This window comes from Ascaphus truei, chromosome 2 (assembly GCF_040206685.1).
Source record: "Ascaphus truei isolate aAscTru1 chromosome 2, aAscTru1.hap1, whole genome shotgun sequence".
In the NCBI taxonomy this organism is placed as follows: domain Eukaryota; kingdom Metazoa; phylum Chordata; class Amphibia; order Anura; family Ascaphidae; genus Ascaphus; species Ascaphus truei.
The window spans coordinates 62,061,494-62,133,582 of NC_134484.1; the positions used below are offsets into that span (position 1 = coordinate 62,061,494).

A 72,089-nucleotide genomic window follows, 5' to 3' on the forward strand; every position below is an offset into this window, starting at 1 on the left:
GGTATCTGCCAGGTACATACTGGGTATTTGCTCGAATAAAGTGTGTCGCAGCAGTAATGCCTAATTTTTTAAATTTAATTTATGTCAATTATTTATTTAATTTTAATTTGTTAATTATTTTAATTTTAATTAATGTCTTCATTATTTATATACACACAAACACACACTGCAGGGCCCACCTCCTATACACACAGACACAAACTGCAGCCCCCACCAACGGGACGCATTATGGTGCCGAGGCATCACGTGATGCCATGTTGTCATGGCAACATGTCACTGCCTGACGTCAGTGTCTCGTTGTCAATGCAACGGGGTGCGTCACGTGATGTAATTTGTTTTATAAATTATTTTTTTATTGTGTCCCGGTTTTTCATTTTGAAAATCTGGTCACCCTAAGCATACCGGTAATAAGGAGTCATGTGTGCGGGGAGGGAATATGCAGGGCATACCGGTAATAAGGAATCATGTGTGCGGGGAGGGAATATGCAGGGCATACCGGTAATAAGGAATCGTGTGTGGGGAGAGGAGGGAATATGCAGGGCATACCGGTAATAAGGAATCGTGTGTGTGGGGAGGGAATATGCATGGCATACCGGTAATAAGGAATCATGTGTGCGGGGAGGGGAGGGGATATGCAGGGCATACCGGTAATAAGGAATCGTGTGTGCGGGGAGGGAATATGCATGGCATACCGGTAATAAGGAATCGTGTGTGCGGGGAGGGAAGGGAGTATGCATGGCATACCGGTAATAAGTAATCATGTGTGCGGGGAGGGGAGGGAATATGCATGGCATACCGGTAATAAGGAATCATGTGTGCGGGGAGGGGAGGGAATATGCATGGCATACCGGTAATAAGGAATCATGTGTACGGGGAAGGGAGGGAATATGCAGGGCATACCGGTAATAAGGAATCATGTGTGCGGGGAAGGGAGGGAATATGTATGGCATACCGGTAATAAGTAATCATGTGTGCGGGGAGGGGAGGGAATATGCAGGGCATACCGGTAATAAGGAATCATGTGTACGGGGAAGGGAGGGAATATGCAGGGCATACCGGTAATAAGGAATCATGTGTGCGGGGAAGGGAGGGAATATGTATGGCATACCGGTAATAAGTAATCATGTGTGCGGGGAGGGAATATGCATGGCATACCGGTAATAAGGAATCATGTGTACGGGGAAGGGAGGGAATATGCAGGGCATACCGGTAATAAGGAATCGTGCGTGTGGGGAGGGGAGGGGATATGCATGGCATACCGGTAATAAGGAATCATGTGTGCGGGGAGGGGAGGGGATATGCATGGCATACCGGTAATAAGGAATCATGTGTGCGGGGAGGGGAGGGAATATGCAGGGCATACCGGTAATAAGGAGTCATGTGTGCGGGGAGGGAATATGCAGGGCATACCGGTAATAAGGAGTCATGTGTGCGGGGAGGGAATATGCAGGGCATACCGGTAATAAGGAATCGTGTGTGGGGAGAGGAGGGAATATGCAGGGCATACCGGTAATAAGGAATCGTGTGTGTGGGGAGGGAATATGCATGGCATACCGGTAATAAGGAATCATGTGTGCGGGGAGGGGAGGGGATATGCAGGGCATACCGGTAATAAGTAATCATGTGTGCGGGGAGGGGAGGGAATATGCATGGCATACCGGTAATAAGGAATCATGTGTGCGGGGAGGGGAGGGAATATGCATGGCATACCGGTAATAAGGAATCATGTGTACGGGGAAGGGAGGGAATATGCAGGGCATACCGGTAATAAGGAATCATGTGTGCGGGGAAGGGAGGGAATATGTATGGCATACCGGTAATAAGTAATCATGTGTGCGGGGAGGGGAGGGAATATGCAGGGCATACCGGTAATAAGGAATCATGTGTACGGGGAAGGGAGGGAATATGCAGGGCATACCGGTAATAAGGAATCATGTGTGCGGGGAAGGGAGGGAATATGTATGGCATACCGGTAATAAGTAATCATGTGTGCGGGGAGGGAATATGCATGGCATACCGGTAATAAGGAATCATGTGTACGGGGAAGGGAGGGAATATGCAGTGCATACCGGTAATAAGGAATCGTGCGTGTGGGGAGGGGAGGGGATATGCATGGCATACCGGTAATAAGGAATCATGTGTGCGGGGAGGGGAGGGAATATGCAGGGCATACCGGTAATAAGGAATCATGTGTGCGGGGAGGGAATATGCAGGGCATACCGGTAATAAGGACTCATGTGTGCGGGGAGGGAATATGCATGGCATACCGGTAATAAGGAATCATGTGTGCGGGGAGGAAATATGCAGGGCATACCGGTAATAAGGAATCATGTGTGCGGGGAGGGAATATGCAGGGCATACCGGTAATAAGGAATCATGTGTGCGGGGAAGGGAGGGAATATGCAGGGCATACCGGTAATAAGGAATCGTGTGTGTGGGGAGAGGAGGGAATATGCAGGGCATACCGGTAATAAGGAATCGTGTGTGTGGGGAGGGGAGGGAATATGCAGGGCATACCGGTAATAAGGAATCGTGTGTGTGGGGAGGGAATATGCAGGGCATACCGGTAATAAGGAATCGTGTGTGTGGGGAGGGGAGGGAATATGCAGGGCATACCGGTAATAAGGAATCATGTGTGCGGGGAGGGGATATGCAGGGCATACCGGTAATAAGGAATCATGTGTGCGGGGAGGGGAGGGAATATGCATGGCATACCGGTAATAAGGAATCGTGTGTGCGGGGAGGGGAGGGAATATGCATGGCATACCGGTAATAAGGAATCGTGTGTGTGGGGAGCAGAGGGAATATGCAGGGCATACCGGTAATAAGGAATCATGTGTGCGGGGAGGGGATATGCAGGGCATACCGGTAATAAGGAATCATGTGTGCGGGGAGGGGAGGGAATATGCATGGCATACCGGTAATAAGGAATCGTGTGTGCGGGGAGGGGAGGGAATATGCATGGCATACCGGTAATAAGGAATCATGTGTGCGGGGAGGGGAGGGAATATGCATGGCATACCGGTAATAAGGAATCGTGTGTGCGGGGAGGGGAGGGAATATGCAGGGCATACCGGTAATAAGGAATCATGTGTGTGGGGAGGGGAGGGAATATGCATGGCATACCGGTAATAAGGAATCATGTGTGTGGGGAGGGAATATGCATGGCATACCGGTAATAAGGAATCATGTGTGCGGGGAGGGAATATGCAGGGCATACCGGTAATAAGGAATCGTGTGTGCGGGGAGGGGAGGGAATATGCAGGGCATACCGGTAATAAGGAATCATGTGTGTGGGGAGGGGAGGGAATATGCATGGCATACCGGTAATAAGGAATCGTGTGTGCGGGGAGGGGAGGGAATATGCATGGCATACCGGTAATAAGGAATCATGTGTGTGGGGAGGGGAGGGAATATGCATGGCATACCGGTAATAAGGAATCATGTGTGTGGGGAGGGAATATGCAGGGCATACCGGTAATAAGGACTCGTGTGTGGGGAGGGGAGGGAATATGCAGGGCATACCGGTAATAAGGAATCGTGTGTGTGGGGAGGGAATATGCATGGCATACCGGTAATAAGGAATCATGTGTGCGGGGAGGGGAGGGGATATGCAGGGCATACCGGTAATAAGTTATCATGTGTGCGGGGAGGGGAGGGAATATGCATGGCATACCGGTAATAAGGAATCATGTGTGCGGGGAGGGGAGGGAATATGCATGGCATACCGGTAATAAGGAATCATGTGTACGGGGAAGGGAGGGAATATGCAGGGCATACCGGTAATAAGGAATCATGTGTGCGGGGAAGGGAGGGAATATGTATGGCATACCGGTAATAAGTAATCATGTGTGCGGGGAGGGGAGGGAATATGCAGGGCATACCGGTAATAAGGAATCATGTGTACGGGGAAGGGAGGGAATATGCAGGGCATACCGGTAATAAGGAATCATGTGTGCGGGGAAGGGAGGGAATATGTATGGCATACCGGTAATAAGTAATCATGTGTGCGGGGAGGGGAGGGAATATGCATGGCATACCGGTAATAAGGAATCATGTGTACGGGGAAGGGAGGGAATATGCAGGGCATACCGGTAATAAGGAATCGTGCGTGTGGGGAGGGGAGGGGATATGCATGGCATACCGGTAATAAGGAATCATGTGTGCGGGGAGGGGAGGGAATATGCAGGGCATACCGGTAATAAGTAATCATGTGTGCGGGGAGGGGAGGGAATATGCATGGCATACCGGTAATAAGGAATCATGTGTACGGGGAAGGGAGGGAATATGCAGGGCATACCGGTAATAAGGAATCATGTGTGCGGGGAAGGGAGGGAATATGTATGGCATACCGGTAATAAGGAATCGTGTGTGCGGGGAGGGAATATGCAGGGCATACCGGTAATAAGGAATCGTGTGTGCGGGGAGGGAAGGGAGTATGCATGGCATACCGGTAATAAGGAATCATGTGTGCGGGGAGGGGAGGGAATATGCATGGCATACCGGTAATAAGGAATCGTGTGTGTGGGGAGAGGAGGGAATATGCAGGGCATACCGGTAATAAGGAATCATGTGTGCGGGGAGGGGAGGGAATATGCAGGGCATACCGGTAATAAGGAATCGTGTGTGTGGGGAGAGGAGGGAATATGCAGGGCATACCGGTAATAAGGAATCATGTGTGCGGGGAGGGAATATGCAGGGCATACCGGTAATAAGGACTCATGTGTGCGGGGAGGGAATATGCATGGCATACCGGTAATAAGGAATCATGTGTGCGGGGAGGGAATATGCAGGGCATACCGGTAATAAGGACTCATGTGTGCGGGGAGGGAATATGCATGGCATACCGGTAATAAGGAATCATGTGTGCGGGGAGGAAATATGCAGGGCATACCGGTAATAAGGAATCATGTGTGCGGGGAGGGAATATGCAGGGCATACCGGTAATAAGGAATCATGTGTGCGGGGAAGGGAGGGAATATGCAGGGCATACCGGTAATAAGGAATCGTGTGTGTGGGGAGAGGAGGGAATATGCAGGGCATACCGGTAATAAGGAATTGTGTGTGTGGGGAGGGGAGGGAATATGCAGGGCATACCGGTAATAAGGAATCGTGTGTGTGGGGAGGGAATATGCAGGGCATACCGGTAATAAGGAATCGTGTGTGTGGGGAGGGGAGGGAATATGCAGGGCATACCGGTAATAAGGAATCATGTGTGCGGGGAGGGGATATGCAGGGCATACCGGTAATAAGGAATCATGTGTGCGGGGAGGGGAGGGAATATGCATGGCATACCGGTAATAAGGAATCGTGTGTGCGGGGAGGGGAGGGAATATGCATGGCATACCGGTAATAAGGAATCGTGTGTGTGGGGAGCGGAGGGAATATGCAGGGCATACCGGTAATAAGGAATCATGTGTGCGGGGAGGGGATATGCAGGGCATACCGGTAATAAGGAATCATGTGTGCGGGGAGGGGAGGGAATATGCATGGCATACCGGTAATAAGGAATCGTGTGTGCGGGGAGGGGAGGGAATATGCATGGCATACCGGTAATAAGGAATCATGTGTGCGGGGAGGGGAGGGAATATGCATGGCATACCGGTAATAAGGAATCGTGTGTGCGGGGAGGGGAGGGAATATGCAGGGCATACCGGTAATAAGGAATCATGTGTGTGGGGAGGGGAGGGAATATGCATGGCATACCGGTAATAAGGAATCATGTGTGTGGGGAGGGAATATGCATGGCATACCGGTAATAAGGAATCATGTGTGCGGGGAGGGAATATGCAGGGCATACCGGTAATAAGGAATCGTGTGTGCGGGGAGGGGAGGGAATATGCAGGGCATACCGGTAATAAGGAATCATGTGTGTGGGGAGGGGAGGGAATATGCATGGCATACCGGTAATAAGGAATCGTGTGTGCGGGGAGGGGAGGGAATATGCATGGCATACCGGTAATAAGGAATCGTGTGTGGGGAGGGGAGGGAATATGCATGGCATACCGGTAATAAGGAATCATGTGTGTGGGGAGGGAATATGCATGGCATACCGGTAATAAGGACTCGTGTGTGGGGAGGGAAGGAATATGCAGGGCATACCGGTAATAAGGAATCGTGTGTGGGGAGGGGAGGGAATATGCAGGGCATACCGGTAATAAGGAATCGTGTGTGTGGGGAGAGGAGGGAATATGCAGGGCATACCGGTAATAAGGAATCGTGTGTGTGGGGAGGGAATATGCATGGCATACCGGTAATAAGGAATCGTGTGTGCGGGGAGGGGAGGGAATATGCATGGCATACCGGTAATAAGGAATCGTGTGTGGGGAGGGGAGGGAATATGCATGGCATACCGGTAATAAGGAATCATGTGTGTGGGGAGGGGAGGGAATATGCAGGGCATACCGGTAATAAGGAATCGTGTGTGCGGGGAGGGGAGGGAATATGCAGGGCATACCGGTAATAAGGAATCATGTGTGCGGGGAGGGGAGGGAATATGCATGGCATACCGGTAATAAGTAATCATGTGTGTGGGGAGAGGAGGGAATATGCAGGTCATACCGGTAATAAGGAATCGTGTGTGCGGGGAGGGAAAATGCAGGGCATACCGGTAATAAGGAATCATGTGTGTGGGGAGAGGAGGGGATATGCAGGGCATACCGTTAATAAGGAATCATGTGTGCGGGGAGGGAATATGCATGGCATACCGGTAATAAGGAATCGTGTGTATGGGGAGGGAATATGCATGGCATACCGGTAATAAGGAATCATGTGTGCGGGGAGGGAATATGCAGGGCATACCGGTAATAAGGAATCGTGTGTGCGGGGAGGGGAGGGAATATGCATGGCATACCGGTAATAAGGAATCATGTGTACGGGGAAGGGAGGGAATATGCAGGGCATACCGGTAATAAGGAATCGTGCGTGTGGGGAGGGGAGGGGATATGCATGGCATACCGGTAATAAGGAATCATGTGTGCGGGGAGGGGAGGGAATATGCATGGCATACCGGTAATAAGGAATCATGTGTACGGGGAAGGGAGGGAATATGCAGGGCATACCGGTAATAAGGAATCATGTGTTCGGGGAAGGGAGGGAATATGTATGGCATACCGGTAATAAGGAATCGTGTGTGCGGGGAGGGAATATGCAGGGCATACCGGTAATAAGGAATCGTGTGTGCGGGGAGGGAAGGGAGTATGCATGGCATACCGGTAATAAGGAATCATGTGTGCGGGGAGGGGAGGGAATATGCATGGCATACCGGTAATAAGGAATCGTGTGTGTGGGGAGAGGAGGGAATATGCAGGGCATACCGGTAATAAGGAATCATGTGTGCGGGGAGGGGAGGGAATATGCAGGGCATACCGGTAATAAGGAATCGTGTGTGTGGGGAGAGGAGGGAATATGCAGGGCATACCGGTAATAAGGAATCATGTGTGCGGGGAGGGAATATGCAGGGCATACCGGTAATAAGGACTCATGTGTGCGGGGAGGGAATATGCATGGCATACCGGTAATAAGGAATCATGTGTGCGGGGAGGAAATATGCAGGGCATACCGGTAATAAGGAATCATGTGTGCGGGGAGGGAATATGCAGGGCATACCGGTAATAAGGAATCATGTGTGCGGGGAAGGGAGGGAATATGCAGGGCATACCGGTAATAAGGAATCGTGTGTGTGGGGAGAGGAGGGAATATGCAGGGCATACCGGTAATAAGGAATCGTGTGTGTGGGGAGGGGAGGGAATATGCAGGGCATACCGGTAATAAGGAATCGTGTGTGTGGGGAGGGAATATGCAGGGCATACCGGTAATAAGGAATCGTGTGTGTGGGGAGGGGAGGGAATATGCAGGGCATACCGGTAATAAGGAATCATGTGTGCGGGGAGGGGATATGCAGGGCATACCGGTAATAAGGAATCATGTGTGCGGGGAGGGGAGGGAATATGCATGGCATACCGGTAATAAGGAATCGTGTGTGCGGGGAGGGGAGGGAATATGCATGGCATACCGGTAATAAGGAATCGTGTGTGTGGGGAGCGGAGGGAATATGCAGGGCATACCGGTAATAAGGAATCATGTGTGTGGGGAGGGGAGGGAATATGCATGGCATACCGGTAATAAGGAATCATGTGTGTGGGGAGGGAATATGCAGGGCATACCGGTAATAAGGAATCGTGTGTGCGGGGAGGGGAGGGAATATGCAGGGCATACCGGTAATAAGGAATCATGTGTGTGGGGAGGGGAGGGAATATGCATGGCATACCGGTAATAAGGAATCGTGTGTGCGGGGAGGGGAGGGAATATGCATGGCATACCGGTAATAAGGAATCGTGTGTGGGGAGGGGAGGGAATATGCATGGCATACCGGTAATAAGGAATCATGTGTGTGGGGAGGGAATATGCATGGCATACCGGTGATAAGGACTCGTGTGTGGGGAGGGAAGGAATATGCAGGGCATACCGGTAATAAGGAATCGTGTGTGGGGAGGGGAGGGAATATGCAGGGCATACCGGTAATAAGGAATCGTGTGTGTGGGGAGAGGAGGGAATATGCAGGGCATACCGGTAATAAGGAATCGTGTGTGTGGGGAGGGAATATGCATGGCATACCGGTAATAAGGAATCGTGTGTGCGGGGAGGGGAGGGAATATGCATGGCATACCGGTAATAAGGAATCGTGTGTGGGGAGGGGAGGGAATATGCATGGCATACCGGTAATAAGGAATCATGTGTGTGGGGAGGGGAGGGAATATGCAGGGCATACCGGTAATAAGGAATCGTGTGTGCGGGGAGGGGAGGGAATATGCAGGGCATACCGGTAATAAGGAATCATGTGTGCGGGGAGGGGAGGGAATATGCATGGCATACCGGTAATAAGTAATCATGTGTGTGGGGAGAGGAGGGAATATGCAGGTCATACCGGTAATAAGGAATCGTGTGTGCGGGGAGGGAATATGCAGGGCATACCGGTAATAAGGAATCATGTGTGTGGGGAGAGGAGGGGATATGCAGGGCATACCGTTAATAAGGAATCATGTGTGCGGGGAGGGAATATGCATGGCATACCGGTAATAAGGAATCGTGTGTATGGGGAGGGAATATGCATGGCATACCGGTAATAAGGAATCATGTGTGCGGGGAGGGAATATGCAGGGCATACCGGTAATAAGGAATCGTGTGTGCGGGGAGGGGAGGGAATATGCATGGCATACCGGTAATAAGGAATCATGTGTGTGGGGAGGGGAGGGAATATGCATGGCATACCGGTAATAAGGAATCGTGTGTGCGGGGAGGGGAGGGAATATGCATGGCATACCGGTAATAAGGAATCATGTGTGTGGGGAGAGGAGGGAATATGCATGGCATACCGGTAATAAGGAATCGTGTGTGGGGAGGGGAGGGAATATGCATGGCATACCGGTAATAAGGAATCGTGTGTGTGGGGAGAGGAGGGAATATGCAGGGCATACCGGTAATAAGGAATCATGTGTGCGGGGAGGGAATATGCAGGGCATACCGGTAATAAGGAATCGTGTGTGTGGGGAGAGGAGGGAATATGCATGGCATACCGGTAATAAGGAATCATGTGTGTGGGGAGAGGAGGGAATATGCAGGGCATACCGGTAATAAGGAATCATGTGTGCGGGGAGGGGAGGGAATATGCATGGCATACCGGTAATAAGGAATCATGTGTGCGGGGAGGGGAGGGAATATGCATGGCATACCGGTAATAAGGAATCATGTGTGCGGGGAGGGAATATGCATGGCATACCGGTAATAAGGAATCATGTGTGTGGGGAGAGGAGGGAATATGCAGGGCATACCGGTAATACGGAATCATGTGTGTGGGGAGAGGAGGGAATATGCAGGGCATACCGGTAATAAGGAATCATGTGTGCGGGGAGGGGAGGGAATATGCATGGCATACCGGTAATAAGGAATCATGTGTGCGGGGAGGGGAGGGAATATGCATGGCATACCGGTAATAAGGAATCGTGTGTGCGGGGAGGGAATATGCATGGCATTCCGGTAATAAGGGATCATGTGTGCGGGGAGGGAATATGCATGGCATACCGGTAATAAGGAATCATGTGTGTGGGGAGGGAATATGCATGGCATACCGGTAATAAGGAATCGTGTGTGCGGGGAGGGGAGGGAATATGCATGGCATACCGGTAATAAGGAATCATGTGTGCGGGGAGGGGAGGGAATATGCAGGGTATACCGGTAATAAGGAATCATGTGTGTGGGGAGGGAATATGCATGGCATACCGGTAATAAGGAATCATGTGTGCGGGGAGGGGAGGGAATATGCATGGCATACCGGTAATAAGGAATCGTGTGTGCGGGGAGGGGAGGGAATATGCATGGCATACCGGTAATAAGGAATCGTGTGTGGGGAGGGGAGGGAATATGCATGGCATACCGGTAATAAGGAATCGTGTGTGCGGGGAGGGGAGGGAATATGCATGGCATACCGGTAATAAGGAATCATGTGTGCGGGGAGGGGAGGGAATATGCAGGGCATACCGGTAATAAGGAATCGTGTGTGTGGGGAGGGGAGGGAATATGCAGGGCATACCAGTAATAAGGAATCGTGTGTGCGGGGAGGGGAGGGAATATGCATGGCATACCGGTAATAAGGAATCGTGTGTGTGGGGAGGGGAGGGAATATGCATGGCATACCGGTAATAAGGAATCGTGTGTGCGGGGAGGGGAGGGAATATGCATGGCATACCGGTAATAAGGAATCGTGTGTGCATTTGTTATGCTGCTTTGGCTAAATTTGCAACACTCATCTAGGCCCAACAAGCCCCACGGTAGGATCTTTCCACACGGTTTCATAATGAGTTTAATTAAAGTAAAGGAAACTGTTAAGAGAATGAATCTGTTGGTGCACTGTTCCCTGTCAGTGACAGAAGATATCTGGGAGCAAACTTGTAACCCAACACGACTGCTTCAGAGGTCCCTGTGTGGTCGCAGTAAGCAGCAGCTCTCGACTGCAAAACAGGACTAGAAAAGCATAGATTGTCTTCTTCCTTTTTGTAGCCAAGAGCTGCAAATAGAAATCAATGGACAGACACACATTTATTGGGAGAAGGTAAACGAGTTGGAAATGTGTAGACTATAAAACATTTTTTTAAGTATAATTACATTCATTTTGAGTGAAGATACATTATGTTCGAGGAGCGGCACGTCAACATCAATTCAGAGACAGGAAATCAGAGTATTCTTTCAAATATTCTGCAAATCATTGAGATTTTACAGATCTGGTGCTACTGTAGCCTCCATTTTGCAGCTGGAAAGCTTTAACACATTACCCCCAAACACTGCAGTAGACAACCCAGTGCAGTAAAGGGGTTTCACAATATCCTGTACTAGGGATAAGCAGGAGCTTGTGTTCAAGCAACACAGGATGCATCTGATGAGGTAACTGAACCATTTTGTCTGGTGCAGGAAAGTGGGAACCCATATGCATCTCAACTCCATTAATTAGCCCTTCTGGAAAAGTTACTAAACCATTTCTATGCCAGAGGGTTTTCAAAGCATGGTGAATCGTAGAAAGCCGCCCATCCCTAATTCCACCATCGAGAGCAACTAACAGGCGAGGTGTTCAGGATTTGTCTAATTAACCAATTAACCTCTCTAATTATCACTAAAGCAACTTGTTTGGACATATTCTTTCCTGAAAACGTAACAGGCTATGTAGAATTGTATAGAATTGCGTTTTGAAAACAAATTGAATGAGTGAATTGCTTAAAAAAATCAATTTCTCACCTACAATCTTTAGCAGCATATGTTTGTATGTAATTATTCATGCTTGTGATTGGGCACATGTCTTCTTATTCTTTGTATGGTGAGCGTCATGTTCATACATATGAATGGTTTGCGTCCACCTGCATTTGTCTTCTACAGCAACAATGGCTTGACGGACAATTTTGACGTATTTACGGCACATGCGTGTAACCTATTGTTACATATCATTTGCATGTGTGCGTCACCGACCACCTCCAAACTCCAGCTCTAACTCCATCCCCAGGCATCCTTTTAAGCTTTGAGAGGGGAGAAAACGTTACCGCACAACAGAATCAGTTGTCTACATTGGCGCCCAAAGACGTGTGAATTTGCTGCTCTGCGATGCCTCGGTTTTACAACAAAATTACTTTTGGCAACATTTTATATATAGGCCTTGTGGTTGCTCTTAGGAATTTAACTTGGTATAAAGCATTGTACATGCATTGAATGCACCTCTGACATTGAAGGGTTTAGATAAGCATTATTAGGATTTATTACCACACCCTGTTTTTACACACGCTTAGAGGTAAAGGCCGAGAAATTGAGGCTGCAGCTGTTTGCTACCTGCATGCTGAAGCTGTCAGCTCAGCATCTAACCATAAGGAGATGTCAACGTTATTGCATGCAGAACCTAAGCCACTGAAACAGCCACTAACATAGGGAGTTTAATCCCAATACACAGTACTCCTTTTTTTTTAAATTCAAAAACCTGAAATAGAGGAGATATATTTCACTAATCAAATAAGAAAGACGTATTACAGTTCAGGTTTGGTTATCATGACAATGAATATATAACTATACTTCCAGGATGCTGAACTGTTCCAGGTTCCAGATTTGCTCTTCCGTTTCTTGTTTGGTTGAGAAAACTGCAAAGCAATTAGGCGCAGGCCCCTTATTTAAAAAAGATCTAACTATGCGGTGTGGTTGTAATTATCAACCTCTTCCGCTTATAAAGCACACAGAGGAATTCTCAAATGACATCTTTTCAAATGAGAACAATTCCATTATCATTTGTTGAATGCAGTTAAGTGCCAATATATTTATAAAGATACTCCCACGTGTGTCTAACAGTTTTCACAGCTATTCACTGCTACTGTAGGTAAGACATTGTCTGTCAAAGGCACTCAGCAGCAAATTATTTTTATTATTTAAACTTGCATTTCCTGTTTCTATAGCCATGGGTTTCACTGGTTCTTACGTGCCTTACTACTAAAAATCTCATACAAAATATTAACTGGGAGAAAAAAAATCTTCAGAGATTCAAGGTCCCTGTGGCATTCACCTCTTGAATTAAAGTGCACAAATGATTTCTAGTATGTCCCTCTGTGCTTGCTTCATTCCGTGTTAATTGACACAGTTCTCTGTAATCCTTCCGTCACTGTCCATTGGTCTTGTGCTCTTGGATACATTGATGGTCACTTCTTTCTTGGACTTCCTTTTGCTTTCCCATTTTGGCTGGTAAAATATCATAACACAAGGTTAATACATGCCTATTGAGATGTTCTTTATATATTTCTATTCACACAAAGACACGATAGCACGGCCCTCGCACACAGAGGCAGGTGTAAAAGCAAGATACACAATAATTATACCCTATAAACTGCAGCTTCAGTAGGACAAGAGGAGGGTTATCACATTTTGAATTGCTGCTCATCATAATGTATTATCAAGAAGAAAGTACACCCTCTTTGAATTCCATGGTTTTACATATCAGGACATCATAACAATCATCTGTTCCTTAGCAGGTCTAAAAATTAGGTAAATACAACCTCACATGAACAACAACACGTGACATATTACACCGTGTCATGATTTATTTAACAAAAATAATGCCAAAATGGAGAAACTATGTGTGAAAAAGTAAGTACACCCTTACTGCTTCCATAGGAATTAAGATGCTAAGTAGCAGACAGGTTCTGCTAATCAAATACCCTTGATTAATTGATCATCAGCAAGTGTGACCACCTCTATACAAGCTGAAGTTTTAGCAGTTTCCTGGTCTGGAGCATTCAGGTGTGTGTTAACACATTGCCAATGAGGAAAGACATCAGCAATGATCTTAGAGAAGCAATTGTTGCTGCCCATCAATCTGGGAAGGGTTATAAGGCCATTTCCAAAAAAATTAAAGTCCATCATTCTACAGTGAGAAAGATTATTCAAAAGTGGAAAACATTCAAGACAATTGCCAATCTTCCCAGGAGTGGACATCCCAGCAAATTCACTCCAAGGTCAGACCGTGCAATGCTCAGAAAAATTGCAAAATACCCAAGAGTTACATCTCAGACTCTACAGGCCTCAGTTAGCATGTTAAATGTTAAAGTTCATGACAGTACAATTAGAAACAGACTGAACAAGTATGGTTTGTTTGGAAGGGTTGCCAGGAGAAAGCCTATTCTCTCTAAAAAGAACATGGCAACACGGCTTAGGTTTGCAAAGTTGCATCTGAACAAACCACAAGACTTCTGGAACAATATCCTTTGGACAGTCGAGACCAAAGTGGAGATGTTTGGCCGTTATGCACAGCGCCACATTTGGCGAAAACCACACACAGCATATCAGCACAAACAGCTCATACCAATTGTCAAGCACGGTGGTGGAGGGGTGATGATTTGGGCTTGTTTTTGCAGCCACAGGACCTGGGAACTTTGCAGTCATTGAGTCGACCATGAACTCCTCTGTATACCAAAGTATTCTAGAGTCAAATGTGAGGCCATCTGTCCGACAGCTAAAGCTTGGCCGAAATTGGGTCATGCAACAGGACACTGATCCCAAGCACCCCAGCAAATCTACAACAGAATGGCTGAAAAAGAAAAGAATCAAGGTGTTGCAATGGCCCAGTCAAAGTCCAGACCTCTACCCAACTGAAATGCTGTGGCAGGATCTTAAGAGAGCTGTGCATAAACAAATGCCCATAAACCTCAATGAACTGAAGCAACGTTGTAAAGAAGAGTGGGCCCAAATTCCTCCACAACGATGTGAGAGACTGATAAAGTCATACAGAAAACGATTACTTCAAGTTATTGCTGGTAGTTCTACAAGCTACTGAATCATAAGGTATACTTAGTTTTTCACACATGGCTTTTCCATTTTGGCTTTATTTTTGTTAAATAAATCATGACACGGTGTAATATGTCATGTGTTGTTGTTCATCTGAGGTTGTATTTACCTAATTTTAAGACCTGCTAAGGAACAGATGATTGTTATTATGTCCTATATGTAAAACCATGGAATTCAAAGAGGGTGTACTTTCTTTTTCACATGACTGTATATATATATATATATGTGTATATAATACTGAGCATGTTACAACATCAAACAGTGGTGTCTATATTATATACATGTATTGCTGGTTATGAGCTGTATTAAAGTGGTCTAGCATTTTTGTTTGCTTGATTCGGATGGATGAAGATGTATTATTTTGATATTCCTAATCGAACTGAAACTGTTCTGTGTAGCATCATCTTGATGCAGCATTTTTTCTTACAATAAACATATGAACGTTAGTGATTTTTGTAATGCTATTTTAATGTATTGCATTCTAGTGATGTCATTCACAAAATGCTGAGCATCACAATTTATAGTAGGCATTGTTTAAGATAGCTGAACCCCTTTCATCTGCTAGATTGTAATCTTGCTGAGAACAAAACCTGAATGAGGCGAGATGAGATTGTTACACTATATAGGGGACTAATCCATCAATACAATGTTTTCTTTCAGGGATCTGGTGTACTTTGTATGCCCCAGAATTGCACCATTTTTGCCTTGATACACAGGACATCATTTACTAAGGTGCAGTAGTGCCGATTTTGTATCACTGCAAGGAATCTACCATTCAGGTCAATACGTGTTTTCAGGCGAGTTTCCTTAGCCTTTTTTTTTTTTATCACAAGTGTGTTCGGGTCACCCCGTCACCTGTCTGCCTTTTAACTATGCTCCTGCATTTGCACTTTGTCATTTGCCCATTGTTCAGAATAGTGCTATAAAATGGAAAAACAAATGCAAGAAACGACAGATTAGTACTGATTGTGATGTTATTATGATTTACATTAGAGCACTGTTCCTCTTTGGATTACTACAGCTAATCCCTCTCAATATTTTTTTCTTTCATGCCAATTTACACTGGCATTCCACCTCGAAGGTTGGGTTAACAACAACCAGCTCACAACTTCTGCATTAAAAATCAGAGGAACAAGACCTACCTCTGAAGATCTGCAGATACTTTTTTGTTTCTTGGTCTTGGTTCCAGTGGAATAGAGGGTTGGTTTCCCACACTGAGTCCCTGAATTAATTTTCTTCAACCCCTCTTGGCCGGAGGATGACACAGTAACACAGGTCTGTGTTGATTTTGCTTCTTCTAAAATACCTACAATTACAAAATGGTTAATGAGTTTAAATTGATATTATTCCCCCCATTTAAGTTATGCCTAATGTTTAGGGACCCAAACCATCCATGAAACTCACCATGCTATATTATGAAACAATCCTGAGTATATAAAAAAAAACTAAGGGTTAGATTTACACCTGATTTACTACGGTAGTTATATCAAAAAATAGGGGCCTCAATTGAGCTTCAGAGAGAAAATAATAAATATTCAAATAAAAACATTAGAATAATTTTAGCACGCACGATTTTCATATTTCGCCAGGTAACATCCCATCTAGCATTTGTCCCGCTACATTGGCACGGCAACGTCGAAATGACGCCGCAACGTCACACTACCATGGTAATGTGACACTGTGTGATGTTGCCATGGCAACCCGACGCCATGTGAAGTTGCAACGCTGAAGAAGGAGGAGGGCGGCAAGCGGGAGGCGACGGTCAGGGGCGGCACAAAGGTAAGTGTGGGCGGCGGATTTGTAAAGTAATTGTGGGGTGTGATTTCAAAACGCATAGCAGTGATTAATAGCTATATTACCCATCAGAGATGTGAGAGCTTATCACCTAAATTCGCAAACCAGATGAAATTTGCAAGGTTTTCGCTATGCGAAAAAAATCTAACCTTTGTAGGCAGTCTGCCTTGTGAAAGTCTCCATAACCTAATGTGAGCTTTGGTGAAGAGGAGAGAGAACCTGAAATATGGGTTTTGCTGGAAAGGAGAGAGAGGATCAAAACCCATATTTCACAATTTTGGTTATCAAAGTTCAAAATTGATATGGCTAAAAAGTTCTGGAGAATGTCTTGCGAATTTTCAAACTTTTTTTTTTTTTTTTAAAGCAGCCCATAGGCAAATTTAATTTGGGCACATGGCACATCTTTTCTGTCCATGCCGTCTGTACACGGAGTGCGTTTCTCCCCCCTCACCCCCTAATTTTCCACTCGTTCAGAACAAGTGGATTTTTGGAGGCGTGCTGAAAGTGATTACATTTTGTCACTTTCTCAATGTCACAGTAGCAACAAATTTTCTATACAGGGGAGACCAAAGTGTACTAATGCCAGTGACATGTATAAGGAGTTACTTCTGAATGACTGATGTTATCAATATCTGCCACACATAGGGAGGGAAAGGAAGAGATGAGGGGGATACAGTGGTGTGGAAGAGTGGAAGACAGTTGGAGAGTGAGCAAGAGGGAGGGGGGAAGAGTAAGGCTGCGCTTATAGTGACGACAACGCGATGGCGCTGAAAACAAATGCATTGACGCCACGTGCGCTTATAGTAAGCGCGATGGCGACAATGCAACGGGGCGACGTCGCCGTCTCGAAAACTGGAAGCCGGCAAAATTTAATTTTTCAAGGGCTGTCGCCTCATATGACGGCGCTTGAACCAATCAAATGGCCGGAAACCCGTGACGCTGCCGCCCGGCGAAATATGACTTTTGCCGGTGGCAACGGCGACGTCACCCGTCGGGTCGCCGTCGCCATCGACAGCACTATAGGCGCGGCCTAATAGAGGAGGGGAGAGGGTGGAGAGACAGCCCTGCCCTCTCCCCTCCTCCCCCATCTCTCAAGGCCACTTACCGGAATTTGTTTCCTCTTGTCTTGAGGCTTCTCTGGATGGGAGGAGAGAGAGAGGAGGGATGGGGAGAGAGAGTGGGGAGGGGGAGAAGTACGGTACAAACACCATTTACATATTTTTAAGAAAAAGTCAAGAATAAAGTGAACACCTAGGTTATGGTGAGTCTTGCAGCCAGACTTAAGAATTGGTCCGCCAAACTATTCTGAATTTGACGGGCCTGCTCTACAAATGCTATATACGATATCTTTTCATTGGGAGAGAGAGAATAATTAATTACAAGCTACATTTTAGTTGTTCTGTCTTTCTGATAAAAAATAAATTAGCTGAAACGTGGTTGTAACACAAACGGTACAAACTGAATGGAACAAAATGAGGTCAATCCTTAATGGAGAGGGATTTAGGAGTGCTGGTAGACAGCAGGTTTCGCCTTTTTACAATTATATTCAGGGTCAATACAAGGAGCTTTCAAGGGAACTACTCATGTCAAGGGCAGTACAAACGACACAGGTTCATCCCTTGAGATTGGAAGAAAGGAAATTTCCCCAGCAGCAAAAGAAAGTGTTCTTTAAAAAAAAAAAAAAAAAAGATAGTATCTTATTAAGGATTTTGCGTTTGTATAGAAAATGAAATAAGCAACATATAAGAAAGTAACAGAATTTAATACAAGGATTTGTCACTATTACAATGGTACTGTATATAGAATATTTCACTAATAAAGACACCCATTATTAAAATGTGACAATTCAGAGTCCTTTAGATAAATTAAAAAAAAAAACATACAAGAAGAAAAGAACAAGTAAAAATAGAAAATAGAATTCAACATATGAAATGTGACGACTTGTGACATGGGAAAGTGTGGATCCAGGGAGAAATCTGATTGCCAGTACTGGAGTCAGGAAGGAATTTATATCTTATAAGAGATAATTGCATAATGTTTCACTGGGGTTTTTTGATGGACATCTTATCAACCTCATCTACTTTGAAAGGCTCTATATAATCAGTAGTTACACACAGCTAGAGCACTGTAATGAGACCTGAATTAAATTAGATTAGATAAAATGATAAAACCACAAGGAACCAAAATCTCTGCTGTATCTAAAAAAACGATTATGATCTATTTCTCTCCTATGACACTTATTACATGCAAAGTCCTTTTTTCCTCTTGTCCCATTTTAAAGGGAGAAGAAATATATTGGATTCCTGTATTAACCATATAGATTCTGTCCGAAACAGGAATTCCATTGCTTTAGTTTGCCACATGGCACATACCCCAGACAGGACTTCTTGTGTCGCCATATTAGATGCCAATATCTTGTAGGTAGATCTTCAGTTTGGCATAACTGAGGGTTGACCCAACTAAGCCATCATTTATGCAACATCATGGATGCATGTTCTCCGTACGTTACAAAACAGATACGGAGTATCATCTTATAGTAAATAGTGCTAATCATGTTTGCAGTGCTTTTACAATTTTAAGATAATTCTAGGAAATGAACATACAAAATAAGAGAAGAGCATCAGCTTAATAGGTTCCTATTCAATATGTAAAGATGTTTCCCGTGCTCGCAAAGATTTAAGCCCTATCAAAATGAGTAGATCTTAAGCACCAAGCTCTGAAAAGCTTATACATTCTAATGAGAAATTACTTATTTTGCAAATGATGCATGCTGTAGATTTGCAGTATGGTTTCTGAAGTCACGTTTGGTCCCATGATATCTAGAATACTGTGTGCAGTACAATCTCCCCCTCAGCTTAAAAAAGGCACAACAGAGATGGAGAATGTGCAAAGAAGGGTGACGAGCAATTACATTTTTGGTGCATTTACCCTATAAGAGAAGGATAAAAAGATGAGGGCCTATATTTACAAAGTGTTGGTATTCAATAAGACCCCTTTAGATGATAGAAGAGACTTTTAAAGGCCTATGACGTCACATTTTCGTCATGGTTCCCACGGTCCTGATTGGGTCGTGAAAACCATGTGTTTTGGCTAATAAAAAAAAAAAAAGATGACATCACTTAAAGGCAATGAAAGCACAGCCAATCAGAATGGCTTTGCTTCAATTGCCTTTAAGATGACGTCATTAAAAGAAACATGGCCGTCCACACATGGTACGGTAGCCAATCAGAGCGTGGGAACTCCAACCCTACTCTGATTGGCTCTAGTACCATGTGACAGGCTTTCAATGACGTCACATCCGTTCTCCCCCAAGCCTCTGTCACATGGTATACTAGAGCCAATCCGAGTAGGGATGGAGTTCCCACGCTTTTATTGGCTACCGTACCATGTGTAGACGGCCATGTTTCTTTTAATGACGTCATCTTAAAGGCAATTGATGCAAAGCCATTCTGATTGGCTGTGCTATAATTGCCTTTAAGTGACGTCATCTTTTTTTTTTTTTTATCGGCCAAAACACATGGTTTTCACGGCCCAATCAGGACCGTGGGAACCATGACGAAAATGTGACGTCATAGGCCTTTAAAAGCCTATGTCGTCTCATTTTGAAGCCAGCCGCCGAGGAGGAAGGACCTCCGGAGAAGAAAGAAGACCAAGGCGTGGCCGAAGACGGGAAGAAGACCCCGGAAGAAGATAGAAGAAAGAAGAATACAGATGAAGATGGATTACAATTAGAAGACCCGTGGATTCATTTGGATTTTTAGTTTAGTGTTTATTTTTTTATGGTTTTTTATTTTATGGGTTCCTGTGCCTGGTGGTTTTGTTCGTGAGTAAGCAGTTCAACGGGAGTCGGTGGGGTCAAGTAATGGTAAGTGAACTAAAGAAATGTATTTAATTGAACTTGTTAATTTTTTTTTATGCTTTTTTAACATGTGTATTTATTTTTTTGTGGTATATCATTTCTTGCCACTGTATGTATGTATGTATGTATGTCTAGAGAGATATATACATGCAGGGTAAGAAATTATGTTGTTTTAAAAGCTTTATTTGATGTGTTTTAAATTAATTTTGCTATGCCTAAATGTGTGTTTAAAGTATTTTAAAATTAGATAGATGTAATCGTTGCTATTGTATGGTGTACTTGAGGTCAGGGTTAGCCTTGGTTTTCAAATTTGTATGCTTGTTGGTACTTATATTTTTTCTCAGGCTACATTGTTCTGTTCAACGCTTGATTTAGTTAATTGTTTAATTGTTAGTGATGGAATGTAAATTGTTTAGGGATGTCATTAATGAATGCTAATTGATTTATGTTTACTGGATTAGTTAAAATAGTATACTTGTTTGGAGGTATCTGTATTTTGCTTGCAATGTTATTGTTAACATTCATTTGCAGAATGTATATGGTGCTTAGATTGTATGCATCATATATACAATGTAAATGCAATGTGTTGATTGTCATTTGAGGTTTTTGATTGGCATTTGATGTTTTTGATTGTAAGATCAGTTAGGATTATGAAAGGAAATTAATTTTATTGTAGTGTGTCTTTATGGAGAAGTGTTATTTGGAGTACAGCATGTTTTTGATAACCCTTCTACATTTATTTGTATATTGGTTCATCATGTGTGTGTGTATATATATATATCTCTCTCTCTCTCTGTATATATATATATATATATATATATATATATATATATATATATATTTGCATGATGAAGCCAATGTACAAATTCATGGGTGAAGGGTGGGTATCGTTTCCCTGACGAAGAAACCCGTGAATAGGAGTTTCAAAACGCGTAGGAAGGTTTGTGGTCATCCAGGGACACTGTAGCTGTACACACTAGACGGTGACGTCAGCGGAGGAGACGCTTGGAAATCATTTTGCTGGTATCAAGACCACGAGGATATCAAGAACTCTCCCCGCATTTAACGAACGGACGTCCGGCACCCCCCAGCAAGCGGCTATCCCTGGCAAAAGACCCCGTACCACTGCACATGTCCTACTCAAGGACGGTGAGTAGGATTTCAGTTTTTACCATCGGCGGAGCAGCACGGCTTCTTTTAGCACAAGCGCTTGGAAGCCATCATTCATTCATTTATTTAACAGGAGTTCACCTACTGTTTATTAATCCATTATACTTTTACATCAATTGTAGATGCAATTGTTTTAATCATTAAATGCTCTTTATACTTTTACAACTAAGTCTTATATTGTCCAAAGGGTAATACACTATTGTGGTGTTTTTTGCATTTCTCTTGTCTCCCTCTCTGAGGTTTTCACCTAAGAAGAAAATATTGCACAAGACTCTGTTCAATCCACTATCCCTCAGCGCCATAAGAGGTTAATCCACACGCATCTTCAAATCTGGTTGGAAGATCCCAGATCAACCTCTCAGGCAGCTCAAGGACTACCTTCGTCATAGACTGTATCACAGGTTTTGTTCTTCTGTTTGCACTATCATTTTTGTACAACATTGTTTACACTAGCGCTCATTTACACTTATCATTTTACCCCCTTAAATACTTTATTGTACTATACATACAATTGTACATTATTTCTAACGCCATCCGCTTATAACGCAATGTAATTCTTTGGACCCCAAGCACAGCATTATAAGGGGGTTGAACTGTAATTGTACAAAATCTTAAAAGTTGAAAAAAAGAAGAAATAGGAAACTAGTATTCACAAACTCGCATAGCACAAGGACCAGGGGACACACACTGAAATGATCATCTTCCATAGATAAGTATAACAAAAGAAAGGAAGCATTTTTTCACTCTGCTCACAAAATTAACCTGGGACTCGCTACCAGTGGAGTCATTAAAAGCTGTAAAAGAGAACTACAGTGCATATATTCATGGAGAGGAAGTCCTAAATGATACTAGTAGCAGGGACACATCTGGAGAGAGGGAGTGAGTGATGCTCTCACCAGAAGCTTCCAGTATTAGCCTCTGATTAGCCTCTGTGGGAAGCAGGACACTGGTCTTGATGGACCAATTGGTCTGACCTAGTATTGGCAGTTCTTATGTTATGACAGGGAACTCCACAATGACTTCAAGTTCTGTCATTAGAATTGCTTGTTCTCTTTACGTCATTAGTTCACACGATAGGGTAGATATCATCGTAGCCCCTTATGTACAGTACGAGTGGGTGAGATCCAAACCTGTTATTTTTCCCAACAATGCACATATTGCTAGTGTTTATGCAAAATTCATCAAATACATGATTTCAGGTACAAAAGTGAAGCATTTGTGAAGAAAATGCAGCTTTCTCTATAACACGTTTGGCTGAAGAAAAGGACTTGCAGTTCAGTGCTTCTTATGCTAAAGAAAGCCATTCAAGATTAAGTAGAAATGTAAGGAAAAATTACAATTCAGTCTGTCCCACAATTTGGACATGTTAATTGTCCCGTGTCTACACATTATAAACAAAATCCAAGAAATTTTTAAAGGAGAGTAGTGTCGGTCCTAAGGAATAAAAAGTGGACCAGTATGTGCAGATGACTATAAGGGATATGTCTGAACATTGGATGCTGACAGGAAGAGACATCATCTGGTCCGAAGCCACCACGACAATCTTGTTTCCTGGCAAATCCTGCCCTTAATCCACTGACAGGAAATCAGCCTCTCTTTGGATCCCATTGCCAGCAGCTGCCTCTGGCCTTTAAAAGGCAGGCAGTTGTTACTAGTCTTTGCTCGTGCAAAGTACTTGTTACCTTGTCCTGTCTGAGCTCTGCCTTGCCTTTGTTTTGCCTGCTGTCTGTCTTGACCTTGGAACTGAACTTGACTACCCCTTCCCTGCCACCCGCCTCGACCTCGGAACTGGACCTGACTACCCTTTGACTGCTGCCTGCCTCGACCTCGGAAACAGACCTGACTACCCTTTGCCTGCCGCCTGCCTTGACCCTGGAACCGTACCTGACTACCCCTGCATCAAAGGCCTCTGATTCCAGGTCAACGTCAGTGTTTTACTCCCTACCTCTGCCCTGCGGGTCCGTATCCTGTCTTGCAGTCAGTAATGTTACAATGACTAATTTTACAACCCACTGTATTTAGGTAGTGATATTTTAATGAACTGGGCTGCAATTTGTCTCATTATAATTAGGGATTTCGGTTTTCAGAGTTTTATTTTTGTGTGTATCCCCCTTGCAAGTGTATATAGCCGAGGCACACACTGCCCCCTGCCTGGCTCCTCTCCATGGTGTGCTCAGGATGTGATTTGTTGATGGACATGGCTTCAGCCAATGACATTGGACTCTGGAAAGAGACATTGGCATACACCTGCGCAGTGTCTTGTATGAAGTATATTGTGCATGTTGATGAATGATCCTCCCATTTTGGGGATTATTTATATATCTAATGTGCTTATTACGGGCTGGCTGTGCTATAAATATACTTGTGTTATTTACATCCCTGTGTGTTTCCATTGTCTGACCTACGGCCACTTGCAGGGTAAGGGAGAGAAGACGTTAGAGGGAAGTAGGACTTGGGCCCCCACCTTAGCAGATAGATGTCAGTCTAAAAAGAGGTTACATGCCCTTCCCCTGTTCAAGATGTTGATATCCCCATCAACCTTATCAGGATTACCTTTGTATAACAAGGCTAAGCTAACAAATGCATCCTCTCTAGGTACATATTATCACAGGTATTGTGAACCTCATACACATACAGTTCTCACACATAACAGCATTAGTACACCACACCTCCCAGGTTCACCTAGATCCATTGTCATGGGGATCGCCAATTTAGCTACGCTAACCATGAGGATTTCTGTCAGCACTCCAGGAGAATCATAGGTCAGTCTCATTGGTGGTCTGGTCTCCATTCTGGGGCGTGGTGAGTACACCTGCGACTCTAGTAGTATTTCCCCTTGTCTCTCATTGGACCCACAGGGTGCAGCTGACTCTTGATCTGCTGGTACAACAATAGGGTAGTGCTCACAACTGCTTATGCCTTGCGCATCCTCAAGTTCATCACCCGCTCTATGGTTATTTAAAGGGATGAATTCCTCAGCTTCCGCTTCCAACTCAGGGGTGGTATCTCTTGTTATGTCCCGTGACCTTGTCGGTCACATTGGGGAGACCCCTCAGATTATTGTCCTCATCCTTCTTGTGGGTAATCCATAGTGAAAAAAATATTTATCCCACAGAACCTTGGCGACTGTAATGGCTCGTTGGTCTTTGGTTGGGAAAGCCTGTGCATACCTGGTGAAGTGGTCGGTGACCACTATAATATTGCTAGTATTTTTACTATCTGGTTCCAGCAAGAGAAAGTCCATGCACACCATGTTCAGTGGCCAACTTCTGGTTATATTCACTAACGGGGTGGCCCTCCTAGGTAGTGTTTTCCGTGGTACACACCAACCCCAATATTTATAGTGTCTAACGTCTCTGGCCATTCGAGACCACTAGAATCGGTCCAGAATTAGTCCCAGCGTTTTGTAGATGGCCAGATAACCATGGTCACCCTGGAGTGAGCTGAGTACCAACAGCCAATATTTGTGAGGGAGTACCAACTGCTTGGTTACCAAGGGATGAGATTGCATGGGAACTCGGAACAGCACTCCACTCTTCATTACTTGTTTAGGCCACTGTTTCACTAGCAATCGACTTTCGGGGTGAGTTCCTACAATAGACTTGGCCAACTTCTTGTTGCTCAATGATAACCATACTTCTTTTAGGCCAGGATCTGCTTTTTGTGCCTCCTGTATATCCTGCCAGTTTAATAGGTGCATCCCATCATGGTTAGCTCTACAGAGTAAGGGTAGGCAAGGGGTATAGCGGTGGGGGTTATCCCCAAACTATCAGCCACCCTGTTTCAGTTTGCTGACATTATACACCTGGGTGTCTCAACCTGTTTGCACAATGTTCTTACTCCGGTGGCCGTAATTTCCTCCTATTGACTATCAGGCTCTCGGTTAGCCTGGCGAATCCAAGGCAACTTATCTGCATCAATGTTCTGTTCTCCTGGTCTGTATTACAGGATAAAATTGTATGGCAGATAACCATCTATGATCAGTGGCATTCAGTTTATCTGAAGAGAGGATATATGTTAGAGGGTTGTTATCTGCGTGCACCTCAAAAGCTGCTCCATACAGGTCAACTACTTCCCATTTCAAGGCCAGAAACTTGAGTTTGCTCAGTGGGTAATTCTTTTCAGATGGGGCTAGCCTCTACTCACAATTGCCACAGGTCGAAGTTCCTCTGAATCTTCCTGATAAAATATGGCCCACTGTCCCTCCAGGCTGGCATCCACATACATGTGGGACTTTTGTGGGTCAGCAGACACCAGTACTGGCACATTTGTAAGGTGAGAATTGATGGCTTTGAATGCCTTTTCACACTTGGGAGTCCACCTATCTCTGAAAGGCTCGTCACCTTGAGGTAGTCCTGACTGGTGGCTCACTGGGTCATACTGCGTCCTTGAGGTGGTGGGTAACCTTTTGTCAGTTGGGTTTGGGTCAATGGCTATACTATGGCTGAAATATTATTCACAAATCGCTGATAATATCCTCAGAACCCCAAGAACGACTGTAGTTCTGTTAACTGTCTGGGCCGGGCCAAGATGCAATAGCCTCCAGTTTGGACGGTGTCATGGGAAACTCCTGTGGCGGGTAGGATCTCGGTGGCCGGAACAGCAGGAGCGTAGTAGGGGTCACAAGCAGAGATCAGAGGCAGGCGGCAGATAGCGAAGTCAGGTAACAAGCAGGGGTCCGAGGCAGGCGGCAGGTAGCGAAGTCAGGTAACAAGCAGAGGTCGGCAACGAGGAGACTGGAACAGGACAGGCGAGCAGGGACAGGTCTGGGAGCAGGGACTGAAACGGGAACAAACAGGGACAAGCCAGATTACCAGCAAGGGCCTTACTGCGAACAGACTCAAATACAGGTACAGGAACAGATCAGGATCAGAGGCATGTGCATATGAGTCTGACTTGAAACAGAGGCCAGGGAGGAACAGGAATGGGAGGTTTATATAGGCAGGCTGGGATGTGGAGCACAGGTGCAGAGGTGTCAGTTATCAGAGTCTGGAATGTTCCTTAGTTTAGCAGCAGCAATCCCGGTGGACAAGTATAGGTACTGCAGGCTAGAATAAGACATTGAGAGTGGCAGCAGTCCCGGTGGCCAAGCATGGGTACAGCAGGCTAGAGAATATGACAGACGGATCAGTGGCCAGCCCTTCTTCAGATACGATGTGTCCCACATATGGAATGGATGTGCGATAGAACTGACAATTGTCCAAGAGTAGCTTCAACCCGCTCTCACTCAACCAGTCAGTACTTTCATTAGGCGAGTCTCATGCTCTTCCAATGTTCTTCCAAAGCCTATTAGGTCATCCAAGTATACCAACAGATCCAGCAAGTTAATTTGCCCAACTACTCGTTCCATAAACCTCTGGAATGTGGCTGGGGCTCCTAACACTCCTTGGGGCAAACGCTCAAACTGATAAAACCCCAAAGGGCATATGAAGGCTGTCTTCTCCTTGTCTTGCTTACATATGGGAATCTGATAGTATCCACTATGTAGGTTGAGGACCGAGAAGCACTTGCTTCCTGTGAGACAGTCTAATGCATCCTCTATTCGTGGTACAGTATATTGGTTGCGAGTGGTCCGCTTGTTCAGGGTGATATAGTTGATACACATCCTTACTGCACCACTTTTCTTCCGAGCCACCACTATCAGTGAAGCATATGAGCTATGGAACTCTGATATTATACCTGCCACCATGAATTCCTATGAGCGGCGTTTACGTCTTCTACGTCCGCATGGGCCAATCTCCATGTCCTTTCTCTAAAAGGTGTATCCAGTGCTCCACTCCATTTGTGCATTCCATGTCCCACTCATGGGTGGAGAACATTTCAGGCCTTCTGCTGGGCTTGACCCATTTTTCGGCACCATAGTGGCTCTTTGTATTAGCAAATCATGGGTGGTCTCACTTCTTAGGCTACGCTTATACTGCTGGCGACGGCGACGCGACCGATGACCTCACCCGTCACCGTCCGCGAAAGTTGTAATTTGATTTAAAGCGACTGTCGCCAGCGACGTCACCAAAGGGGGCGGGCCGCGGTCTCTGATTGGTTTAGAGACAGTCACATTATGCGACTGTCTCTAGAAAATCAAATAGACCCGGCTTCAAATGTTTTTGCCACTCCGTCGCTGTCACGCTTACTATAAGCGCTTTGCGACGGAGTCAATGTATTTGATTTGGAGCAACGTCGCGTCGCCGTTGCAAGGCACTATAAGTGCAGCCTTACTTCCACTGTTGCCCTCTTCTTTGTAGATACTGACAATACCCCACTTTATACCAACAGTCCTCCTTGATATCCTCTGTGAGGGGAACTATCGATCATAACGGTGGGTCCTTCTATGTCTAATTGGAGGTTCACCTTTCCGTTTATTTTTTGTATACTGTTAGGGAGTATCCTGACTGGACACGGCACATCTGATCTCCCCTATAGGCCCCCATCCTAGGCCATGGCTCTCTTTTTTCTACTCTTTGGAAGAATGATGAATGGTCAGTGTTCAACCATTGTCGCTCCCACCTACAGTCTGGCACCATTTTGCTAGTTGCCCAAAGATATTGGCATTTGTCACAATTATGGTTCCAGTCACTTTGCACTTCCAGACATATTAAGGCATCCCACCGTCAGACCTCCTAATACTCCCGTAATCTTTTTTTAGGAATTCCAGTGTCACTACTACACACCCCAGGTATGGGTAGCTGGCATCACTAAGGCTCCACACGACAAGCCCCTCCAATGGCTGTAGTGGCAGATGCTTCAGGTGTCTATTGTACAATGGCTTAAAGATAATGGATACTTGAGATCCACTATCCAAAAGGACATCACATTTTTTTCACCTCTATTTTTTCTTTCACTCAGGCCAACGGGCTCAGGAGCCCTTTTGGCAAATGCAACTTGTGCTGTTCTCTTTCTGGAACAATCCCGACTGAGTCTTTCTGTACGTGGGGTCCAGTATGCTCCTTCACTGGGTCCAGTTGTCGTTTCCCGGGTTAGATCAGGACTGGATGAATTGCTTGGTAAATTCTCTCTCTTTCTGCAGCGTATGCATCGTGTTCTTCTCAATACCTATAACACAAATCGGGCCCACTGTTATTTTGGTCGGAGGTTCTCTGGGCCTTCCTCCCTCCGGGACCACCTCCTTCTACGGGTCTAGTCAACCCGTTATGGGGCAACATCCTTATTTCTGACGACCCTCAGCAGGGCTACCTCCAGCCTATGTAGGAATTCCGACAGTTTCTCTCCCTCCTACTGATACATTCCCAAAAGCTGTAAATATAGTTCTTCTCTACAGCACCAAATATGTTTTCTACTGTACATAGTTACAATAGAGGGGTACTGACCTCTTTTCCTTCTCTAACGGCTCTCCCTATCGCCTTTAGGCTTTCCATAATCCGGATCTTTTTTATCCTGGTCTATCCCCACCATTCCTGAACCATGTACATGGCCTGCCGGAACACCGTTGGAGCTCTTAAAGATAGTGTTTTAATATAGCAGGCCTGTGTTTTTGCAAAGATCTCAGAACCTTTTACTTGTAGTGATGAAGATCCTCTCAGTAGCTGCTCACAACTCCCGGTATCAGGCAGACCGCTGCTCGGCGCTGACTCCACTTATTAGACCGGTCTGTGATCTTATCACCCAGCATCCCCTAAGTTGTCTCGCTCATGAACTGGCTGCTTGATCACCTCGTATCGCCCCAAACGTTACAGCAGCTCTGCCCCTGTTTGCTAGGCCAGGGACTCTTAAAGACTCCCCTCCTGTAATGCCTCCTCTCCAGAGTTTAATGTCGTTGGCTGAGTCAAATTGACTGAGACTGAGGCCAACAAGTCACATCTTGAGCATAGCATAGAGGAGTCAGGCTGAGGCTCCGCTGCGGTCATCGGCGCGCACGGCCGCATGCGTGCGGGCCACCAGCCCCATACCTGATGTGTGCCTGCCCCCGCTGCCTCCTTCTGACAGGGCTACCTGAGCTACCAGCGGCTTGTGTTCTGCAGGTCTGACGCGTCACGTGGTGCATGTGTCAGCCAAGAGGGGAGGAGGGAAGGAGGGGAGGAGGAAGGAGCTACGGGAGGAAAGTCTGTTAGTTAGGCAGCCGTGCATAGCTCTTCCTCTCCCGTGCATAGCTCTCCCTCTTCTTCCCTCTACCCCCCATCTCCCTCCGGTGCCCGCTTCGCAGCTGCCCCTGCTCTGTCTTTTGGCCCGCCCCCCGACCCGTTTGCCACGCCCACCTGACCCCTTTGACACGCCCCCCACCCCCACGCCGAAAAAAGTTATCTGCAGACCGCAAATCGCAGTGCAGTAACTTGCACGCGCCGCCGGCAAGCAAGGGCGTGCAGCGGGGCCTTAGCCTCAAGCAGGGGGGCAATGTGCATCTCCGCTGCATACACTTACAAGGGAGTTATTTGTAAAATTTGTGTTTCTTTTTTTGTTTTTCTGGGGTTTTTCATTTATAGAAAAATCTGTGCTTATCAGTGTTAACAAATAACCCACATTTGAATTTGGTGTTTATGTGTATACTTTTGTAGCACTCTTGTGTGTTCCAAGTTATTTTAGTGGGTTCATGGTCCCTACAGGGAGCTAAGGGTTTAAATCCTGGTATTGGCCTTTGACAAATGTTGCAGTTAGTTTATGTATATGTTGCTAAGTGACTAAGGCAGTTATTTAGTCATACCCACCTTCTAGAAGGTGCCTAGTATGTCCCTACATAAGGATACTTTGTAGAAAGTTAACCCTTGCCCTTGTGGTCATAGTGAATAGTGGTGTCACTATGGGGTAAATAAGCTGAGGTTGGAAGATTCAAGTTGAGATCTTAGTGGACCCAGAGTGAGGGGGATCTCACCAGTAATTAATGTCAGTCTGTAACTCCATGTGTAAGTGTTAGGATCACTTTGGTTGTTTTCCAGCGAGGGAAGTGCCACTCCTAAAGATAGAGCCCCTCTATATGGCTCTGGTCGTGTTACACTCACAAAAGGGAATGAACAGGTTTTTCTGTATTGTTTCTGTACAGATTGTTCTGTAAGCTACTGTAGGGCCGGGGAGTATCACCTTACAATTACGAGGGGGTAAGAGACTCCTTTGTTCTGTCAGAGGTGATAGGGTTATAAGATCACGAACTTCTGATAAAAATTATTATTATAAAATTATTTAAATACTCAAAGTGTGGGGTAAAACCCCCATATTACGTGTGAATTTAGTGTAATAGATCAGCTTGCGCCGATGCCCTGGTGGGTGTAATGAATATAAATAAAATATATACTGAGTAAACGTATTTATCCAGATTCAGAATAGTGGTGATAGGGTGTAAGCTCTCATGTCAGAATGCACCCTGCCTAGGGATTCCGGTGAGGTGGGAACAGCCATCATTCAAGTAATGGAGTGTAACTTTATCACACTACAAGTGGAAACATGTGTGCCTCTTTGGGGACTGCTGCATGCGCATCCCTAATGAAGATGATGTTTGTGTTCCTGCAAATAAAGTAAGAGCAAGTTCCTGGTGCCCTCTATTATTGCTCACCATACAAGCCCTTGCACGAATTCCAGCACCCAGAGAACAAGGTAAAAGAACCTGAGAGCTTCACCTACAGTGCACCATTATAGAGACATTAGGACACTTTGGTCTGGCCCTCTTCTATTTTCCAGGACTAGAGGTGTTGCGCTTCTTTTTCAGTTACATACAACCCATGGGTTGTTTTTGACTCCTACCTGTGGCTGGGCTGCTACAAGAGGTGGAACTCATAGGGAGTGATGCTTAATTTTACGTTTTTTGTCAGTTTAAACCGGAAGTGCAAGATGATGAATTGGAGGTGTTTATTGGTTGAAACCTAAAACGGGAATCCCTAATTATAATGTTGCTGCCAAATTAATAGTTCAAGTGGAAGCTGTGGTTTCAGGCATCTCAATGCTCGTCTGACAGCCTAGTTTTCACTCTACTTTTATGCTTGTTGAGCATTTATTTACACGCAAATTCGTGAAGCGTTCCATATTTATTTACACAAGCATGACACAACTAGTGCTTTTTCCTTTATAATGGGGGTGTTTGGTATGGTACATCTCAAGTGTAACCCACAAATAATGTACAGCATGTATTGCACAGAAGACAATTTGCTATAAACAGGGCATAAGCATGGGGAAAAAAGATGTACTGTCTGTGCATGTGTATATGCTTGCTTGTAAAGGGCTTAAACCAGGGGTGTCAAACTCATTTTATATGAGGGGACTGATTAGATTTCATTGTACTTCATTAGGGCCATACGTACCACAAAACATAGTCATGTGGCTGTATACTAGATGTGCGCAATAATCCCGCTCTTCCCCAGCCCCCTCTTTCTCCTTCACCTCCCCATTTCTCTATTTCTCTCCCTCCTCCCACTTTTACACCGCCTCATCCACAATCTTAATATTTCCCTCCACACTCTTAATATCTCCCTCCAAAGTATTAATTTCCCCCTCCGAACTCTTAATATTCCCCTCACACTCTTAATACCTCCCTCACACTCTTAATAACCCCCCTCAAACATATCCCCTCATACTCTTAATACCCTTACACCCAGACTCTTAATACCCCCACCCCCCACACTCTTACGGGGTGAGGCGGGATCCAGGCAGGAGCAGGTAGATTATGGAACCACATATACGGGGAGCATGAGTAGAGAGCTGGTGTGTGGGAGGGGCCTGTGCTGCCTGTTCTATGCTGCTCCCACATTTGACTGCAACAGGATCCCACGCGAAGGCTAACCTGGCACTACTATTGGCCGGCAAGCCTTGCGAGATTTTCTGCTGCAGTCAAGTGCGTAAGCAGCATGGAAGAGGCAGTGCAGGCCTCTCCCCCACACCACCGCTTCCCTCATGTCTAGGTACCATCAGTCCTGGTCTTGCGGGGGACAGCTGGCAGGACAGAAGGGTCCTGCCGGCTGCATACGGCCCCCGGGCCTTATGTTTGACAGCCCTGGCTTAAACATTTGCCTGCAAATCAAAGAACGTGTAAGAGAGCTTAAAAGGTTTCATAGAACATAAAACACAGGCACTGACTGGTCAACTTAAGAGAACCTAGCGTGCTCTACATCAGCGGTGCGCAAAGTGGGGGGCGCACTGCCGAGGGGGGCGGTGAGATTTTTCTGTGGGGGTGCGGACGGTTGCAGGGGCTCTTCCCCGGGGCGTTAAAATTAAATGCTGGGGGATCGTGTGAGGCCTCTGCAACGCTATTACTTACCTTGACTCTGCCGGCATCACTCGTGTCCATGGCAACACAGCGTCAAATGACGCAGTGGAGTCATGTGACTTCACGCGTCATGACGCTGCGGGTCACGTGACGTCACACGACCCGTGGCGTCATCTGACGCCGCATCAAGGTAAGCGAGGGGGCGCGTGCACCAGCGGAGGGAAGGCAGGGGGGCGCAGCTGCAAAAGTTTGCGCTCCCCTGCTCTACATTAACCCACTCCGTGCATGGTTCAGTTCCTGAGTGTTCTTCTACACCAGGCCTGCACAACTCCAGTCCTCGAGGGCCGCAAACAGGCCAGGTTTTCAGGATATCCCTACTTAAGCACAGCTGGCTCAATTGTCATACTGAGCCACTAATTAAGCCAGCTGTGCTTAAGTAGGGATATCCTAAAAACCTGGCCTGTTGGCGGCCCTCGAGGACTGGAGTTGTGCAGGCCTGTTCTACACGATGGAGTGATTTCTAAGGTATATTATGGGCACACTTCAATCCCTGTAAATAATTATCATCTTTGTTTTGCCAAAAGGTGCAGTCCCACATAAATGTCCAGAAAGCAACATTTTGTAATTAACAAGCTAATTGGCTTTCCTAAACAATTCTAACCATGCTAATCGAAAAATGTCTAGTACTATTTACAGTACCAGTGAATTGTACACCACAGATGTAGGTATAAAGAATCAAATGATTCTGCCATCTGTGTTGTAATTTCTGTGATAAATGGCATGTCATTTAAAAGACACATATGGATAATCAGATATTTCTGTTTACCCTTTTCATGGAAATATATGAATGTTGTAATAATAGATGCTTTATTTGACATCATTCATCCTACTGCATTTATAAAATGAGACAATCAACTTCCGCATGTAACCATTCAAAGGTTATTTGACAAAGAAATGTGTCCCTGGAAAACTGCATAGAATATGGCTACCATTGCCTAAGAATAAGGTATTTCTGCAGGGTTTGCTATAGAATATTTGTGTTGTTATACAGGGCTAAGTGCATTTACCCACAGTTTCAGATAGCTGACAATCAGATAAGAACCAGAATAATTTGCATTTAAGGTAGTGACACTTCCACTTCAGAGGTAGCAAAGAAGATTGTCATCGGCACCGGAGCAAGCTGCGTGACTGCAGCGGTCCCAGCGAAGGAGGATTGATACTGCAGGGGGTCTGATCTGGAAACATGGGTCCCATGCAGCGTAACCGTTGGCAGACACGATCTGCATATTTTGGCTTTTGGGCCAAAGGATGAGATTGATGGATCAAATTTTTATTTGCTTATTAGCCGTTTCCTTTTAGCTGCGGATTCCTGCTGATCAATCTCAAAGTCAAATCCGCATTTATTCTTCTATCGCTGACAATCCACATGGTGAATTAATAATCCATGGGTGGATTGTTAAAAACCCGCACTCGCATTAAATCTGAGGGAAGAGATTGTGGATTCTTAAAAATCCACCCAGATTGTATCCAATGGCAAATTCTGATCCGCTCTGATTTTTCTTAGTCCCCAGTCCGCAGGTGAATTTTGGTGGGGCATTGGATTTGGTGTAAACACTTCCGGGAAAGTGATTTGGACCAGTTCGCCCATCTCTACTAATGTTCAGTACAGTATGTCTGGAATCGGTGACAAAACATTTGTGGTGGAAAGTCAATGTAGAGCATGGTGTGTGGTTACATGTAGGTTAGGCACAACATATTGACCATACATAAGACGTGAAACAAAGTTGTAAAATAAATATAAGCGGCACAATGTGTGACATGGAACATGCCGGGAAGACACAACATGGAGGAGACATGGGAAGACACAACACAGGATTTAGACCTTCCTCAAGAAATGGGATATTATAGAAAACTTGAGACAAAGAACATAGCAGGGGACGATGCCTGAGAGGAATAACTTGGGGCACAGAACCGGTAAAACGGGCAATACAAGGGACATAGTGTACAACCAAAAAACCTTCCAAAGACAGAAGAGAAATCTGCTCAAAAAGTGGCACATGATAGTATATCAAATCTTAGATTTCTAATATACAAAAGAACGGTGCATTAAAACAGTTAAATATGATATGTGTTAAACTGCAATGATCTCAACATCATAGTCACCTATGAAATTTCTAAAGAATCCATTTTTTTTTTAGACCTCCCGATCAGGGTCTCTGACAATGGGAAAATAGAAAAAGAACAGGAAAAATTAAGTTGATTAACTTAATAACTCGTGAAAATAATCAATCGATGTGTGTTGTGAATACTAAAGAATATATAAACGCGTGATTACTTTGTGGGTGCAGTGTTGTGAATTGGTAAATGACAGAAAAAGAACAGCGAAGAGCTATAGAGTAGTACCTCAAAGAAATTCACTTAACTGCACTCCACAACAACTAAAATATAACATTTATTTATAATTGCTAAAACATATATCACTAAACATAAAATGAGTGAGCAGGGGTATATGGAATAAATGAAAAAGCCTCTTTGTTCAGTGTTGCTGTATAATCAATATATAATCTCCAACAGAGTGTCTCTATATGCTCTGTAACTGTACATAGTGGTGCTGGAGTATGTCAAGGTGTAGAATGGCAATAGAGTGCTAATAATTAACATTCAAGCTACAGCAGCGGCGGCCGTTATTCGAGAAATCACGGCGCTGATTTCATATGCTCTGCTGTACTCCACCCAGCATAAACGCAGCCAATCGCCCAAGGCACCCGTTTTTATCGCGGTTGCTTTGTTTGAATTTTATGGATTGTGTGCAATTATATGCAATGAAATGAATGAATTGTAATGTGTACAGTACTGTGCTACTGTGTCAATTTCAGGTGTTTAAAAACCAGAACACTAAAATTCCATTTTCTGCACTCGCATCTAAAGGCGGGAAGGTTGGAAGAGATGACGCGCCAAGACATGGGTATTCCGATGTACACAACGCGTGAAGTGTTTGAATAACGGCCGCTGCAGCTATAGTTGTGCTCTACAGCATTAGATAGTACACTTATATCCTGTATATTGCTCCAACATTGACTGTGGTTGGGAAGGAGTTAATATGGATCTCCCAGCAAGTCAATGTGTTGGCCCATTCTGTGACTGAGTGAGTACAATTTATGCCAGTGGCACTGATATGCCAGAGTCATGTACTCAGATTACACCTGGCCCGTCCCAAATTGTGGACTTGATGGGTTAATCCAGTGGTGCGCAAAGTGGGAGGCGCGACACCCAGGGGGGGGGGGAGATTTTGCTTGGGGGGCGCAGGCCGTTGCGGGGGCCCCCGCGTTCTTCCCAACAGCATTTAATTTAATGCCGGGGGATCGCATGAGGCCCCTGCAACGCTATACTTACCGGGATTCAGGCGCTGTGTGTCAAATGACGTTGCGGGGCCATGTGATGTGACGTCACACGCGTCAAATGACGCCGTGGATCACATGACGTGCCGTCATGTGACCCCGAGCGTCAATTTGATGCAGCTTTAAGGTAGGGAGGGGGGGGGCGCCATCACCGAGGCAGGGAAGACCGGGGGCGCAGCTGGAAAAGTTTGCGCTCCCCTGGGTTAATCCATTGAGGTCAGTTGCTGCTAAACGTGTCCAGATAAATCAGACTCAATTTGCTAGTCTATCATCCTAATATCATCGCATTATTGAAGTCTCCAGGTACCCTCATGTACTTGACTAACTCAAATAACTCTAAATCACCCTCCACTTGTGGTCTCAAATCAGACCCATCGACCGTTGTCGGAAAATGTTGGAAAAACGTCCCGACATACGTAGCTTCAGCTATGGAGCTTTGTCTGGGGCAAATTGCCAGCATGCATACTAAGTAACTAAAACACAGCAAACTACACACATATGAAAGTATGCATGCACAGAGAAAAGGAATTCAGTACTGACGAAGTAATATTGCTGAAATGAATATACTGTTGAAATTACTGAAAAGGACTGGAGGAGTTTATGGAGAGGAAATTGTTAGCAGTGTGCGGAATCCATCTTGTCTATGTGTGCGTTATATGTTAGTATGCGTGTTGATGCAAGAGTGAACTTTGCTCCGGAGGGGGGATATGGACTGTGCCTTGTTGCTCAAACACAAGTTTTTTGGTCAGCTAAAAGGAACCAGTTTAGGTTAGATGTATTGATCTTTGGAGTCATTCTGAGATAGATAAGAAAACCTGTAACTTGATTGGTTTAGAAGAGGATTATCCCCTTGTGTACAGGGAATGATGTGATGTGATGTCATTATATTCTGCCTAGTAACCTATGTTAAACAAAGGAATCTAAAAATGTGTATAGCCCTGGTAGGTTTGGGCTATTATTCTGTCCTCCTCCTGTGCAATAATCCCTGGTAAAGGCAGGTTGCCAGGAGTAAATATGGGTTTGCCCCACCCACTGTAATTCAGTTAGTCAGAGAAGGTAATGCTCATGCCTTGTGTCAGTCAAGGGCACAGGGGTGGGGCTACTGGATCTGTACTAAAGGAATTACCACTTCCTGTTTCAGAGAGTTCCTCTCCAGATAGATAGAGGACAGTTGGTTCCAGAAAGCTGCCAGGGCTCTGGTACGCTTAAGGCCATCCCTTTGGGGAGAGGTTCAAGATATACCTCTTACTCCACAAAGGAGTAAGGGAAGAGCAAGGACAGCTCCTAGGGCCCTGACTAGGAGTGGTGTCCAGGAACATCCTGAAGGTGACAACCTTTGAGTGCTATGTGCTGTAACAGAGACTGTGCTGATTCAGGAAGGATCAATAAAGACCATCTGCTTTTATATAGACCTCCTGCCTTAGAGTGGAGTATATTGTGAGGAGGGGGACATAACTCTTTTGCAGATACTCCACCCCACACAACTGGGGGGCTGCACAAGATGGAGGCGCTGCACCAGTAAGAAGAATTCGGGCACTGCCCCAGAAGCCTGTCCTGTTATTCCCCGTGTCATCGCGGGAGACTTAGGGCCCCCTGTTACCTGCAGGTATGCACCAACCAGACCCATGTAACCAGAGATCTAGTTCCCCTAGGAGACCCGATGTGAGATTGGGTGGGGGAACCACCGTTACATGTATATAAAGCCTGCTTGGGCACTCGTTTGGCAGAGTGTCTAATGGACAACTTTCGTGTATGATCATACTCTGTGCCGTAAGTTCAGGCAATAAACTTCTCATTATCAACGAACCCCTGTTTGTGAGTTTGCAAACATCGACAGTACCCTAAAGAATTTACAATCTGATGGAATAGCTATTTAGAAATGGGAGGAATAAATATAAATGTATTAAGCTTCTCAGCTCCTGGTAAAGAGTGTAAAGGCATTTTGTGAACGGCTTGTGTAGTCTTTCAATTTAAACCGAGGCCTCAAATACACAGAGAAGGAGCTTGGAAAACTCTGGCGGTAAAAAAAGTATCCACTGACTGTATGCAGCTAGTGATAAAGGTTTCAGGTTGAAAGGGTGGTGCAGACACCGGGGACATGGAGAAGAGCTGAGATACAGACCGATGTAGGCAATGTTATTACTCTCCCGTGGGTCAAATAGTGCATCTTTCTAGTGCGCAGGTGATTCTAAACAACTGATGTTTCTCCCACAGGTGTGTTATGTATGTTCCGCAGCAACACACCAGCCGGACCTATAACATTGCCTACTTCTGTATAGGGGCCATGGTAGTTATTTAATTAATGCTGAATTTATTAGGAAGTCAGTAGAATGAACTACAGCAAGGAGGGAAAGATGCTAGTGAAAATATTTCAGGATAGGAGGTTGGACAAAAGCGAGGCCACTTAATAGAAGAATAATAAGCCACGGTGAGAGAATGAGAACAAGCACTGGACTTTTGGTTATATATTATGTAGCCCTTTGTGGTTTGGGCTATAGGTCTGCCCTCCTCCTGTGCAGTAATACTTGGGTAAGGGCAGGTTTGCCAGGAGCAATCATGGGTTTTCCCCACGTCATGCAGTGCAGTGAGTCAGTGAAGGCAGTGTCAACTGGCTCTGTGTCCAATTAGAGACACAGGGGTGGTGCATGCTGGAGCTTGCTTAATGTACTGCAACTTCCTATTTAGTCAGTTGGTCTCTACATTAACAGAGACAGGGTACCCGTGCCAAGCTACCAGGGCTCTGATAGGCTTGAGGCCTCTCTCCGGGGAGTGTGGGTAGACCCATAACTCCTATCCTACCAGGGGATAGGGGAAGAGCTAGAACCTCTCTCAGTGCCCTTGCCTGGGAGTTGTGTTCAGGACATTCTATGGGTGAGGACCTGCTGTTATCTGTGCTGCTGAATAAACAAGCCCAAATAAGGAAGCTGCTGTATTTTACCTATACCTCCTGCCTGAGATTGAAGTATATTGGGAGGAGGGGAAAGAGTTCTTTTGCAGACACTTCACTCCATACAGCTGGGGCCTGCACGAGATGGAGGCTCTGCACCTGTGAGTAGAATTTGGGCACAACCCCAGAAGCCTGTCCTGTTCGTCCCCTATACCATCATGCGGGAGACTCAGGGCCCCCTGTTGCCAGCAGGTGTGCACCACACTAAGACATGTAGCCAGAGCAGTATTTCCGCTAGGAGACCCTATGTGAGATTGGTGGGGGAAACAGGGTTACAATTAGAAAGAGCAGACACGCAAGGTTGTAGACGGGGAAATAACGAGATCTAAAAAGTGTGTGAGGGAAGAAAGAAAACTGAAACTTAGACATCATGCTTGGGTGACCTGAAAAACAGCACGGTCACCTTGTCATAGAAAAGGAAGCGATTAGACTAAATTTAGGAGGATGGGAAGCTGTATCTTAGATATAATGGAGTCAATGTATCAAGACAAAGGGTTTTTTTTTTTAAATTATGGGGCAAACATACTGCATTACATATCCCAAAAAAATCCCATTGGTTTTAATTGAAATTTCTTCTTTGACGCTTCTGTTGCAATTTTTTGCCATAGAATAGCACCACTTTTGCTGCATACGTACACGAGAGTGGCAATAATATTTATATACCTGGTAATGCATTGTAGCAGAGTTACATTTTAGGAACTGCATCCAGGTGATACTTTAAGCCAAAGGGGATGTGAAGAGAGAACATAATATTTTTTTGTCATGTCTCTAAAACACGATTGCTCTTAATATAACCGGAATACTGAAATTGCTTTGCTTAGCATGCACAAAGGGTATTGTCCATATAATTAACTCAAGACCACAATTTGTAGCACTTTACAGACAGAAATCTTAACTACAGCTCTTCTCCTATCACGTTATTCCTCATTCCTGTTTTATTTTGTTTATGTCTAATCTGTACTAATGTGTTTTATAGACTCCCACAACATAGTGCTTCTAACAGTTAATGTCATCACCAGATAATAAGGGTTTCAGCTCCTGTAGCTGAATTTCAATACTGTGCTATTAGTCTGCACCAGCCTGTGTGTGTTTATGGCGCCCAGATCAGAGATTACAGGGCAAGCACCCAAAAGCTCATCTATTAAAATGGAAATTAAATCTATTCCGAACACAAGAGTAGGCTGCAGCCCTCCCTGCAATGCCACTACACATTCATTATTTTCCCATTGTCAAAACACTGCCGGTTATCCAATGCAGATGTATCAGATTATTGGATTATTTTGGTTTCTTGCCATACTCAGCATCCATGTGTGATAGCACTGTACTATCTCAAGAAGACTTTAATTATTTGAATGTATACCTTTATTTCTGTACAAGACTGGAAGTATTTAGCAAGGGGAGATACCCCCCGAGGGGGTCGGGAAACCCCTGTTTACACCTATATAGAGGATCTATATGTTGTTAGTGCAGGAACCCACTAGTTGACAAGGGTGGTGCTAGCAGTGAATAAAGGTGATGTATTAATGCTAAAGAAAAAGAATCCCTTTAAGATGCACTAGAGAACACCCTACAGGAATAAAAATTATACTTTAATTCTTATCTTTAAAAAATAATAATTGGATCCTTGAAAAGCTACGAAGAGAAAACAAATGATAAAAACAATTAAAAATGGAGGTAGGTGTGTGCTTGAATAGGACGCCTTGACAAGTAATATCTTGTATTATATACTTTATTAGCAGCCAGTCTGATTACAGGTGGAATTGCACTTAAAATGGAGAAGGCGTCTCGTGGTGTAGAAGAAAGTGTTTTACTGTAGCAGTTTTATTAGCTCCTGCTCAGTTGTTTACAGGAGTACTAAATTTACTGCCAAAGTGTTTGGCAGAGAGAAAATAGGCACAATACTATATTTAGCCTGTAATTAATATTGGATAGCTTTTCACACTATTTAATGGGTGAGGCTCATTGTATAAATGCCCCACAACAAAATGCTGTGGAGAGTATTATGGACATGGATATTTCCTTTAAAATTAAGGGGGAGAGATTGAGGGGTGGGGAGAGAGGGGGATGGAGCAGGAGATCCAATAAGGGATATTGGAGCTCGATCCCACAAATCAATGGTAGTTAACACTAGATCCTAAATCCCCACCCCTTACTGGAGCTTAGTGAATCCCAGCCACAGAGAGAAAAAGAGTGTGTTTGTATTAAATGAATGCCCCAAAGTTGAATTTTTAGAATTTTCCCTTGTTAATTCCAATCTCACACCTTTTTTAATAACATACAGTACTTAATGAATAACTAATTTGCCCACATTTAGTTATTTGAATACTGCACAGAATTGACCAGCCAAAAAAAAAATCACTACCAAAGAAACCGCTATTCCTATTGCATGGTTTGGACATGTGAAAACTGTTTAATGAATACGACGAGACGTTTTGCTGTCTACAGTATCTTCCCATGGCACCTCCATCGACACAGAATTAATGAATAAACCCCTTAATCTCCATCTGGTTGGAAATCCTCGGTAAAGGGAAATGTTTGCATTTCTTCATAAGGGCTAGAGATCAACAAAGCTCTGTTATATCAGGGGTTATAGCATGTCAGGGACATCCCTGACATATCTAATAGCCCTCGCTCCTAGTGTCAGTACCCTTGCATGTCCATCGCGTTTGCTGCTGTTGATGCCTTCACTGGGATCCTCCTCTGCTGTTCCTATTAGTACTGTATACCGTCTGCACCTGTATTCTGTCTCATTATCTGTCTTTATACGTTTCCTGTTCTGTTTAGTCTTTGCATTTGCTTTGTTTGCTACAGACTCTTTCATGCCCTTGCCCTGACCTCTGTTTTGTCTGTACCATGTTTTGAGTTGTAGTTTAATTAAAGCTCCTTTTTACTTTTGGCTAGTCCTGTTCCCGCATCCCAGCCCTGTTCCCGCGTCCCAGCCCTGTTCCCGCGTCCCAGCCCTGTTCCCGCGTCCCAGCCCTATCCCCAAGTCCCAGCCCTATCCCCAAGTCCCAGCCCTATCCCCAAGTCCCAGCCCTATCCCCAAGTCCAAGCCCTATCCCCAAGTCCCAGCCCTATCCCCGCGTCCCAGCCCTGTTCCCAAGTCCCAGCCCTGTTCCCAAGTCCCAGCCCTGTTCCCAAGTCCCAGCCCTGTTCCCAAGTCCCAGCCCTGTTCCCAAGTCCCAGCCCTATCCCCAAGTCCCAGCCCTATCCCCAAGTCCCAGCCCTGTTCCCAAGTCCCAGCCCTGTTCCCAAGTCCCAGCCCTATCCCCAAGTCCCAGCCCTATCCCCAAGTCCCAGCCCTGTTCCCAAGTCCCAGCCCTATCCCCAAGTCCCAGCCCTTTCCCCAAGTCCCAGCCCTGTTCCCAAGTCCCAGCCCTATCCCCAAGTCCCAGCCCTATCCCCAAGCCCCAGCCCTGTCCCCATGTCCCAGCCCTATCCCCAAGTCCCAGCCCTATCCCCAAGTCCCAGCCCTATCCCCAAGTCCCAGCCCTGTCCCCAAGTCCCAGCCTATCCCCAAGTCCCAGCCCTATCCCCAAGTCCCAGCCCTGTCCCCACATCCCAGCCCTATCCCCAAGTCCCAGCCCTATTCCCAAGTCCCAGCCCTGTCCCCGCATCCCAGCCCTATCCACAAGTCCCAGCCCTATCCCCAAGTCCCAGCCCTATCCCCAAGTCCCAGCCCTATCCCCAAGTCCCAGCCCTATCCCCAAGTCCCAGCCCTGTCCCCAAGTCCCAGCCCTGTCCCCAAGTCCCAGCCCTGTCCCCAAATCCCAGCCCTATCCCCAAGTCCCAGCCCTATCCCCAAGTCCCAGCCCTATCCCCAAGTCCCAGCCCTATCCCCAAGTCCCAGCCCTATCCCCAAGTCCCAGCCCTGTTCCCAAGTCCCAGCCCTATCCCCAAGTCCCAGCCCTATCCCCAAGCCCCAGCCCTGTCCCCAAGTCCCAGCTCTATCCCCAAGTCCCAGCCCTGTCCCCAAGTCCCAGCCCTATCCCCAAGTCCCAGCCCTATCCCCAAGTCCCAGCCCTATCCCCAAGTCCCAGCCCTATCCCCAAGTCCCAGCCCTATCCCCAAGTCCCAGCCCTATCCCCAAGTCCCAGCCCTATCCCCAAGTCCCAGCCCTATCCCCAAGTCCCAGCCCTATCCCCAAGTCCCAGCCCTATCCCCAAGTCCCAGCCCTATCCCCAAGTCCCAGCCCTGTCCCCACATCCCAGCCCTATCCCCAAGTCCCAGCCCTATTCCCAAGTCCCAGCCCTGTCCCTGCATCCCAGCCCTATCCACAAGTCCCAGCCCTATCCCCAAGTCCCAGCCCTATCCCCAAGTCCCAGCCCTATCCCCAAGTCCCAGCCCTGTCCCCAGGTCCCAGCCCTATCCCCAGGTTCCAGCCCTATCCCCAAGTCCCAGCCCTATCCCCAAGTCCCAGCCCTATCCCCAAGTCCCAGCCCTATCCCCAAGTCCCAGCCCTATCCCCAAGTCCCAGCCCTATCCCCAAGTCCCAGCCCTGTCCCCAGGTCCCAGCCCTATCCCCAGGTCCCAGCCCTATCCCCAAGTCCCAGCCCTATCCCCAAGTCCCAGCCCTATCCCCAAGTCCCAGCCCTATTCCCAAGTCCCAGCCCTATTCCCAAGTCCCAGCCCTATCCCCAAGTCCCAGCCCTGTCCCCAAGCCCCAGCCCTGTCCCCAAGTCCCAGCCCTATCCCCAAGTCCCAGCCCTATCCCCAAGTCCCAGCCCTATCCCCAAGTCCCAGCCCTATCCCCAAGTCCCAGCCCTATCCCCAAGTCCCAGCCCTATCCCCAAGTCCCAGCCCTATCCCCAAGTCCCAGCCCTATCCCCAAGTCCCAGCCCTGTTCTTTGCCTTCGCTGTGTTTGCTACAGACTCTTTCATGCCCTTGCCCTGACCTCTGTTTTGTCTGTACCATGTTTTGAGTTGTAGTTTAATTAAAGGTCCTTATACTTTTGGCTAGTCCTGTTCCCGCGTCGCAGCCCTGTTCCCGCGTCCCAGCCCTGTCCCCGTATACCAGCCCTGTCCCCGCGTCCCGGCCCTGTTCCTGCTTCCCAGTCCTGTTCCTTTCTCCCAGCCCTGTTCCCGTCTCCCAGCCCTGTTCCCATCTCCCAGACCTGTTCCCGCATCCCGACCCTGTTCCTGCATCCCAGCCCTATTCCCGCGTCCCAGCCCTGTTCCCGCGTCCCAGCTCTGTTCCCGTGTTCCTGCTACTTCGCTGCCTGCCCTAACCTCTGCGAGTGACCCTGATGATGCCTCTTCGCTGCTTGCTTCTCACCTCTTCCTGTGACCCCGACAACATCACCTGCCCTGAACCCAGCTAGTGACCCCATTCTTGCCTTTGCTCCTCGCCTGCTGTACCGGCCATTGATATTGATCCTGCTCCTGACACCTAGGGGTTGTGACAGAAAACAGAGGTCACTCCTGGATCTCGCCTGAACAGACTCAGCAGGCCGCTTGCATCGACATGAGGAAAAACCCCTTCCTTTTATTTGTGGGGAACAATAACTACTTGTTTGTATTTGCAAATCCTATTATGGATTTTAAAGTTTTTTGCTTCAATTCTTCTGCAGGGCTTGTTATGACTCTTGCTGATTTCATCCCTGAGAAAGGCCCTTTCCGTTTCGTGGGAAACGCAAGCTGAAATGGCTTTTTCGGTCCCAAGAAGCAAACCTTCCACGGCACCCATTTTAAGGATAGTTACACTTTTTTTTCTCGAAAACCCCTATGGTTTATTATAATATAAAGTTGTTGCTTCAATCCCTGAATCCCCTGCAGTGCCTGATATAACCCCTGCTGGTTCTAAGACTCCCTCCTCAGAGACAAGCTTACCCTTCCCTGACTTCTTTGCATTACCTGATATAACCACTGCAGATTTTCAGACATCCACTTCAAAAACAAACTTGCCTTTCCTTGACTCCTTTGCAGTGCTTAGTGTAACCGCGGCTGGTTCTAGAGACTCCACTTCAGAGACAAGCATATATGTCCCTGATTACTCTGCAGTGCCTGGTGCGATCACTGCTGACTCACAAGTTCCCATTTCAAAGACGAGCGTGCATCCCATTGTTTTTCCTGTACTATGTGATTCCCTCGCAATGTATGATATACCTATTACTGATGCTAAAGCCTCAGCTTTGAAAGCAAGTTCCTCTTTCTCTGGCAGTTTCAGATTTCCCATTACGCCCGTTAGGCCCCGGCCTAAGGTGGCAAAATTTGGGGGCGGCAAAAATGTCCGCCCCCATTAGCATTTGCCACGCTCTTATCGGACCTAATGGGAAGGAGTCACTTACCGGTGTCGGCTGTCATTGTTCTGCCGGCCTGCTTCTCCTTTAAAAATCGAGTCACAAATGACGTCACATGGCGTCTTGTTGCCACGGCAACCGTGACGTCGCGTTGCCGTCACTTTGGTGACGTCCACGGTGTCATTTGATGCTGGATCCTGAAGGAGAAGCAAGGCGGCAGAAAGGAGGCGGCAGATACAGGGATGTGCCTAAGGGCGGCGGATTTGGAAATTCACCACTGTTCTCTGGTTTCCTTGCTGTGCTTGATATCTCCATTGCTAATTTCAAGGTTTCTGCTTTTAAGACACATTCACATTTCCCGGGTTTTCCTGGGGTGTTTGGTTTCCCTTTTTCTGGTCCTACAGCTCCCACTTTAAAAACAAATTTGTCTCTCACTGACTTCTATGCAGAGCCTGAGGTACCCATTTCTGATTCTATGCGTGTTGGGAGCGGGGAACATGCAGAAGTTTGTGAGCACGGTACTGCTGATGTTTCATAGCTTCCCAAGGTAAAGAGGAAGAAAAATAACATGAAAGGAGGTTCTCAGCTTACCGTGAAAGTTGCAGAAAGAATTAAAGATGACCCTGTACCACCTGGAAAGCATGTGTTAGAAAACAGCTGAGATATGCTGCAGCCTAGAGCGACTAGCAAAATCGTCCTGGGAGTGGCAGTAGAGGAGGAGGCTGGGCAAAAGAAAGATGACGTCTTGAACCCAGCTAAAGATGCCTTAGCTCATGCACTTCAATGTGCATGGGATGAGATTGATTGCCTCTGGGGACGATTGGATAAAGACCAAGAAGCCAAGGCTGAGCTACAGGGTGTCTGTCCGCAGCGATTACTGTGTATTTTGGAGCAGGAAAGGCATCAGTTAGAGACTCACATGGATGACATGTCGAATAAACTGTGGAAGACATACACTGATGCTGCCAAGAATCAGAGCCTCATTGATCCCGTGTAAGGGTTCTAGTCCAGGGTCTTGCTGGAACCTGCCCCATGGTCTGTGTTGGCCATCTTTGTTCCTGGAAAATCCCTCCCTGGACTTTGTGATTGGCTGCACCTGTTCCTGGACTTAAATTGCAGCCTGCCTTGTTGCTGACTGATGTGCAGCTCTGCACCTATTGGCTCTCCTTGCTATTTAGGGTCAGCCCCTTCCACCAGGAAAGGACTGAGCATAATCTTGTGTACTTGTGCTTTCCATAAGCCCCTTGCCTTGCTGTAGCATTCTCTGTTCTGATGCCTTCCCTGTGCTGAAGCCTTCCCTATTCCTTTGGCTTCCTTGGTGCCGACCCCAGCCTGTGACCCTGTCGCGGGAGACCAGGTATTTACACCTTTTTAACCAGGATCAAAACATTGAGCAAAACAAGGAGGTAAAACAAATTGTCATTTATTTTGTTGAAACAGACGTACACACAGTGGATTACAATATACAAGAGAAAAGACACACTTACTGAGCGAAAAAACTAGACTTTCCTAGCTTCTACAGTCCATACGCCATTCCTGTGAAGCAATACTGGCTTCATGAGTCTCCAAGTCCTTCTCTGTGATGATTGGATCCCGGTTCCGCCCCCGTAAAGCATCCTGTGATGAGACAGGTGACGCGCGTTGCGCTACCAGGCTGGGGGATACCGCACGCACCGTGATTAGGCCACGCCCAGTGACGCGTCCCGTGACAAGACGGGTGACGCGTGTCATGCTACCAGGCTGGTGGATAACGCACGCACTGCGCTCAGGCTCTGCCCCGTGATGTCATGGGTGATGCGCATCGCACACGATTTACACGCAGGCGCCACATGTCCCTCCGAAGTCTTGCTCTCAGCAATTATGCTACACCTGCTCTTCTCCTCGCTCCCTCCTATCGGTGGACTGAATACATCTGGGGGTTGGTTCCCATTCATTACCTTGCAGCCTTGTGCTAACCTTCTATTGGATACCTGCCCTATTTATGCTCACCAAATCCTCCTCCAATTTGGCTGAGAATAAACCTCTGTTTATGTGACGAAGTGCTTGCCCCAAACGCACCCTGTTACCTTGCCTGTACTTATCTTGTTTATCTTGTTCCTGTTTTGACCTCGGCTTGTATCTGGATCTCCGCATTCTCTGACCCCTGACTTCAGGTGCAATTGGACTTCTACATTCTCTACTCCTGGACCCTGCTACGCACTACGACCATCCGACTTCTCCAACCCCAGACCACGGCAAGTATCACAACCATTCTAACCTCTCCTACCCTGACCCAGCTACACAACTACAACTCTGCAATACGGACACAGTTACGCGGTTGTAGGTTGGTGTATTTTGACATCCCCACCTCAGCCTCGCGGTCCCATCCTGTTTGTGTTGAGCACCCGTAACATCCTCAAGCAGTGTCTTTGAATGACCATCCATAGGTAGTCCATAGCTCTCACACCGGGCAACAATTCTGGTTCAGTTCCATGACCATGACCGGTACTGACCTGACCGTCTGTCCATGTTCACCTGGTGGCACTAAACTAAGTGACAATGGAGAACCTGTGCTTTCCTTGCATTGTAAAACTTGTTTACGTTACTGCTTATTTTGGGAGCTTGCAATCTTCAAGTTTCCCTCTGTTAGAAGACCCCGCAGGATTTTAAAACATAGGCTCAATGATCCCACCGCTGCCACCAGTAAATAAGCCTGTCACGGGAGACCAGGTATTCACACCTTTTTAACCGGGATCATAACATTGCGCAAAACAAGGAGGTAAAACAAATTGTCATTTATTTCATTTGAAACAGACGTACACACAGTGATTTACAACATACAAGCGAAAAGACACACTTACTGGGGGCCTGGACAAAAAAACTAGACTGTCCTAGCTTCTACAGTCCATAAAACAAAGTTTGTAGTTGACTGGGATTTAGCCGTGATGTCATGGAACCCAAATCGGCATGGAGTTCCACACGCCACTGCTGTACAAGCCTTGAAATAACTTTACCGCAAGTAAGTCCCAAAGTCTTGGAACTCAAATCAGCTTCAATCCACAGCCGTGACCACTACGTTTAATTTTTAGAACTTGGCCGCAAAAGTCGGGACTTAGAAAATTTCTCGACCTGAAATTTCTGAAGCCGGCTCGCTGCTATTTCTCTTGGAACATCTTTTGGCGGATTCAAATTTGCCGCTGCTCTCTAGGCGCTCAAAGTCTTAGAGAATCTCAACACCAGATTGGCTGCTGACTTTCTTATAGTATTTCAGTTCCATTCATGAAATACTCCAGCCAGTCCGAGCATGGGAGAATTCCTACCAGCCAATCAGACTTGCCAGTCTCCTGAAGCCGGGCAAGAATGGATTTGGAATCTGACAGGGGCATGCACCAGCTTAGCACCTCTGCCACTTGTCAGTCAGAAGCCACCCATGGAGTTAGGCATCTCAAGGTCTGGGCTGGGCAAATGGTAGTCCGATGACTTCCATTCAGCCATGGGCGAGGGTACTTGAGGCTAACTCCTCCGCCCAAATGGCTTTCACACCGTGGCAATCTCTGTGGCTATCAACTCCGGGACCCGAGCAGACTTGGTGGCACCAACTTGGTAGCCAACTGGTCTCTTGGAACCCCGGACTTGGATATCTCCAGCTCATATACAGTGCATAAGCATTAACAATTATTCACAATGTTAAAATAAAAATATTTCACAAATTCTTCGAAGTCCCTCGTTTACTAGGTTAAACTGAAAAGATGCACACATTCAGTTTCAGCACTCACAGACCTTCCTATAACAAAATGTTTTAAAATTTGCACGAAACAACGCTTAGGTTCAATTTCAGAGCTACTTTCTAAATACATGGGAAATTTGGACTTAGACATGAAATTAGCCTTGCAACCTTATCAATGGTTGAAGCACCCCAGAACCTCTATACCTGGTTCTGGTGATCGGGGCATATACTGGGGGACTCCAACTAACTTAGGGACCCCGACTGTACCTGGGATACACATATCCTTATGCCCCCATTTACATTTTTGGTCTGTGCTGAAGCAGGGAGCCTGGCGGTGAGTCGCGTAACAGTTTTCAAGGGAGTATTTTGACCGGAGTGCTGTGCCTATATGTCCCTGGGAATCTGACCTGATTCTCGGATACATGTTTGGGGTGGCCAGCAACTCTGGACCCCTTCTACCTAGACACAATCTGACAACACTTTTACCGCAAAATCCCCCTTGAAACTCATAGCCTCTGAATCTCCACTGGTTAGCACTCCTGGAAAGGTAACACACACACAAATCCTTTATTGCAATACAATAACATACATTGCATGTAAAATAAATGGGTCCAAGAGCTGACACTCCAAACTACCCAATATGGCTCAGAGGTAACCAGCCGGGCATAATACCTTTGTTGATGGCCTGGTTACCCCCTCACCATCAGAGACCCCGACCATCACTCCTTTGCTGCCTGCCTGGATCACGACTACGCTGCTCTCCCCGGACCCAGCTACCAAACCTGTGTTCCGAACGCAGCGTCGCGGCTCCAGGTCGGTGGTCCAATATCCCCACCTCGGCCCTGCGGTTCCATCCTGTTTGTGGCGAGCACCCGTTACAGTATGCTCAGCCCCGCAAACATGGACCCCGCTGAGGTGGGTTGAGTCCTGACCCCGCATGCAGGCCTGTTCCATAAACAGGACCTATACCTGGAAAGGAACGCATAATGGATGGATCACCTCCAGACCCTCTTTCAGTCTGCATTGAACCAGCGTTCACCAGCATTCCCTGCCCCCACCGTCTCTAGAATTCTGCGGTCAAGTCTGTGCTTCATGTCCCGCTCCTAAACCCCTTGGGGTACCCCTTTCATTTTCTTGGGGGCCTAAAGCTAACGTTGCATTCCAGGCGCCAAAGGATGAATTCTTCACAGCTCCACATTTCTAAGTCACGTTTCTCTTTGATTCTCCTGCAATGTCTGAGGTCCCTTTGACTGATTCTAAGGTTCCTGCTTTAAAGACAGCGCCACCTTTCACGGATGTTCCCACTTCAGAGACAAGCGTATCTTTCTCTGATCCCTCTGCAGTACCTAGTATAAGCACTGCGGATTCTCAGACAACCACTTCAGAGACAAGCATATCTTTCACTGATTCCTCTGCAGTGCCTGATATAACCATGAATTACTCTGGGACTCCCACTCCAAAGACAAGTTTGTGTTTCGCTGATTGTTCCACAGTGTTTGAGGTACCCATTACTGACTCAAACACTGATTTTCCTGCAGTACCTGATATCCTTACTGATTCAAAGGCTCCCACTTTCAAGACTGATTTACTGCTCATTGATTCCTGTACAGTGCCTGTTGTGCCCTTTCCTGATTTCATGGCACCCCTCTTAGATTTCCCTGCAGCGCCTGATGTACCTTATTTCCTGTGCTCCCGCTGTTGGGATGGGCGTTCTTCTTTCTGATTACCCTTCGGTGTCTGGTGTTTCCTCTGCGGATTCTGTGGCCCCCACTGCAGAGACAAGTTTCCTGCACATTGATTTTCTTGTGGAGCCTGGTGTGTCTGCGGTGGATTCTCAGGCTCCCACGTTCAGGACGGGTTTGCTGCTCGTGGATTCCCTGGCATCTGAATTGATGCTTTCCAATGCCCACCTGCCCAGGGGTGCTGGCCTCCTGCTGATGGCCAGTCCTATGGCAGAGAACTACTTCATCACCGCAACTGTCACTGATAAGTTGCTATGTGTGACTGGACTGGACTTTGATGAGAGGATTGTATCTGTGCCTTTCATTGGGTCCCTGCAGTCTCTGCCCATACTGTCCTCTGACCGGATTCAACCTGTAGCAGAAAATTCTCATGAACTTTTACATGCTAATCTGAGTAATATATATACTCCACCAGAACATTTTCCTTCTGATTCCGATCAACCATCTATGCTGCTTACTACGTACTCTGGGACTATTTAAAGAGTCATTTGCATCCTTCTGCGGCCTTCTGACATGCTTATACAGCCTGTGTCTGAGTCCCCAGTTTTGCTACTTCTCTGCCTATCTAAGTATTCTGACTCTCATCATCAGGGCCGCCAACAGGGGGGGACAAAGGATACTGGCGTCCTGGGCCCCATGAGTCAGTGGGGCCCGGCCGCCCTGCTCGACATGTCCTGCCTCTGCCTGTGGGCCCGCTCCCCGCTCCCCACGTGGGACGGAGGGGGAAGCGCCAAGACAGGCCCCGCGTGCGCAACCAGCCCCCCCCCCTCCCCGCTCCAAACGTGGGACGGAGAGGGAAGCGCCAAGACAGGCCCCGCTGCGCAACCAGCCCCCCCCCCCCTCCCCGCTCCAAACGTGGGACGGAGTGGGAATCGCCAAGACAGGCCCCGTGCGCGCAACCCAGCCTCCCCGCTGCCCACGTGGGATGGAGTGGGAATCGCCGCGCACGCACACAACCCCCGCGCACACAGCCCAGCCCCCCCCCCGCTCCCAACTAGAAACGGAGGGGAAAGCGCCAACTGAGCTTCCCCCTCGCGCGCCTCCTGCCCTAGCCCTCCTCGCCCCACCAGCGTCCACCTCCCGTGCCCCCCTATCCCGAGCCCCCCTCCCGCCCCTGGCTCTGGATGTCTCTGAGAGAGGTTCATCATTTTAGCACAGGATGGAGTCTATTGGGAGGAGGTTCGCAATCTCGACACAGAAGGATGGAATGGAAAGATACCTATGAAAGGGTCGGGAGTGATTTAGAGACTGTAAAGAGTGAGTACAAGAATTTGCAAGGAGTAAATTCAGCTTTGACTGACTAGGTCAGTGAAGGAAATAAGAAACTCCATGAAAAGGAAAACGTTAGAAAATCTATTGGAACAAAAAAAGTAGTCAAGGATACAATTAGCACTGGAAGAAGCAAAGTGAACTTTGGAACAAGAAAGGGCAATCCCTACTGTATGTTTCCGGTTAGAACTTTCTAAAATCAGAGCAGACTCTGAAAGAAAGAAGAGACGCATCCTAACACTTCACATATACTACAGAGCTCTTATCGAAGGAAGGATGGAGAAAGTTATCTGTGCAAACGCTCGGCAACTGTCATCGTACAGGCTGCCTACAGAGGGATGAAAGCTTGTCAGCTTTATCGCCAGAATAAAGCAGTCTGCATTCTTCAGTCAATTTGTAGAATGCAACTACAAAGGAGCAAGTGTGAACATTTGAAGCAATGTGTGATTGTACGCCTGTCAAATGACAGAAAGTTTCAGCAACAAAGACGCTACAGGAGTATGAAGAAAGCTGCTTGTGTGATTCTGCATCAAAACAAAGGATGCTGTTCGTTCCTATAGGCGCATTCGCAATGCTGTCTCAGTGCTACAGTCTGCTTTCATCTCATCGCACGATGAGAAGGGCATCACTGATTATTCAGCAGTCTGCATAAATGAATGCATTGAGAGAGAGAGATGCCACAGGGTACAGTCAGAGGTGATGAGAGCTCCACCAAGGTTGAGTTGCTGGCGATCAATGATGCTGATCCAGACGCAGATTGCTATTCCAGTGACAGCGAGGAGGAAATGGCACAATGCATGGGAGACTTCATTGTCAAACAAGCAGAAGAGAAGTTTGAGTGAGACGTTCTCTGCAGGGTTAAAGAGGCTAATTCACTCACTGATTCCTTTTCGAGCCTGATGTACTCATTTCTGATCCTAAAATTCCCATTTCAAGGACAAGTTTTCCGCTCACGGATCCCCGGAAATCTGTGTTGATGCATCCTGACACTCAACTGCCCCAAGGTCAATCCAATGGTTGTGAATTATCTTTTCACTGAACCTGTCACTAATAAATGGCTCAGTGTAATTTGACTACACCTTGATAAGAGGATAGTGTCTGAGCCCTCCATTGGACTCCCTCAGTCACTGTATGTTCTGTCTTTTGGCCAGACTCCATCTTTGGCAGAGCATCCTCATGAACTTCTTCGTGCTGATCTAAGTAGTGGAGTTGCTCCACTGGAACTTTCGTCTTTATGCTTCTGACCAATTCTCTGTGTTTTCTGCATCATGCTCTGGAGAAAGGTGCATCCTTTCAGCCTTCCAATGGGCTTATACAGCCTGTGCATGGGTCCCCAGCCCTGATGCCACTCTGCATGTCCAAGTATTCAGATCCTCATCATTAACTGGTACCCATGTATTTACAGTCGGCTGAGCAGCAAGTCTTGGCTCCAGAGTTAACAACACGTGTGACGTCATCTGAGTCCTTATATGATGCTATCAAATAAAAATGTTCATGGGACGCTACTTTGGAACTACTGAACTCGTTCCTTTTGCCTGTGTTACTAAAACAACAGAGGTGGCCCACTTTCACTTGGCCCTCCATTGAGGACACCCTGATAAGCCTGGAGGATCGTACGGAGAACACTCTTGAGAGGGGGGAGTAATGTCAGGAACCTTCCTAACATATCTAATAGCCCTCACTCCTAGTCTCAGTTCCCTTGCATGTCCACAGGGTGTGCTCCTCCTGTCTTCACTGGGATCCCCCTCTGCTGTTTCCTCTTGTTTCTATTAGTATCCCGTCTGCACCTGTCTTCTGTCTGATTCTCTGTCTTTATAAGTGTAGCATGCCTGGTTTTTGGCTACCAGTCTGCTCTCCTCCTGCAGTAAGCCCTAGTAAAAGCAGGCTTGCCAGGAATAGTCATGGGTTTTCCCCACTCCTCTGCAGCCTCAGTGAGTCACAGAGAGGGCGGTGCAACCAGGCCTTGTGTCCTATCGGGGGCACAGGGGTGCTTCCTGCTTTATCTGTACTTAAGGAGCTGCACTAGCAAATTTAGTGAGTTGCCTCTACCTCTGAGAGAGGCTAGTCTACCCAGACCAGTTGTGCAGGGCTCTGCCAATCTGACGCCCTCTTTTAGGTGAGCGGCGGGAGACTGTTCCCCTTACTCTACCAAGGAGTAAGGGAAGAGCTAGGACTGCTCCTGGTGGCCTTTGGCTGGGAGTGAATGTCCAGGGACATCCTGAGGGTGAAGGCCCTAAGCTCAAGTATCCAGTTTTTGCTGTGTATGCTATGCAGTGTACAGTGAGAATAAAGTGTTCCAGTTGTTCATTATACCTCCTTGCCTGAGACTGAAATCTATCAGGGGCGGGGGGGGGGGTGGGGGGAGTAAAGAGTTCTCAGCAGGGATTTCACCCCTCATCCCTGGGTTCTGCAAGAGATGGAGGCGCCGTCACCATGAGTATGAATCAGTTATAACCCAGAAGCCTGTTCTGACATCCCCTAACATCATGCGGGAGACTCAGATCTACTGTACGCCAGCAGGTATGCACCCCACTCCATGTAGCAGCAACATCTCCCAGAGGGGGGGGGAAACATGGGCTACATAAGTTTCCTGTTCTGCCTTTGTTTTGTATGATACAGGCTCTTTCATACCCATGCCATGTTCTCTGCTTGACCTCTGTTTGGCCTGTACCATGTTTTGAGTTGTAGTTGAATAAAAGGTCCTTGCCTATAATTTTGGCTTGTCATCTTCCTGTGTCCCAGTCCTGTTCCTGCTATTTCGCTGTGAGTCCTCCCGAGGATGCTACTTTGCTGCCTGCCTCTGACCTCTGCCTGTGACCCAACAACACTACTTCGCCGCCTGCCCTTAACCCAGCTAGTGACCACGTTCTGGCCTTCGCTCCTTCTGTATCGGCAACTGAGATCCATCCTGCACCTGACACCTAGGGTTTCTGACATAGCATGATTTTACTGTACAGAGTATCAGACGGTATTTCCCCTGAGGTAAACACCTATCCTCAAAGGCCATAAGAGAGAGATACCTGAGCGATGCCACCTGAGAGACCTGGGAAAGTAAATGCTTTGAATTATCATATTTCACAGTTATTTCAGGTGTGTACACAGGCATCTCAGTTAGAAAATGTAAATTAGAAACTGATCATGAAAGAAAGCCGTTGCTTGAAATGCAGCTTCACAAAGGTTTCTGGGTGGAAACACACAGATTCAATAGATAACAACATGAAAGATCATGTGGACAAAGGAGTGGCTCAGTGAGTGTAGGCTCTGATTTTGATAACATCACACACGCATGGAGCTTGAAGCAGGGGAGCCAGGTTCAAATACCGGTGTCGGCTCCTTGTGACCTTGGGCAAGTCACTTTACCTCCCTGTGCCTCAGGAAGCAAAAAAAAAAAAATAACGATTGTAAACTCTATAGAGCAGGGACCTGTGCCTGCAGAAAGAATTCTATGTATAGCACTGTGTACACTGTCAGCACCCCTTACCACCAAACCCAGCCACCTTGCTGTTACCTGGGAGTTGATGGGCAGCAGCACGAACTTGTCCTCACCCGTCGGGGGTGGTGGGGGAAAGAAGTGGCTGGATAAGCAGAGCAGAGGTACAGAGGGAGCGCAACAACATCGCGGAAGACCCAGGACACCACGTGACTATCACATTTAATGTAGTGTTTCTTTTTTCCAAAAAAATGTTTATGAAATCAACGATGCATCTTAGAATCGATGGCGTCTTAGAATCGAGGAAATACGGAATACAAGAATAACATGGTATGTTCCATAGTACCTGTTTCTCCTCACATAGTGTATCACATAGTAAGTCCTGTTAACTTCCTGGCATTAGCAGGCTAATCTGTGGGCCAGTGACCCCCTTCTGCTTCCCTTGAAAGTGAAGGAAGGTAGGTGGTGACTCATGGCCTGTGTACAGCCCCCTTATAGGTGGGTACAGTCCATGAGCCTGCCCCTTCCAGAGTTTTATGGGGAGTAGCTAAAAGTTAGTAGGTCTTTCCCTCTGATCTTCAGGGAGTGAGGACGGAGCTGTCAGTCTTCTCCATTGCGGGGAAAGCATGCTCACTCTAGGCCGGCTGGCATAGAGACCACTAAGATTGAGCCCCTACTACCGTGCATGCACCATCCAGAGTTCCTGGGACTTTTGGAGAACATGATATGCTGCAATGAAGAGCTGCTGCAGAAAGCACCACAATAAATACAGTTCAACTATACCTCTGCCTCTGGTGTCAGTTCCTGGGCAAGAGGGGTATAGGAGTGCAGTGATGGGGGCTGACACCCACACCCCGTGGGTTCCATCACCGCTGGAGGCGCTGAGACCAACCAAGAAGAAGAACCCAGAGATCTGTTCAAGCCTATCCTGTTCCGTCCCATTACCAACTAGCAGACCACTCAGTACTCCTGCAGCCTACAGGTATAGCACCACACACACCTGGTAATACTCCTATCCCCCAGCACTGGTCCCTAAGTGAGATTGGAAACCGTGTTACATAAGGTTTGACCCATCATAGCGATTATTAAAGATGCAAATCCTCTCTGCAATAAAAACTAGTAATACAGTATTCCCCTTACTTTTTGAAAGGTCCCCCCTGCAGGTCCTTCTATATGCCATTTGCTCTAGTTTTGCGGTAACACGTTTATAAATAAGCTTTAATACATTAAATATGAAGATTTGACTGCTCCACATGCTGGGGATTTAAAATGAAATGGAAATTCTGATACACCCACACAGCAGTGAGCAGTGTTTATATTCAGTCCTGTGTGCAGTTTGTCATTCCAATGACTAATGTGTGAGATGGCTTTACCCACAAAGGGCATGGCAATAATAGGCATTGTTCTGAGTTATACCAGCTATGCGAACATAAACCAGCTACTGAAAATAGAAATTGAAATCCCAATAGAAAAGGGAAGAATATTTTAGAGGGGAAGCCGTATTCGGGGTCTATGCTGTTCTCTGATTTGTGCAGCTACAAACCTATTGAGTGTGAAAGGCATAGTTTAGCGTAGTACAGATACAGTGGTGGCAAAATGGTCCTAGAACCCTAAAGACGAAAAATACATTTCCAATAAATAGTTCAACTTAAAATAAAGAGATGTGGTGGTTTTGCCATCCCTATCATTTTACAATCGCTACATATGGAATTTCTTGTTGATCCTTAAAAAAGGTGCACTTAATTCATTTCCCCACCAACCCAGGGGTGCTCAACTCCAGTTGTCAAGCCAGCCACCCACCTCCCCCCCTCCCCCCCCCCCCCCACCAACAGATCGGGTTTTCAGGATTTCCCTGGTGGCTCAATCAATCCCTCCTGCTTCAGCACAGATCTTTGACTGAGCCTCTGTTTGAGCCACCTGCACTGCACCCGTGTTCTAACCCCTTCAGTGTCAGAAAGACCAACAATGAATTGGTGTTCTTAGATGCAACTTATTAAAGATGAAAATAAAAAAAGCAGTGGGAAACTAAAAGTGCTTGGCAATGTGGAGCTGCAGGCAAATACACGGCTAATATCTCTACCACCTTAGGTGCAGAGCAATTATCAGAACACACTGATCAAATGTTGCTATTTATTACCAAATGGGCTTCCCATTCATTTTATGAATAGAATAAAGCGAAGGGGTTAACAAAAACCATTTATATACTCTTACGGTGTATGCTGAGGGCAAAGGGCGAGAAAAGTAGATTGCATCAAAACATGGTGGTTTGCTGATAGTGAGAGAAATAAGCATGACTCCTCTGAAGGAAAAAACAGTGAAAGAAAATACAGGCATATCTCTCTAAATCATACATCTCGAAATAGCCTAACGCCTATACACCCGACACAGGGCCTGCAATGCGCCGATTGACAAAAACGGGTTAATAGATAATGTAAAAGTCTCAAGTCATAATCAAGTTTAAATCAGGGGATCAGATGTTGCACTTCCTTACCAAAGGATCCTGCAAATTGTACTAGAAATGCCATGAAACGCCCCAGAACATACTTGAAAACGAGAGGTACTGTAACTCTCAATGTATTCTTCCTGGTAAAACATTTCATCAATAAATACAAATAGTAGTGGTGCTGGGCTTCTTCCCATTTATTTAAATACAATGAAAACAAATATATAATAGTTCCAAATGTATATAAAAAATGACGTAAAAATTAAGGCTTGTGAGCAAAAACAAGTGGTTCTGTTATTGCACTAGTATACCACTGCTTGCAATGATGAAAATACATGTAAAAAGAACTTCAGCGCTTGCAATGAATCACAGACCTGCCTATCTTTGTCAAAATAAAAAAGCTGGAAGTAGTGATAACTGACTTATTGTTTTACAGCAAGGCTCTTGCAGGCCAAACACAGCCAGCAAAGGGCTTTAATTACCCAGTTGGACTGTCTGCTTCTGCTCATTTTTAATGCACAAGCAGCTCAGTACAATTTTGTGCACACTGAAACTCACTTGCAAGGTAATGTACATATATATGTTACATATGTTAAATAATATTATACTTCAACACTTTGTAACAATTGGATTTTTTTTTTAATTCTAAATGACATTACCATGCTCCTGTGACCCCTCTTCTCCAAATTCATTTTCTGATCCAGCCTTTTGTGGAAACTGGTAGAAAAGCTCTGTTTTAACATGTATGCAAACAGGCTTACTTAAGCGCAGAATTGAAGTCATCATTCACTTTTTTTCTCTCCATTTATTATCTATTCTAAGAATTCGAGACACCATAGGGCCAGAGTTACAAAAAGAGGACTGGGCTAAAATTGGAGTCACCCACGAAGAAGTATAATGTAAAATAAATGATCTAGGATGGGATTTACGCACAAAGGACTGGACTAGTAATCATAATATGTACAGTATTAATGACGTGGAATGGGACGTCTGTCCATGGCCGATTGCCTATCTAGCTATGGTTTTTTAGCTGTACACAAAAATTGCCTCCTCTTAATACACATCAATTAAAGATTAAGTAGTGTCTCACGTTTGTGTCAGTTTCCCTGACGTGACTGGCTTTCTTGCAAGCCCAGTTAAAAGTTGACATGGAGTAAAGTTGGCACAGATAATATTTTTGGAGCATTCTATACCATCCATCTGTGCTTCCAGGACTCCAATACGTTACATAGACAATGAATGCGAATTAAACGCTGGGGAAATATCCCATGGTGACATGAAATACAGTAGGTTTGTCGAAACTGATAATAAAAAGGTTTTACAGTAAAGTTCTTGCTGACCTCAATTACACCCTGAAATAAAGACTACTTCTGTACCTGAATATATTAGTACTGGATTTAAAGCAAGAAGACCTAGACTCTAAAGCTGTCATGGAGTTAGGTTACCAACAGTCTGCATCAGTATGTGTGTGCTGACTGTGTTCATGAGAATGATGTGATTGTGAGTTGTCTCACCAGGGTGAATGGATCCTCGTTTGTCTCTTATTCCAGCCTCTGTTGGGCTGTGATCTTCCTGGCAGGGGTGTCCCATCCCTGCTTGGGGAACCTCAGTGTCAGTGCTGGTAAGCCAAGTGGACTCAGTCTCTCTTGTCCAGCTCTCATAATAACGTGGCTCAATGGCATCAGCTCTGCTTCCTCCACATCCCATGGTCCCCTCCGTGCCAGGAACACAGCAGCAGCTGCAATCTCAGGATCAACCCACAGAAAGGGCTGATTTAGTATGAAAAGCAGGAGGGATCAAGATGTGGGTCTGTGCCCATCAACGTGCAGCACAATCTCCAGGTATTGCAAGAAGAAAAATAATACACTGAGCCCTTAAGGATCTGTACACTGCATGTGCAGTGAATAGCAAACCCCTTTCTGACAATCAGATATCTGTCCACATCTTGAGATCAGCAGCCAGACCATGAGATCCCAAGAGTATAAGGCACATGTGGCCAGGCGCCTGTGTGCAGAAAACAATAGGATGTAAGCTTTGCAAAAGAAGCAGGAGATTAGGGACTGGTTTACTGCTCGTCTGCTGCCCGGGCTTTTCTTTGTAAAAAGGTCTACCACGAACCTAGATAGTGCATGATCATGCTTTCTGTCTGCTCATTCCTTCTGTTGGCTTCTCCTCATCTCTTCCAGTTTTCTCTCCTCTTTCCCTTTTATTGTGCTATTCCTAACCCCCTCCCTCCCTCTAGCACACAACGTTCTGGTTTTCCTTCTCTCTCCTCTTATTATATTCTTGCCCTCTTGTACATGTCTCCCCTTCTCTTCTCTCTAAGGTCTCAATGAACATGAGCCTGCTCTATCCACTTGATATCTGTGGGTGAGGTGGATGCTCTCACACACACCGGTGACGTCTGTTGCCTGGCTCTATGCGCCCAGAGAGATGTGAGATTCTTGCTGCTGTAGATTGGCTTGTGCGGCTGCTTGCTGCTGCTTCTGGTGATGATGATGATGCAGCTCTGTGTTCTGGTGTCACTGGCTCTCTCAGCCCGAGAAATAGCGTGAGGAAGGTGGAGTTTCAGAGATTGTAGCTTGCCCTTAAATCATCACTGGCGTTGGTCCTGTGTGGACACTTTGCAATGTGACATCAGTAGAAACGCATTACTGATGCTGCACGTTTGTTGAAGCAGAAGGAATAAAATGGACAGATGCTATAGTGCAGGGGTTTTCAGCCTCCTTTTGGTTGGGGAACCCCAGAATTGTATTTTGACATTTTCGTTCTGAATCCCAATATTGCCACATCATCACGTTTAGTGACATCATCCAGCAAGAAGAGAACTGACTAAGATCCCCCCATTCTACTTGCCACCGTTTTGGAGATGCATTTTATATTTTGGGGGAAAATGTGAGTTCCCATTCTATATAGAACACACCATCACAGAGAAAGACCACCACTGTTTTATTGCACTGTTATGTTTGTATTCTTCCACATGTACAACATTTTGATCTGTACTCCCCTACTGTCTACAAACTAACCCCAACCCTCGCCCACTGTTTCTCACCCTGTCTCTCTCCCCCACCCACCGTCTTGCCCCCCCAGTCTCTGCCCCCTCACACTCTCCCGCTCTCACTTACACACACACACAAACACACACACACACACACACACACACACAAACACACACACACACACACACACACACAATATCAAGACCGCTTGCGTTGCTCCTAATCTAAATAAAGTAGCCAGTTTCTTGGTATGAGCTGTCCAGATAACATAAGTATTTTATTAATTGTGCCTCTGAAACGTTGCCATGTGTACATTTTTGTCGTTTGTTTGCATGAAAATTTAAAAAAAAATGCTAATATTTAGTAAGGGTGTAGTTTGAAGATATTTAACAGCACTGCATAACCTCATGCAGTGACCATTTTTTGGGGTGGGGGTGATGGGTACATACAAAATCAGTAACATACATACATTACCATCATGTAAAAATGTATAAACCTAGGCTCTCCCTCTCACCCCTAGTTCCAGGTCCCATACCCCCCTGCCTGCTCTAAACAAATCATACCTTTTAACCCAGCTACTCCTGTTCAATCCTCATCTGTGTTCTCATTTTATTCCCCAGGTTTTACAACAGTAGGAAAGCCTCCAGAGGAAAATCAGTGTAAGGCTGTATAATATTTGTGCTTGTACAATCAAGGAGTGTTACATTTAGTCAGAGAGCTGTAAAATGCCAGATGCCTGCTTTAACCAGTGGCAAGGAGAATATGAGCACAGGTGATTGACAGAACACAATAACAAACCCATTCACTGTTTTTGTTAGCCTGTCTGGCTACATAGTAGTTACATACAATCCCAAATCACACTGTGCATTAAACACTAAAATACAGTACACTACAAACTCTATAGGGCATAGGCTGTAAATCAAGCACGTCAAACTCAAAGGCTAACACGGGCCAAATAAACAAGGTTTAAGTTTATGTGGGCCGCAAAAAAAAAAAAAAAATTAAATTTTCATAGAAACTTAGGTTTATTTCGAAAAGTACAGTATAAAAAAAAGAACGATAAAATGAATGTTTTTTTCCTGACACTTAGCATCTCTGACTCTCTCTCCCTCTCCGACTCTCTCCCTCTCTCTAACTGACTCCCTCCCTCTATCTGACTGACTCTCTCTCTCTCTCTCTGACTGACTCTCTCTCTCTCTCTGACTGACTGACTCTCTCTCTCTCTCTGACTGACTCTCTCTCTTTCTCTCTGACTGACTCTCTCTCTCTCTGACTTTCTCTCTCTCTGACTGACTCTCTCTCTTACTGACTCTCTCTCTCTGACTGACTGACTCTCTCTGACTGACTCTGACTGACTGACTCTCTCTCTGACTGACTCTCTCTCTCTGTCACTGACTGTCACTCTCTCTCTGACTGACTATCTCTCTCCTGACACTCTCTCCTGGCTGACTCTCTTTCTCTGACTGACTCTCTCTCTGACTGACTCTGACTAACTTTCTCTCTGACTGACTCTCTGGCTGACTGACTCTCTGGCTGACTCTCTCTGACTGACTCTCTCTCTATGACTGACACTCTCTATGACTGACACTCTTTCTCTGACTGACTCTCTAACTCTCTCTCTGACTGACTCTCTCTCTCTCTCTGACTGACTCTCTCTCTCTCTGACTGACTCTCTCTCTCTGACTGACTCTCTCTTTCTCTGACTGACTCTTTCTCTGACTGACTCTCTCTCTCTCCCTCTCTCTCTCTCTCTCTGACTGATTCTCTCTCTGACTGACTCTCTCTCTCTGACTGACTCTCTCTCTCTCTCTCTCTCTCTGACTGACTCTCTCTCTCTGACTTTCTCTCTCTCTGACTGACTCTCTCTCTTACTGACTCTCTCTCTCTGACTGACTGACTCTCTCTGACTGACTGACTCTGACTGACTGACTCTCTCTCTCTGTCACTGACTGTCACTCTCTCTCTGACTGACTATCTCTCTCCTGACACTCTCTCCTGGCTGACTCTCTTTCTCTGACTGACTCTCTCTCTGACTGACTCTCTCTCTCTCTCTGACTGACTCTCTCTCTCTCTGGCTCACTGACTCACTCTCTCTCTCGGACTGACTCTCTCTCTGACTGACTCTGACTAACTTTCTCTCTGACTGACTCTCTGGCTGACTGACTCTCTGGCTGACTCTCTCTGACTGACTCTCTCTCTATGACTGACACTCTCTATGACTGACACTCTTTCTCTGACTGACTCTCTAACTCTCTCTCTCTCTGACTGACTCTCTCTCTCTCTCTGACTGACTCTCTCTCTGTGACTGACTCTCTCTCTGACTGACTCTCTCTGACTGCTCTCTCTCTGACTGACACTCTCACTGACTGACTCTCTCTCTCTGACTGACTCTCTTTCTGACTCTCTCTCTCTCTGACTAACTCTCTCTCTCTGACTGACTCTCTCTCTCTCTGACTGACTCTCTATCTCTGACTGACTCTCTATCTCTGACTGACTCTCTCTCTCTCTCTCTGTGTGACTGACTCTCTCTCTGACTGACTCTCTGACTGACTGACACTCTCCCCGACTGACTCTCTCTCTGACTGACTCTCTCTCTGACTGACTCGCTCTCTCTCTCTGACTGACTCTCTCTCTCTCTGACTGACTCTCTCTCTCTCTCTCTGACTGACTCTCTCTCTCTCTGACTGACTCTCTCTCTCTGACTGACTCCCTCTCTGACTCTCTCTCCCTCTCTCTGACGCTCTCTCTCCCTCTCTCTGACTCTCTCCCTCTCTCTCTCTGACTCTGTCCCTCTCCCAGACACACTCTCTCTCTCCCAGACACACTCTCTCTCTCCCAGACACACTCTCTCTCTCCCAGACACACTCTCTCTCTCTCAGACACACACTCTTCTCACACACTCTCTCTCCCAGACACACTCTCTCAGACACACACTCTCTCTCACACACACTCTCTCTCTCTCACACACACACACACTCTCTCAGACAGACACACACACAGACACACACCCACTCAGACACTCACATACACTCACACACAGACACACACCCTCAGACACTCACATACACACAGACACAGACACAGACACAGACACAGACACAGACACAGACACAGACACACACACACACACACACACACACACACACACACACACACACACACACACACACACACTTTATTATTAACCCCTTCCTTTGCCAGAGATGGGCCAGCACTACCCACAGTGATGCATGCAAGGAAGACTCATCAAAGGGGATGAGACAAATGACAACTAGCCCAACCAATATATTAAGAACACAGATGTTGTGTATAAAGGTTTTGAAGAAAAAAATTGACTGATTCTCTTCCTCCAAGCCCACGTGTGCAGCCGGGAGCGCTGACAACGCGATACATGGCTTTGAAGGCGGGCAGTGGTGTTAGCAGATGGGAGAGCTCGCGGCACACTTAGCTTGATGTTGATTGGCCAGTGCTGTGGTTTGACGAGAGTGATACGGGGGGGCCCGCTTGCTGCAGGCCAAAAAAAATTCTGGCAGCGTGCCAACACGCACCAGCCAATCAGGAGAGGGAGAGGTTTTTTTTTCTCCCCCTTTGCAGAGAGCGCGACGCGCGCGTTGCCTGGCACATCGCGAGCTGGGCCGCAAAAATAATCGTTGTGGGCCGCATGTGGCACACGGGCCGCGAGTTTGACATGCTTGCTGTAAATGATATACTATATACAGAGCTATGTAAACGGTCAGATTTAACATAAAAAGACTATATAGCATGACTGCATTCTTGCAATCATATCCTTCTTTTACAACTTTGTTTGAAGGCATTTATTTAAAAAAAAAAAGATATTACTTTTGTAGCCCTCTTTCCTGCTGATATAGAGAGACTTATAGTGCTGGCTCAGCGAGATCTGGGCCTCTGCTAACTGGGAGCCTGTGGTAACAATATGTTCTTGGCAGCGCCTCCACTTAACCAGGATCCCCAATAAGTAAGATTCCCCTAGGTAAGTGTAACGGATTTTCTGGCCTGACTGACCCACCCAATGTCACATTGGCCCCTGTGGTCTAACCAGTCCCCATTACATGGTCGTGTCTGGTGGTGCACCTATTGGCAACAGGACTCCTGAGTCTCCCGCATGATGTTGTGTGGGGATTGTCAACCCAGACAGGCAGCTGAGGTAGTGTGCTTGAGTCCTACCTATATCAAGTGCAGCGCCTCTACCTCATGAGGATCTCTGCGTCCGCAAGGAGATGGTTCTGATGAGGAACTCCTTCTTGGTGGTGCCTTCCGCTGGAGAGTAACTTCACACTCACACAGTGGGGTTGTCTTTGAACAGGGCATCTTTATTGTTGCTTGGTGGTATGGGCCAGCTGCCCCTCACAGCTTGCAGTCTAGCCGCTCATCTCTCTGCTGCACTCCATTAGGAAGGTTCCTTCTCCTCTAATAGAGTTGCTCTCCATCTCTCCCCTCCAAGATATTCACCAGCTTGTCTGTCTGCTTTTAGCTGCACAGACTCACAGCTCTTGCATCAGCCTCTGCAACACTGTTGCAGACCTCCACAGGACTCTCCTGAACAGAGTCAAAACACCAACTAACTGAACTGCTAACTTTAGGCAGTGCTGTGTCTTATATCACCTCCAGGAAACAGACACTCTGTGTCACTTCCTTTGGGACATTTGACACCTTGAGGGCAAACCTCCATGATTGTTACTGGCAACCCTGCATACCTACCAGGATTACTGCCAGCATGAAAGAGATATGTACACCAATTTTACACATGGCTACATAAGAATAATGATAACAAGCCACAACGTTATAACCTTTTACTTATAAGTAATTGCAAAACCTTAGCTTACACCTATTAGGGATAAAATACATATAGTCACAGTACATGAATAGCTGATACTCAGTAATTATACACCAGTGGCCTGGCCACTCTCCACATGTCAGGAATCGGCGTTCGCTACGCTCCTCACACAGAGCACTCCCTCCCCACAGGGAGCCCCTGGACACACAAAACAATCCTGCCTTACCGGCCTCCACGGCTCCCCGCCCCTGCCGCCGTCGCGGGATCACTCCCCTCGGTGATTCCTCTGTACAGCGCCGTGCGCGCCCACCTGCACGCACACCTGCACCATCCACTGGCTCGGTTCACGCGCGTACACGAGTTACGGAGCACGCTCAGTCTGCACACTCTTCTTCCCGTCCCCTGGACCTCAGGCTCCGCCCCCGCACACTGCACGAGCATACTCAGGTTACCAACAAGATTCACCTGGCCTGTTATGCCTGCACCAATCTGCAGTGTCTCCCTGTAGCTCTTCCTGTTCCGCCTCCGTTCCTAATTGGACCTTCCTGCTTTATCTAGCTCCTCTCTGCTCTAGGTCTTTGCTCGACATAGTCTCTGTATGGAAGTACTTCTGGATTCTCTCAGTGTTTTCACAGGTTCTGATGCGTCTTGTACGACTACCCCCTCTGGCTCTTGATCTCGGCACTCCTTGGACAACGCTCACTCTGGTAACCCCTTGAACATGGCTTGGACTACGACCTATCTCCACTCTCCACTCCCTGACCTCGGCAAGGCATTCATCACTATATCTCTACAACCGGTACCGGCAAGTTTTGTCTACCTTACTACACCTGGCCTGGCAACGCTTCATACCACACTCCGGACACGCTCCCTTTGCTGCGGGTGCGTGTATTACCACTTCCCCCTTCAGCTCAGGGGACGGGTCTGGTCTGCGGGCAGCACCGGAGTAACACCACATTGAGTAATGTCACTTCCCACCACCGCGTGTACCCGACACAATGTGTCCAATGTATAGAATCAGTCCCTTGGTCACTCAACCCAGTGTCCCCAAAGAACCCTCCCCCAAGGCGGGATCAGCGCCTGAAGGTACCGGTGTTGGTGCACTTATTAAATACCTTCCGGCTACTCCAGCAGCCGATAACAGACTTCGAAAAAAGGATCCGCCGATCCAGCGTAGTCTCTCACAAGTTTGGAAATGTCCAGCAGCTTCAGCCCAAACCTCTGATCGCACACCGCAGCTCAGGAAGAACACTGTGTCCCTGCCTGCTAATACAGTAAGGGAATAGAATGTCTCTCTCTCTAGGGCTTTCCCTGCAGCACCACAATCTAATGGTGACTCAGGGTCGGCACTGGGCCTGAGGGGGAATCTGGCCTGCGCAGGCGGGTCACTGACACCCTGCACACACACAACCTCTCCCCTTGCTCCTCCGGCACCCTCTGCTAGCGTGGTCTCTCCCCCATGCTTCCCTTCCTGCCTGCTAGCCAATACTGCACTCCTATACGCTCCCTGGCGTCATGTGGCTCGGCTGAGGCTCATGGGCATTGTAGTTATACCCCAGAGCCTCCTGTCATTGGCCAGCCGTTTCGCGCGCTTACACTGCGCATGCGCGAACTCTCTCCGTGCCTCCTGTCGCGCATGAGTATTGTGCAATGCCAATCACAACATGGCGACGCCCTATGCTATCGGGCCGCCACGGAACCGCCAGACGCGCCCTACAGCGGAGGTACAGAGGGGAAACAGGAACACCACTACACTTTGTTCACCATTTCTTTCGGTGACTTCAAATTAAAGCAGATATTAATATCATTTAGTAAGTAGTTTTGCCACCTATGCTCACATATAAACAGGGCAAAAAGATATATATATATATATATATATATATATATATATATATATAATTTGGTTATTTTGGGGGTTCAATATGAGCCTGTAGGTATCCTGTATGTTTTACAATTCTTGTTCAGCTGGTCTTAGCTGATTGGAGGGTGGCAATCTCCTACCTAATTGAAGCTCACCCCCTCCCACATTTAAATGGTTAAAAGCTCACTCCATAGCATCTCCCACTCTCAGGGGAACTTGCTTGCTTGCAGTATGATTGATATGAAAAGCTTCAATCAGACTTATAACTATGCAACTAATTTTGACAGATTTATTATAAATCATTCTTCCTGGTAATGTACAGGTTATTAAGAATTTATATTAGTGTTAGGGACCCTTGAGATGTGGTCTGCCATGTAGTGGCTCAGGGGCTTACAACAATTTGGCCAAAATGTTAAACTAAAAGACCATTTTATTTAATAGATATCTATACATATATATTTAGGCACTGTACCGTGTATAAGTTTCACTGGATGTGCACTGAGCTCTGTCTGTGTTTCATGTTCTGTCTCTGGTTTTAAATATATATTGCCATGCTCAGTAGCACTCCTCTTTGACACTTATATGCTTATATATATATATATATGCTGTGTTTTTTTGGGGGTTCAATATGAGCTTGTAGGTGTCCTGTATATTCACATCCCCACCTCAGCCACACGGTCCGGTCCCAGTTTATGGTGAGCACATCCGTTACAGCCTCCGGGCAGTGCACATCGCTGGAAAGGGAACTTATCCACGGTGGTAGAAGCGGGGACAGTTCAGAGATAAGCCCTTCTGTACTGAGCAACACGTGCGCCTGGGCTTGGCGGCTTTGCCTCTGGTCACACCCCATTCTGAGCCGTTGGTTGGCTCTTCAACTCCCCCCTCTGATGAAATCAGGAGTCCCAGTTGGAATAGAGGCAGTGCGGCTATGGATTTTGGCGCCAATCCCCGATATTTTGCGACGGCGAGCTTGCATCTTGCAACTCACCACGTTGTTCCTCTGTTGTTCGGGAACCGCGATCAGACTCCAGGATCCTCCTCAGGGACTTTGAACTCTCCTCTTTAATGCCTGTGATGAGCTCCATCTTGGGAGGCCTGTTTTTTTAAGTCCCCCCACTGACTAGCATGCTCTACAGCCACTCTCTTCCTCTCCAACTGCAAGCAGATAGTCCCAATGTGGGAGGGCTATCTTTCACGCTTGGTCCCCGTTTGAGCACCCTATCCGACTCATGGTTCTAGCTCATAGAAGTGGAGCATAAAAGGACAAACCAGGTGCGAAATTACCTAGAAAAAAATATATAAAACTATCATAGTGCAGTTATGTTAAAACAAAACACAGTAGTATCAAAAGCTCTTAGATTAGCAAATGAGACACACTAGATAATGTCAGCAAATGACCAACAGTAAATGTCCAGATAGCAAAAATGGCAAAAATAGGAGCAAAAATAGGAGGTAGTGTGAATATCAAAAGAGAAACACAGAGCCCAGATAAAATACCAAAGCGATTTATCCAACACTGGTAAAAATGAAGGCTTACAAGATTCCAAATGGGTCACAGCATGGGTATAGGGGTACAGATGGTAGCCGAGTCGCGTTCTCGGGATCCCGTCACACTGCCGCTGCGTCCACTGGTCTCCGTCCTGCACCTCTGCTTGGAGCCGCTACGTCACTTCCGGCTCCTCCGCCGATCGAAGTTGACGTCACAGGACCTCCCGGCAGATTCTCTCCCTCCAGATATCACACTGAGGATCACGCTCTACCCGTTTCACCGTCCTTAGTGACGGCTTCGTCAGGAGTAGCATTAACCCTTACAAAGATAGTATATATACCCTCTAAATTACCAATGACCTTTCCTCCTATTTTTCAATGGATTATGACATCTATACTAATGGGAAGACGGCTAAATAACCCCTCCCTGTCATAGAATTAGCATAATACAAATTTTATACATTTCATTAAAAATTAAACTTTATACATTTTATTTAAAATAAAAATAGAATATCTCACTTGATCCTCCTTTACAACATAAGGAAAAGATCATTACTAAAATTAAATTATTAAAATTATAGAAGTATTAGATAAATTAAATAATACAAATCTATATTCAACATAAAACACATAAATCGCTAGATATATCCCTGATCTTATGAATAGAGTATCAGAAAAAAGACGATTGAGGAATCTCGAAAATGTAAGAGAAAATACAGAGTTAGTAAATGACTTGATCACAATAAACAATATATATAAACCATCTGTGTACTGTATCTTATCCGTATTTTTATTTAAACTTTTATACCGACTATTTATGCCCTATAGACGGTCCTTTACATGTCCCATCTAATAAAAGACTCAATGTGTCCAGTTATAAAAGTTTAAAGAAAAGCACTTAATTCAAAGTCTACATTTAAACCCAATGGTGCAAGAGATTTGAGCGAGAAAATCCAAAAACTTTCTCTCTTTTTCAGGGCAATACTTCTGTCTCCACCTCTCCAGTGTGGTAACACCTGTTCGACTACTGTAAACTTAAGGCCTGATGTATCACCCTGATGTTTTTGAATAAAGTGAGTGGTAATACCTCTTCTCACATTTCCAATATGCTCGAGGATACGAGTTCTAACAGGTCTAGTTGTCTGACCTACATATTGTAGCCCACATGGGCACTGTATAAGATATACGACATGGTCTGACTTACAAGTTAAAAGTTGTTTAATTTTAAATCTTTGTCCAGAGATGTTTGAAACAAACCCAAATTTGTCATCAGACCTATGCTTACATGCCGTACAAGTGGTACAACCAAAAAATCCTTAAGTTTGAGATAACCATCTATTTCCTTCCTTTATAATCTTGGGTAGTGCACTGGGTGCTAATTTATTCTTAAGTACCTTAGCTTTCTTAAAGATTACTGTAGGTTTTTCGGGGACTATCTCTCCTAATATAAGATCGTTTTTGACAATATGCCAATGCTTACGTATAATTTTGATGATCTTTTCAGACTGTCTGTTGTAATTTGTCAAAAAAGAAAATTCAAAAATTTTATTCGATCCAACTTTCTTTTTATCACTAAGTAGATCTTTCCTATCCAGACCCCCTGCTTTTTTTTATAGCATCTTTGATAATCTCATCATTATACTTTTTTTCTTTAAATCGGTCTTGTAAGAAGGCAGGAATAGGGTAGTCAGGCGGTACACTGCTGCCGTCTGGGTATGAAATTGGAAATCCACATGCTATGAGTTTAAAAGGTTGTTTTTAATGAGTGCATATACACTGAAAAGTGTTCTGCTACAGAGAAAACTCTGACGCGTTTCGTCCGCAGGTAGGGAGTTTGTCTGTAAGAAGACAGATTGTTTATGGAAATTGTCGATATTTGAACAATTTCTCCTAATCCTCCTTATTTGTCCATATGGAACATTCTGTAACCATTTGGGGTGATGACAACTGGCAGGAGATATACTGCACCGACACACTTTATTCGAGCAAATACCCAGTATGTACCTGACAGATACCTGGAATGCGCCGCTCCTCACCTCTGACAAGCCCCGTTGCGTTTGCCTTCCCAGCCTGGGTTCATGCCTGGCTGACGGGCGGCTGATCTGTTAAATGATAATGATTAGGATTTAATAGGCTGCAATGCTTCGCGTGTCTACCAGATGGCATAAATTCATGAATTGTAATGCAGTATATATATATATACTGTGCAGTATTGCAGCCAGCGGGAATAAAATGCTTCAATCCCTGCCTGGAAAATACCTCAATGCACTCGGGCAGAAAACAGTCACAAACCTCAATACACCCGGGTATACCCGAATTCGTGGGACTAGCCGAGCTCGAATAAAGTGTGTCGCCAGTGTATAATTATTGATATCAACATCTTTAAAGAACGTCTGTGTATTTATTGACCCATTATCAATGAAAATCGTCAGGTATAAAAACTTGACCCTTTCTTGACTGTACTCACAAGTGAATTTTAAATTGAGTGGATTATCATTAAGATAATGGGTAAATCTCAACCGACTTTCTTCATCACCTTTCCAGATGAAGAATATGTCATCTATAAATTTTCGCCATAGGCACAAACTCGCACCCAGCTCTGCAATAGACCATATATAGTCTTCCTCCCATGCTCCCATGAGGTTTGCATAGCTGGGTGCGAATTTTGTGCCCATGGCGGTGACACATTTCTGCAGATAATACATCCCTTCGAACATGAAGTAGTTATGTTCTAAAATGAACTTAATCCCGTCCAGGATTAAATTGGCCTGTTCATGGGGCATCTCAAGGTCTTTTGCTAATGCTCTATCCACTGCCTCATGTCCGTCTCTGTGGCTAATACATGTATATAATGAGGTGATGTCACAAGTTGCCAGGAACCACCCTTCTTCCCACACTTGATCATCCAAGACAAGCAAAATGTCCGTTGTATCTTTAAGATAGGAGGGAA

General features: G+C 46.1%; 1 protein-coding gene across 1 annotated transcript; it reads right to left on the reverse strand.

The window, feature by feature from the left end:
- Window positions 1-11,050: 11,050 nt before the first annotated feature.
- Window positions 11,051-60,650, reverse strand: BAALC (BAALC binder of MAP3K1 and KLF4). Its single transcript, XM_075582561.1, has 3 exons — window positions 59,511-60,650; window positions 16,002-16,165; window positions 11,051-13,257 (listed from the first exon to the last, which is right to left on the reverse strand). The coding sequence occupies exons 1-3, from the start codon at window positions 59,701-59,703 to the stop codon at window positions 13,147-13,149; spliced, it is 468 nt and encodes a 155-aa protein (XP_075438676.1). The 5' UTR covers window positions 59,704-60,650; the 3' UTR covers window positions 11,051-13,146.
- Window positions 60,651-72,089: the final 11,439 nt, after the last annotated feature.

Excerpts from the sequence above, each read along its gene's own strand:
- BAALC (XM_075582561.1), bottom strand. The coding sequence starts at position 59,703 with ATGGGATGTGGAGGAAGCAGAGCTGATGCCATTGAGCCACGTTATTAT. Across the intron at positions 16,166-59,510 it reads ACGAGGATCCATTCACCCTG|GTATTTTAGAAGAAGCAAAA; the intron begins GTGAGACAACTC and ends TTGTAATTGTAG. Across the intron at positions 13,258-16,001 it reads GTATCTGCAGATCTTCAGAG|CCAAAATGGGAAAGCAAAAG; the intron begins GTAGGTCTTGTT and ends ATATTTTACCAG.